Genomic DNA, 72,089 nt, shown 5'->3' on the forward strand with positions numbered 1-72,089 from the left:
CGTCTGTGGGAGGTGCTGCGGAGCCGTCGGGGATGATTGACAGCAGATCCAGCCAACAAGAGAGCGGGAAAAGCTCCATGATGCCGCCCTGTTTCTTGTTGCTGGAGCATCTTTGCTTTTTTTTTTTTTAGAAAAGTTGCAGGTTGTGAGAGAGATTAAAGCCAAATAAACTAAATAAACCTTTAAGCCGTATTATTTAAGAGCAATGTGGCGTATACTATAACAACATTATAGTGTATGAAATACATGTTACTGTTTTTCACCAGTTCAAATTCAATCAGTTAAGATGTTGATGCCTTTTATTAAAGATCCCCTCCTTCATTTGACCACAACTCACTAATTATGAATACACATCATGCGAGTATGTAAAGAAATGAAATAATAAAGCCTAGAAACATTTCGACACAAATTCCCTCACAAATTTGAAAGTAATCAAATTAACTAAAGCAATTGACATGCAATGATCCTTTGGGGCGCCTGGGGAGAGTCGGGGCAGTTGCCTGCGTGGCCCACTTGGTATATCCAGCCTTGGCAACTGAAGTAAACTAAACTATTGAAGCCAAACAGCCATTACGACAAACACCATCTCTCTCCAGAAAGTCTTACAGAGTTTCTTGTCTCTGTCCCCTCTTCTTTCTTTTTCTGTGTGCTTTCTAGTGCTCTCTCTCTCTCTCTCACACACACACACATACACGTCACACAAACACAACTGAGTGAATGTGTGTATGTGTACAGCAGTGGGAGAGTGTGTTGGCCCTCTGATTCATTTCACACCCCACTGGTCTGAGACCTGTGACTGTGGCTCTGGCCTCTGTCTGTTCCTTACACCCTAAGAGAGTACAGGTGTCTGGGGACACATGCAAACACACACAGATGTTCATGCACACACACAAACACACTATGTGACCTCTAAATATTCTTTATATAAGGTTGAGGGGGCTTCTGAAATATTAAGCAGAAGGAATTGCATCAACACCACACCGTAGGCTACTTCAAAGCCAAAGACATTCAAGAAAGCTGCCCAGGCTTTCCTCTTAATACAGACTCCACTGAATTATCATCATTGCATTTCAATCATTTATTGTAACAATATTGTAGTGCGTCATCTAATTTCCATTCATCTTCCCACTGCATACAACACAATATTGTGTAAACATTACAGGAAATAAAGTGATTTTTAAGATATACATTGTGTAGGTATAGGAAAGAAATAGTCACATATCCACATCTCATTCAATATACAAGGAAAGGAAATGCATTGCAATGCTTCATAAGAACACTTCCCTGTCTCCTCACTTTTCATTTATGAAGCTAAGTTAACAAACTGCACATGCCCCAGTTTAGTGCCTTTGAGGTCTGTGTTGAGCATGTGTGCTATTTCTCCTGACGCCCTTCATCACACTGGGGGCTGGGCTTGTGTGGGGAGGTGTGACCCAGAGTGTACCACCCACGTGACTGCATGGTACCAGGTGGACCGGGCATGTGCTATCAGCGCCAGGTGCCAGGTGGGCACCATCTCAATAATGCATCATGCCCAGCGCTGGCACTGGCAGGCACGCCACTTTGAAGTGATCCAGAAACATCTGTAGCTTGAGTTTTTAATCACCTTGCCTGTACCTCCCTGCTTCCATCAATCCTTCTCCACTCCTTCACAGCCTACATCCCTTTCTCCCTCTCCCCTGCAAATAAATTAATGAGAAGTCTTCCGAATTTGTGTTTGAGCTTGTGTGTTAGTGTGCGCATGTGAATATGTGTTTGTGTGCATATTTACATGTGTTGGCCCAAACAACCATCACATTCTAAAATTCAATCAACTGGATCAACAAAATTCAAAACACTTCCTTGTTTTTTGGATGTTTGTGGAATGTTCGGCAAGGCAAGAATTATCAAAGAGTCCTGCTAGATAACACACATCTACCATCTAACAGATAGCAATCTGCAGCCTCCAATAGGATGTGCATACTAATAGTCTCTCCTCAAACAACTGATCAAACTAAACAATACTGTAATGGAGGGCTAGAAATCATCGTGGGATATTCTGTACAGGGAAAGGCCTCTTTGATCACAATTATTATTGAGTTCATTTTTCTGTTTGCTGTTTGCTAGAGAGATATGTGATGAAATATAAGGTGTGCCAGAGAGAGATAAAAAAAACAGAGGGGGAGATAGAGAGGGAGAGGTTTACCAAAAAAAGTGGAACACATTTGATGTGTGGTAAGGCCCAATAACCTTCGGAGGTGAGAGGGAGCCCAGAATGCATAATATCTCCACCATACTACGATTACATGAGCAGCTTCATAGCAGAGCTTGACCGATTCAACAGGGGGCCATAAACACATTACGTTTCACTAAATGAGTGCACATACTGTACACAACCCCACGCACAGACACACAAATTGACAAACTGGTGTAATATTGCAATGTTTCCACCCAGGAACAACTGCTGTGCACACAAACACATACAGTAGTGAACTCACAACCCTTCAGGGTTGTACAAACTGGTTGTTGCCAGCTAGCTGCGTGCTAGAAGCTGTTGGCCATTACTGGATTGGCCAGCATGGTGTGCTTGATTAATTAGTGTGTCATCCACATAGAGAGGAGACGATTAGTGTTCATCTGCAAACATTTTGAAAACTGGAGGGGTGAGAGATGAATAAAAGAGCAATGAAGGTGGATTTTGGGATGACCAGACCTTCACCTGACATAATATGAGTCATCTGTTGAGTGAAGGTAATGAAAGAAAAGGAGCATAAAAATGAAAAGAACGGCATTGGTGATGGAAAAAGTGACAGCAACGGAGAGAAGTGAAAGAATCTTCTCATTCTCTGCTCAGGTGATCCTGTTTCTCATGATACAGATAGCTTCCCCTCCCAATGCAGACACAAAGGATTCGGGGCGAGCTCTAGAAGGGCACACCCAAGGGAAACAATATGACAGGTTACTCTTTCCATGTCCCCTCATATATCTCTGTGAGATCCACATGACGGACAGCAAGGCTCTCGTTTCCATCCCTCCCGTGAAGGTTTGTGTGCATGGAAGTCTGAGAGAATGAAAGTTTTTGTCTGCAAAGCCATTCTCAACGAAATAGAAGATGCATCATGAATAGAAAGAATAATCCAATCCATATACCCAACAAACATGTTGCTTTTTGGGTTAGCTCCATGTGCAGAGCAACAGCGTGTCTTATCGCCACATGCATGTGATCGAATCTAATAATTATCTAGACACTAGAGGACACTTATGGCACATCTCCGAGTCTGCATGAGGACTTTGGAGTGTGACACACTTGAGCCCTGGTCACTTCTGTATGCAAATGAGTGTGATCACACACCAACACATGTGCACACAGACGTGCATATGCTCCACCACCCAGCACATTCATGTTCCATGAACAATGGTCGGCTGGTGTTCATGTCACTACAGTATACTGGTTGTACACTGACATGCCCATGAGTGAGGCTGTGGAGGGAATACTCACCAGAGGGAGTGCATCTCTCCCTCACAAGCTCAAGGATACGTGGGCACAAAGCTGCAGCTCCACTGCCCCCTGTTGGCAAGAAAAATGCACATTCTTTCACTTCATCCCCATTCCCGAAATCCCCAGCCTCCCCCACAGGGACATCTATAATGCTCTAATAATAGACTATGGACACACTGATTGTTCCTCTACACTTATGACAGAACACAATGTCATCCATATTTCTGTCAGGCAAGATTGGTGGAGCAACACGACTGTGTCTGGGACTTTCTCACATTGCACACTGTCTCGCAATCTCACCTCTCTCTCCTGACATCATTGAATCACAACCACATCCACTTGACCCACTTTACCTTCGTTTCTTCTCCGTGGTGCTGCAGCCCTGATCAGCACTGTTACCAGCCAAATATGCTGTACGGGTGGATTTCTCTGTCCTATAGGGATGGAAAATTGCATCCCTGTTCCGCACAGCAAATAATCACTTCTACAAGCCCTAAGAACTTTTTTTTACAATTAGGCTCTTAAAACAGAAATAGGTGGACAGAGGAGCTGCAACTAAAGTGCTTCAATTTGAAAAAATTACAGCAAGGGCATATTTGTTGGTTTTCATTCACATATACAGTACGTGCACGTACTGTAGATACCTGAACATTTACACACACAAAAACACACACACACAGACGCACACACAAAGCAAACATTTCCTCTTTAATTATAGCTTCTTGCCATTGCAAAGAACATAATTGCAGTATAAGAAGCAAACTGTTGTAATCATGCGAAGGGTTTGGCTGTGGCATTGGATAATTAGGTTGGCTGCGTGTGCCTCACTAATCACGGGGACATTTAATGGCAGCATGGGGTGAAGGACTAAAACAACTACATTTAGCTGTAATAAATTCACTAAGCACTGATTCAGCATGCACAATCCCTGTTGTCTTTCCGGCTCATTATCAGTTTGAGTTTAGAGAAACACAACATAGTCAGAGTCCCAGAATATAACAGTCCCTCCTCTGTGATCACTCCATGTTGTCAGCTTCCTTGGCAAAAATAGCAGTATATTTTGGTGTGCATTCTTACCAGGTATTTTAAACACTAGGTGTTTATTGCTTATTCAAGACTTAGTGTCCTGCACATTTGCTGTAGTTTTAACTTTACCCATATGAAATGCATTTATTTATTCTTGTGTTAACTAAAAAGTACTTATTTGTTCACACTTTTTCCAGTTAATCCCCTAACTGACCCTGACTGACAAAAAAAAGGCATTTTTAAAAGACTATTTGCCAACACCCATTTAGTCTGTATTAAGAGCAAGTTGCTTGTGGGGCTGACTACGCAGGTGACCTTTCCCTGTCGTAAACTGGCTGCATACCCTTGAAAATGACTCACACAAATACTAAAGCACGATTTCCTCTCTAGACAATTTAAAATCTGCTTCTGGCAATGTCATTCGCTCCAGCGTTTAGAACCTGTATGTGTGCAAGCTACATGGTCTAATACACTTACTTGAAAGAAAAACATATGGCACGTCATGTATCTTGTATTTTGTAATGCATGAAGTCTGGTTTCTCCGCCACTCCCCAAGCTATATGTGTGAGCTCACACATGTCAGAAACTGAGCAGTGTTTAGAACAATCTTTCCCTTTTTTAAGGTAAAAAAAACAATCTCCTCACATCGCTATCAGAGAGGCTAATTGGCGAAGCAGTTACGTCAGGAGATATTAGACGCCTCATTTGAAGATTTCCAAAGAAATGTTCCTTGGGGACATTAAACCTGTCTTGTAATTGCTGAAAAGATAATGAAGAAAAATATTTTCAAAAGAATGAGAGGAGAGAGGCTGATTGTGCAACTTCTGTCCCACACTGCAACATACCCTCCGCTCTGGGATTAAATGAGCCACCTAAGCTGCGATGAAATACAAAACATACAAACATATAGACATATAAAATTGTGTTATACACATTATTTTAGATTTTGCAATGATCTAAAATCATCATAAAGTCTGGACAGACATATACAGACAATTTGGCAATTTCCTGTTCTGTCAGCATGAGTTGAACAGTGTCTTACATGGAAATATGATCATGCACATGTTTGAAAAGATGTCTGCATATGTCTGCATGTCTTATGTTGAAAGTGCGCTTGCATGATATAAATGTCCCGATTGAACAATACCATATTACCCAAGGTCACATCACCTCTTTGTATTAGCAGCAGTCACATATTTCTAGGGTCTTCATGGCTTTAAATGCCTGCCGGTCAGGCTGCAGAGTTCAAGTGGCCCACGGCTCTACAGAGAGCACTAAAACCCCATTAATCATCAGATAAACTGAGATACCCTATAATCAAATGACTGATGGCTTCTGGGAGTCTGCTATTCTGCCGTTGAACTGAAACTATAGGTATCCCATTTACAGTCCACAATGAAATGAGGTAAAAATGACCAGAGGGTAAATGTCTGAACTAAATTAACTTGAATTACATCGTCCTACACCCTGGTATTGTAATTCCATTATAGCTGTCACAGGAGAATGATGGTAGCATAAAATTGCATCCTTGCTTTCCAGGAAATTAGGTAAATCTTTCTTTAAAAGATCCTCAAGTAGCTAACAACTCAAAAGCAATGTGGTTTCCACTTAAGGTACTGTGGTAAAGCTGCTAAATTTTGACAATAGCCATTTGTAAAGCGTCATTTAGGGAGATGTACAGCAGTGTAGACTGAAGATTGCTCAGACAACACAAACATCAAAATAGCATCTTGTCATTTGAACAAAGCTTCAAAGTCATACTGTAGTAACTTGCAGTGGCTTTTGTCTTTGTCTCAGAGGGAGGGATGGAGGGAGGTTGAGGGTTGAGAATGGAGGTGGGGTGAAGAGCGGGAGATGGATGGAGAATGGGAAGGAGGCGACAGACGTGGGCGATGCAGGGGTGGCTCAGGCTGTCGGGGACGAGCGACAGTGGCAGATGCATTACCAGCGACATCTCCATCCCTGCTGACGCCGGACTCTCTCCGTCCCCCCCCCCACACACACACACACACACGCACACATGTACACAAACACACGCGTCTAAGTTGATTGACGCCAGCGGTTTGGCCCCACACCAGGCACAGGGGGTAATGACTGTCACCCCTTTTTCCCATCAGCCCCCTGCCTTAATCAATACACACACACACTCGGAAGCATATACACATATGTGGTATTTTCTCTCCTATTCTCGCCTTCTCTTTCCTCCTCTCTGAAATGTAAGGCTGGCATGGGTTTGTGTGGGGTTCCTCCGGAGAGCAATAAAAGCTGATTGGAGTTAAAACAGTTGGTCAGGCCTCCCCGCCCCAGCATCTGTTGGATTACAGTCAGCCAACCTGTCATCTGTGAAATGAAGGCCAGTATGGGAGGAGAGGGGAAAGGCCACAGGAGGGGACAGACGGACCGAACGAGAGATAGAGGGATGTGTGAGACAGGGAGAAGAGGGGAGGAGCACACAGATTGGTTTAGCACAGGTTATGCTGTAACTCTATAAGACATGATTTAAATATGTTTTAATTGGTCCACATTTAGCTGTTAAGCAGGGGAAATCAAGGGAAAAACAGGGATGGGTGAGGGGTCAGATGTAGGGAAGGACAGACACATCTGACCTTTAGGTGAATCATTTTATCTCCATCCTCATGTATCACTGCCTTGGAGCACTAGGGGTGAAGAGCAATCCCTTTGACCCCCACCCACCCCCGTTTGCTTTAACCCTCCGTTGCCTCCCTCTCTGCTGATCTCTCTCCGTCACCCACCGCTGAACCCACCCACCGCCTCCACCTGCTATGTCCCACCCTGAGGGAATCATTTTCACTCTAACAACTTCAATTAACCTTACCCCTTCATGCACGCAGACACACACACATACATGTGCACACACACACACACACACACACACACACACACACACACACCGGGTAGAGTAGACCATGCCTTCACACGCACATCTCCCCTCCCATATCAATCACAGGTGTTAAGGTCACTGGAATGGGAGACAGAAGCTCCGCAGAGCTTCCCCAGTGACATGTAAAAGAATGTGAAGCTGCCTGCGACAGTCTACAATACAATGTGTACACATGTCCTTTAACAAATAACAGTGACACTGTCATAAATCCTCTGAAATAATTAGAGGTGGGACAGCCAAAGGAAATGTATTTAATTTCATGCTCCAAGAAACGGTAAATGTCTCCTTTTCTTTTTCTGCTCCAGGATTAAGTTTTGGAGGTCGTCAGCTGAGGCACCTCAAGGTTGGAGGTGGCATACACGCTCAGTGAAACTAAGGTGAAATGAAGATCCTGCTCCCACTGAGTGTCGAGGTGTTTCTCTGTGCCAATTTCCAGAATCACAGCGCAGCCTTTTGACACTGGAATTGCAAGAATTAATCACAAGCTGCTGCGCCGAGCTCGAGTCTTAAAAGAGCCTAATGAAATAAGCAAAGCATAATTAGAGGTCCACTTTGATATGAGAGTTGGATTATTGTTTCTGAGACTAGTTGGGGGGTACTAATCTGATGCATCTGCAAACACAATTTGGCAAGTTCGCTGGTATAAAGCAAATCTGGAAATGAAAGATTGGTGGCCTTCCCAGTTACACAGCGGTAAACGGAGTCCGGGGTCGTTGGTCTGCCTTTACAAAGTAGCCCCTGCTTGTGTTTTTCTATGGGCATGCAAGCATGTACGTATGCTTGTGCACATGCTGGTGTGTACTACTTGTGTGAATGCATGTTTGTGAGTGAAAAAAAGAAACAGAGGGGGAGGGGAAGTTAAATCCACACAGCTGTTCTTGAAATCAGACTTGGCTGGTGCGGGAATGCCTGCAGGCAGGCAACTCATATCCACGATTCCACTCGTTTTCATCATCATTTAGCTGCGCTAGAACAATGCCAGGCTGCTGTTTAGGCAGCGAAGTCCAAAAACTAGCAAGTGCCAACATTGTAACTGGAGTGTTTTAATATGCTCTAATGATGGGAGAAGGGATGCCTTCAATCATAATATCGCACTCAGAGAGTAATGATACCACCATATTGATTTCAAACCTCAATTTATTCTGCTGGTTTGCTGCACTCATGCTTCTACTTTCAATAATGACTTTGATACTACACAGCTGAGAATACAACCTGCCTGATCATGACTTCAATTAGCACTTGATAAGGACCTGGGGACTAGGACTGATTTCACATCTGATTATAATAACATGCCCTATGAAGGGATTAAGACAGCAGGCAAAAAACTAAATGCACTCAATTTAATGTAGTTGTAGAACATGTAAATGTATGCACAGACACGCAACCTTTAATTCTGTACTAAAACACCCCTCTACCACTGCCCCATCCTTTTCAGCACCCAGCAGAGCTCTCCCTTGGTTTATCGCGGCATAATTGCTGTTGATTGGTGTATTATTGCTCTGGTTAATCTGCCTGTGGGTGGCTAATAAAGGAGCTCCATCGGGGATGTTATCAATTGTAGACAGAAGGTGTGCATGGAGCGAAACTGGAAGCCAGGAAAAGCAAGGAGAGTGAGCGCTGGGAGCAGTGAAGGAAGGGGAGAAAGATATGAAGGAAAGGAAGGTTAAAAGTGATTGGGATGAAAGAGGACGGAAAGTATTTGATTCATGTTGAAAGACAAGGAAGGACAAATTGGTACAGAAAAAAAGTAGAACTCAGATGGCATTGTGGGTTTATATGCATTGGTTCAGGAAGTGTCTGTCTGAGGTAAAGGAAGGTAACGTCAGTTTGCTGGATGTTGTTTGACAGAGTTGTGAGAGGGATCTCGCTCCCTGCTAAATCCTTTTTATGATTGATGTGGCCTTGTTCTCTGGCCTCAGTTCTATTTCTAATGGAGGAGGAGGCTGTGGCGAGGTAATTAGATTATTCTCCATTACATGGCAAGCTTAGACAGGTAGGATATCACCATCTGCAGATAGACCTCGGTCCCAATGCCCTGCGCAATAACAGCGTGTTGGCAACTGACCCTGTGGTGTGAAAGGGGAAGCTAACATGACAAACTAGTGTGTCTTTATTCCACTGGGGGGGTTCACTGTGATTGAATTGGCACACGCTCCCGAGACCATTGAAAGAAGTGGTGGAAGATGGAGAAAAAGACAAGTAATTCAGTAGCAAGGGCAAGAAGTTGCTTCGAGTCTGGGGAAAGTTTTGAGTACATCGCTGTAGGCAAACTGAGGACATTAAACAACGGGAGATGAAGTATGATTTCACACACATCTAATGGAACTTTTCCGGCAGTGTTTCAAGTTTTCTCTCTTTTTTCCAAGTTAGGTAACATGTGTTGGATGTGGTTTTAGCTGAAGATGAAGGACTGCAATTTAAGGAGCATTGCTCTGGGGATCTAAGTTGAAAATGTAGACCCCTTTGATACCATGCGGTACTGTATATTGTTAAGTGAGGATCGATTCCGCAGCACGCGCTCTACCTCAAATGTTATCTTTTGAGCATGAGTGTGTGCCTTGTTTTAACTGTGGATGCTGAATATTTTGTCTGAACAACAAATGTACCCCTGGGTATTAATAAAGTCAATGTGTTAATGTTGTCAGAGTGGAAAAGAGCCTGGAGGTTGTTTTACTGCCTTTATTATAGTGCCTCCTGTTGGTGAACTGCTTGTATTGCGCCAGTGGCTGATTGATACAAACCAATAAGAGGCTGGAACAGGTGAACACTGTTAAAACTTTTACACACACACACGGATGCCCGACGAGGGTGTCCATTATGTCCACTAAATCCATACAATGTTTTTGTTGTGTTGCTTTTTTTCCTTTATTTTATTTTGATTGCACAGGCCCTTCTTCTTTGTCCATGGTCATACCCACTGAAATGCACCACAACTGTAACCAAATGTAGCTTTAATTGTGATCTGAAGTCTTCAATACAGTAATCTCATTGATCAGTTTGACAAAACACACAGAAACAACTGAGTGACACAGTTCAGTGGTGTCAGATTACAATGTCCAATTACTTCTGAGCCTCTGAAAATGTTGGGGATAATGCCTAAACTGTTAATGCGATACTTTTGTTATCCCCATTGAATTAAAGCTGAAGGTCTACAATTCAACCACATATTGACTATATAGAGGAAAATAAGAAAAATGTTGTCACAGTCCAAATACTTATGGCCCTGACTGTATGTTGTGGGTGGGTGGGGTGTGTCCAGGGAGAGCAGCAATGGATTGCTAAAAATAAATGGACAGATTTGTATGGACATTTAAAACTAGCTTAATGCCTGAAAATGTTAGTATATCTATCTATCTAATGAAGACTTGCAGTTCGGGAAGGCAGAGAAGGTGTGTTATTTTCACATAGTGTATACACCATCAAATCATCAGATTGTTACTGTATTGTTTGTGTGTGTTTTGTTCCTTATGTGCTGGTAGCACCCTGGTGGATGGGTCTCTAACCACCTATCACCAGCAGCGCTCTGCTTGTTGTTGCAGAGAGGGTACAATGAGAGATCAGCTGGGTTTGGCTTTCCAGTCACTCAGTTGGACTTATCTGCTTCGGACCGCCCAGACCCTTAGGACGATTATATCTATTTTTGGTTTGTTTCTTCTTCTTGTTGTTGTTTTTGTTAACTCTGGATTTCTCATGTTTTCTCTGATGTAATGTACTAATGTCTCCACCTCTGTCGATGAGTACTGTCCCTTTGCACTAATATTTAAAAAAAGTTAAAGATACCCACCCCACTGCAAAAGGTCAACCTCGCCTGACAGCTGATTAGATTATTTGTCTAAAGAAAAGCCAGCAGATTGCTGAAACACCTCTCAGGTTTGAGTGAAAATAGATTACATAGCAGGATGTGGAATCATCATATAACAATAGAGCAGAGAGGGCAGTGGCTCGTGATTCATAACATTTTGTGCATCAGGACAGCAGGCAACAGACTACTTAGTGTAACAAGTGCAAGTCATAAATGATCATGATTAGAGGAAAAAAGTGATTTAAAAAAAATACTTTTACTGGCTTCAATCTGACTGGCCTGAGAAAGGGGACAAAACAAGATAATTACTTCATGTAAACATCTATTTCAAAACAAACAAGCATTTCTATAGTATATTCACCTAAAACAGAAGGGGAGTCAGAGATGTAAGTGGGAGTCTAATCCATTGTGCCATTAATGTTTAGGTCTATTCCACTGTGCAGAGTAAATCATTTGTTACCCATCTAAGGAATACATTTGAAACAAAGGGCTGTTTTCTACTCCACACACACATGGCTTGTTTTAAACTGAGCTCCAAGTGCTGCTCTACTTGTATTCACTTCTAAAATAACTTACAACCAAATTCATTTGGATTTAACACAGAGCCGCTACAACATTTGATTATCAAAACAGGTTCTTGCATGTTTAGAAAATGCTTATTGGCATGGCAAAGGTTTTCTGTCGAGCTGATTTAACTGCTGTGGATTTGCTTTATCCTTCTTCTTTTTTTGTCCATGTACATGTTTTGTCATACAGCATTCAGTGAATGATACCATCTGTTTTTTTTCTCCAAATTGTGGATTACTCGGAGATATATATATATTTGTTTTAATTATTAATCAAGAAATTCTACATGACAATGTATACAAAATATCTAGTACTGGACAGTCTGACAGCACAGCTCTTTGGTGCCAGCGCAGGCCAAACAGTACAGTGGAACAATGAAAAAAATCAAAATGCTATGTTGTAACTGATACACAAGTCTTCTGTCTTTTGTCAGTCGAATCAGCTCTGAGACTACGAACATTCCTCAGATAGGTAACACAGATGGCTTATTGTTAAAGTTTATGCTGTATCTCTTGTAATATCTTTAACTAGACAGGAGGGGGCGCTAAATGCTGCTGATGTGGTAGAATGATGACGTAATAAACCCGGCCGACATACCGGTACTTTTCCACCTCCAGGGTGACCATTTCCTGTTCGTGTCAGCCACATTACGAGACCCTCCACTTGCATTAATAACCGATTTTAAGTGTTTTTCAATTAAGTCGTCAAATAAATCCGGGTGGTTCACTGTAGCCTAGTTGTGTGACAGACAGGGAAAAGACAGGCAAGCATCTTGACAACCGATAATCTTTCCCAGCATTCCTAAACTAACATCATCGACGCTTCAAGACCCTCTTCCACTGCCGGTATAACAAGTAATGCTTTAATGAAGCACAGAGCAGGTGACTAGTTAGTAACTAAATGAAAGGACTCAAATGAAGCATGTTGCGAGCTCTTGCAAAGCCGCATCCTGGCTCGTACGTGACACTCTGCACGCGCGGCGACCCACTCGGCTCATTAGCATGTGCGCACGTAACTAGCGTCTGCGGAGGAGGCTGTCTTTAAATAGCAGGGAGACTCCCCTCTGCAGCAACCACCTCTGCGGAAAAGCGGCACAGGAGCAGATACAGCCCCGTGTTTCCACCTGTCTACGTGAAGCCTGAAGGTAAGCTAACCCGGCTAACTCAAACATATATAACCCAATACATTTTATACGTCACGAGTCTTCGGGAACTCATTTATTTGGTGTCTTTTCCCGTTTGCTTGTGCTGATATAAGTAGTTTTGAGTAGGGGGATGGGGCTTCTGCAACCTGATGCGCATTTGAGGAGGAGAAGGAGAGGTCGCTGCATAGTGTTGATGAGCTATTACGAATGAGTCTGGCACCAACTTCAGCTAATAACTGGGTACCCATCCGGCTACATGTGTTAGATTTAATTTATTGTAATGAAGGATTTGTTTGTGTTTGAAACTGCAGCTGCATTAGCAACAGGATGAAGGCCTGCCAGGGAAATGTCCCAGTCCACTTGTTGCAGTTACATAAATGAGTTTTAAGAACGTTGATATAAATCCTGGACATATATCTTCAATAAATTGCTGATATGTTTGGGGCCCGCGCGATCAAAAATAGGAAACATCCTTTTGGGATGTTTAGGTTAACAACCCTACAGTGTAGGTGGCTTGAGTTTCTATTGTTGCATCCGGTTCTTTGTCTTGACCTCTGCTTGACCATGACGACCACCATCCACACAGCCGCCTGAGGCATAAACATACACAGGAAGTGGACCGCCTTCATGTGCCGGCCATTGGGAAGCAGATCTTAGTGGTCTGCTGCAGATATCTCGTTCTTACTACACACCATTAAGTTCTTTCAGCCACTACTAATCCTACAATAGGAATATGTCTGGTTGGTATTGAAGAAGTAGATTATTTACTGTGAGCTAACAAAGGGTCCTCTTGTGAAGCACAAACCCAGCTCACCTCAGGGTCAGGGCCTGGCATGTTGTCAGCTTTCACCTCTGTGCGAGATATAATTGGATAAAGGGATATTGGGTGTGACTGTACCACATATGCACATGGGGTGCAAACACCCCATGGAGAGGTCTTAAACATCCTCTACAGGGAGGTATTGTAGTGTAATAATCCTGTCGTGTAGACGTGCTTGTCTCCACATCACAGAGGGGGAAATGTAGTCATGCTGATGATGTAAACCTCTGAAAGCGTTAGCGCTCTTACACATGCTTTCTCAATCAGGAAACATAAAGTAGTGTGTGACGTCAGCCATGGATGGTCTGTGCTGCACAGATACGGGCTGCAGTACTTTCCCAGGCAGGGGTTGCCATGGAGACCCAGAGTGACTCTGCGAAGCAGGAATTTCCGCAAACCTTTTATGGAAGTCAACATGAGACGCGAGTAATGACTACCAAACTGGAACTTGGGGTTGTCAAAGGTTATGTTTTGGGATGATGAGAAGGGCAAACTTTCAGTTTAGTGACAGAGATGAAAAGGGAACTGCATGTTTGCGAGTTGTCGAATGAGGAAGCACCCCCGTAAGCGCTCGGGTGGGCATATTGGTAACAACGCGTCACACTGTTCTATATATTATGCGGCACTACTCTACTGCCTCTATGATTTCACCCAACTCTCCCTTTTTATACTCTATTTATCCACTGAGTCACTGACCTACAATTTCCAAAATACCTCCTTACTTCCTGTAGATGTCCACCAAGGAGAAGCTGATCAGCCATGTGATGAAGGAGGAGCCTGTTGGCAGCCTGAGCAAGGTGACGGTGGTGGGTGTCGGCATGGTGGGCATGGCCTCTGCCATCAGCGTACTGCTCAAGGTGAGACCGGAAGAAAGAGAGACGATGTGTGACGTAAAGAGAGAGTTGCGGGATGTTTGTGTGGCTGTGCAGAGCTATTACAGGAGTTATTATAAGGAGCTTTAGATAAACCCTGGAAACGCCCAAACTTAGATGAACTTAACTGTGCCAGCTGAGGAATAACAGAGGCAAAGAGAAACCAGGTCACATGTCTTACAACTAACAATTAGGCTGAACAGTCAAGGCAGAAGTGAATAATGTTTTCCCTCACTTTTATGTCCATGTTACACACCTAGAAATACTAGTTCAGCCACTTTGAATAAGCCTCACTGTAGCTTTATTTATGTGATATAAGATGCACGGTATAACGTGTGTAATGAGTTGTCAGAATGACTAATGATATGCATGTATTCAGGACTTGTGTGATGAGCTGGCCCTTGTTGATGTGATGGAGGACAAGTTGAAAGGTGAGGTCATGGACCTGCAGCACGGATCCCTCTTCCTCAAGACACACAAGATTGTAGCAGACAAAGGTGAGAATGTACAAAAATACCTGCAACCTTCGACTCTTGAAGAACTTGTTTTCACTATGGTATGTCAGTTGACCCTTACTGAAACAATCCTTCTGTAGCTCCATCAGAACGTCTCTCCTTTTGTCAATTTGTCAGACTACAGTGTGACCGCCAACTCCAAAGTGGTGGTGGTGACAGCCGGTGCCCGCCAGCTGGAAGGCGAGAGCCGCCTTAACCTGGTGCAGCGCAACGTCAACATCTTCAAGTTCATCATCCCAAACATCGTCAAGTACAGCCCCAACTGCATCATCATGGTGGTGTCCAACCCAGGTCAGACAGACTGTAGTGTGGATGGGTGAGGGAAGAGAGGAATGTGAGAGAAGGTGTGGCTTCAAATGGCGCAGATGAAATGACCGTCACTTTCTTGTCTCCTTAACCTGACAGTGGACATCCTGACCTATGTGGCCTGGAAGCTGAGTGGTTTCCCCCGTCACCGCGTCATTGGCTCTGGCACCAACCTGGACTCTGCCCGTTTCCGCCACCTCATGGGAGAGAAGCTCAACATCCACCCATCCAGCTGCCACTGCTGGATCATCGGAGAGCACGGAGACTCCAGTGGTATGCAGCCCTGACTAAAAATAAAATCTCTGCCAGCCCCTTCCACTGTACCACTTTGTTGGTCTGCTGCAAATCTTTAAATACAGCTACATCAACTGCATGTTTTATGTTGATATGGTTTCATTGTGCACAGGATTAACTAATATTTCACTACTGTGTGTCTGTCTCACATAGTGCCTGTGTGGAGCGGAGTGAATGTTGCTGGAGTTTCTCTGCAGGGCCTCAACCCACAGATGGGGACCGAGGATGACAGTGAGAACTGGAAGGCTGTGCATAAGTTGGTGGTTGATGGGTGAGTACAAATCCAGTAAACAACTAATGAGCTCAATGCACTCTCTGAATTACCTTGCAAACCATGTTTTTTGTCATCACTCTAATCTGCAAAGCTATCAGCCATGTGCCTGCGGGCAATCTGTCCATCTCTGAGATGGAGCCATTTATACAATGTTTTATTGAAACAGACCTTGAGGGTTTAGTCGCTTTCAGTCCCAGTTGCCTATTAACACAAAGACAAAAAAAAAAAATGCCGGCGCAGTTGAATCCATTGGAGCTGCCTATGCCTGGTGAGGAATGTAACCAGGGCTGCAGGCCAAATGGCAAGCAGAGACGGGTTCACAGTATTCATTACTGAGCTTACTGCGCCTGGCAGGCAGTACAAACACAATAGCGCTGCTCTGTAACATAATACTGTCCAGTTGTGCTCATGGCCTCACTTTTTGCTCCCAGGTCTGCATTAATGAAACGGCAGGCAATATGATATGCTTATCAAAGACAGGTTCAACCCAAAATAATTACTGTATCCAAGTTACCTAATCAGCATTGCTATATTTGTTACTTATGCCTGTAATATGAAGCTGTGTTGTATCTTCAGAAGTAAGACAGTAAGTTTTGAATCTGCAACAGTTTGGCCGGTGAACTTTGATATTGTGCCATCATTTCACGGTCCGCTAACCTGACTTATCTCGCAGTAGTGAGATGTCAACAGTGTACAACACAATAGACGATTTATCAAAGATGTTTGCAAAGGTTTCAGGCCGAAGATAAAAGAGACGAAGGGTGACCGTACATAATGGATGTCTCAACAGAGAACAAAGGAAATCACCATCTGCATAGCCAACAGAGCAGAGGCCTTAGTTTACATGGGGACGTTTTTAAATGTATGAAACGGAGACATCACAGTCCGTTCACGTTATGTTGAAAGCATACTTAGGAAACTGTACTGTATGAATCCAGACCAGGGAGCAGGTTTGAGTTTATGATGCACTACCTTCATGATCAGGTTCACGCATACATCAAGCTCAGCACAGCAAAGATTGGGTAATAACAATTATACACTTCCCCTCACAAAGCAAGCGAACATTCAAGCGTCAGTCAATTTGACAACCAGCAAACACATTACCAAATACCAAAGCGGACCGATAACTTGGATTTCTTTTTTTTCTTCAGTCTGGGACAGCGATGTCATATGTGTACAGACTGTAAATCCCTACGAGGCTAATTTGTGATTTTGGGCTGTACAAAATGAACTGAATTGAGTAGGAGACATGCCGTTCTCACTTTTAATGTATTTCCCTATTATGTGTGTGCACTGCAGGGCCTACGAGGTTATCAAGCTGAAGGGCTACACTTCCTGGGCCATTGGTATGTCCGTGGCTGACCTGGTGGAAAGCATCCTGAAGAACCTGCACAAAGTGCACCCTGTGTCCACACTGGTCCAGGTGAGAAGATTGGGAGCAAACCCCACATTAAGCTGTTTGGCAAATCCTCCATGATGAAATTTACCGTATTGATTAGTTTTCCACAAACATTACGTTATTCATTTATTATATAAAATGACCCGCAAACCCTGACCGTGGCGCGCTCCCTTCCTCTGACAGGGCATGCATGGAGTGAAGGACGAGGTCTTCCTGAGCATCCCTTGTGTCCTGGGCAACAGCGGCCTGACGGATGTGATTCACATGACACTGAAGCCCGGCGAAGAGAAGCAGTTGGTGACCAGCGCTGAGACCCTGTGGGGCGTACAGAAGGAGCTCAGCCTCTGAAGAGCTCTCCTCTGAATTCTCCTCTGAAACCACCCTGTACACCGTGTGGTAGTCTCCCTCCTACTGTACCTCCTTTGCCCAATAACTGCAACAGTCAAATGAAACTTCTGAAAGGCTTAGTGTTTGTAGCTTAAACCAGTGGAAGATAGATTTTGCCTTCAGATATTCCCCCACCCCCCCGTCCTCCTCCCTCCATGACTGAATTCTCGGAAACCTAACTCCCACCTTCAGCCTTTGAGCTCAGCCTGTGCGCTCACCCTGTGTTGGATGGAAAGATGTGTCTATTTGTTGTCCTGTCCACATAAAAAAGGCCTTTGCATATTGTGTTTACATTATATGTACTGTAATCGTTAACTGTGCACTGTTGCTGTTCTTCTGCACACTCTGTGTTCGTAGTTTATATTTATTGTGTATTCTGTGATTGTTGCCAGCTGTTGTTTCACCACTTGGTAATCTGTTTTTATGTTTTTAATTTGGAGTATAACGGGGACATTCCATTCCCTATGTGGAGGCCTTCACATCCAGCTATAGTTACAATGTCACTGGTGCACAACACTGGGTACCAAAGTATTGTATCATTTGAGAAAGGCAACGCTACTGTTACTGGTTGGCAGTGAAGCCTTTGTAAACAAGCAAAACCGCAAGTGCACTGACAGATAAAGAAACAATTTAAAATGTACATCTAAGACTTGCTATATTTTAACTCAGCAAAGAGATAACAGAACCAGTGGCAAATACTTAGCTACAATCATAGCCTAGGGGTCAGGATATGAATCATAACAATGTAATAATCTTGAAGGTGGTGTTTGTTAGCACACACACTAAACACCCTTAAAAGGCTTATGTATTTATTTTACTCCAACTGACTGGTATAGAGTACAGCAAGAGAAAAATGATGGTATTATTTATAGCTGTTAATACTGTTAAGATCTATTTATGTATTAGTGTTACGTTAGACACGGTTTATTAATGCCCTAACTCACTGAGGAACTGAACCTGTCAAGGCAGCTGGATATTGCTTTTTATTTGCCGTAACATCCAATAAATCTGCCAGGATAATGATACAAGTCTGTCCGTTGTCCTCTCCTGTTTGTCATCCAAATTAGCAAAAGGCAGTTTTTAATGTGCTCACAGGGAAGCTGACTCGGCCTTTCTCTGTGTGTCGACACACAAGGCAGATTAGAGGGTTTTATGCAGGAGATCTAAATTCAATCCCTAGCTTCAATATGTGACATTGTGGCACGGGGAACATACTGGTACATGCTGCTACACCTGCTTACAAATAACCAGTATGTTAAAGGATTATGTGTTTGATTAGTGGAACATACTGTTAATTACAGCTAGTCATTTCTGTGGTTTGGGTTTGTTCAACAGTGAAAACACTTGACTCTTTTCTGTTATATATATATATATATATATATATCAATGAAATAATTACCGAGAGATAAATCATTAAATCAGATTTCTTTTATTTGTACTGATTTACATAAATCTACAGATATAAAAAGAAGGTGGTCTACGGTTGAATTGGAAACAAGAAAAAAATAACAGCAGATATTCTATCATACAATTCAAAGTGCATTTAGTAAAAGGCTAATTTAAATGAGACATGTTTGAAAACTTTACATACGTTAACGTTTTGATTAGTACAATATCTTTTTTTGCTCTGGCTATATTCACAACTTTTTCCTTATTTTACTGAAAACCTAACCCTCTCAGCAGGACTGAGAATAAGTGGACAGAAAAGAAAAGAAGAAAAAAAAAAATCTGCATTTCTTTTGTAATACCTTCGAATAAAGCCTATCAAGACTCATCCACCTTTAACAGAGACACTGTACACGATTGACTGGTTAATGCGGTCAGACTGGAGGGCAAACCTGAGCAGCTGACACAAAGAACCTCTCACACCCTTGTAAAGAGACACAGGGAAACAGGAAATACAAGTAATAGTGTGATCAAGTGGAAAGGGGGCTCACAATTTAGCCCATGAAAAGACTCAAACAAGAGAGCGAATAATTACAGTTCCATGTCAATGTTCATCATCACCTCTACTGTATGAAAAGTGATCCCTTTGACTCCATGGCTACTGAACATGACCCAGACTTCATGCAGCATTCAATCCTGAGGCTGAACCCCATGACCTTCCTGAAAGGTTGCCCTGGGTATTTATATCAGAGTCTAACCTTTTCAATATGAGAGGAGTGGACATATGGGGCTCTCGACAAAGCCCGTCTCTACTAGCCCCTAACAATTTGTGCTTACTAGACAAATTACTTTGTCTGTAAAAGTGACTGCAAACAGAATATGTGGGTTCCCCTGCACTGCAACATATACAGGTCGACACACTATCTCACTGGAGGCCAACCCACAAACACTCAGGGCCAACACCAAATAGGCTCCCGCCTCACTTCTACCAACATGGCATGAGCTTTAAGCAGTTCCTGGCTCACAATGTGATCACAGTGGTTTCTATTTAATATTGGTGCGAAAGGGCCACGACTGATAACTGTATCCCCAATGAAATATTTGGTCAGATCAAAATACAAATGATATCCTATAAGAAATGTGGCAACACAGGACAGCCCAGCTCTTCATGATTGCTGTGTTTTTATATAATTTTGTGTTGTTGCTTTTCAGATTTCTGTCTCACAAGAAGAGATTTTATTGAGATTTAAAAGAGGACAACTTCAAGAAGACATTAAAAAGGGGAATAAAACAGAGGAGGAAGAGGAGTGAGTAAGAGAGCGTGAAAATATGAATGTTTCCTGGTATCAGTAGAGGTCACTAAGACCGGCAGTCTTGCGGGCTTTCTGCATGAGGGCACGAAGCTGGAACTGCTTCCTGGACAGAAGGCGAACATGCTGTAACAAAAGAGAATAAGAGTCATTAAGGCGAAACGCAGAGGGAACTCAAGTGTGTGTGTATAGGTCCGTGTCCCTGATGGAGTGTCTACACAGGAGGCGTTTCAGATGCATTTTTTAAACATAAGCTTCTTCTTTTTTTAACCACTACAACGTATATAAAGGCTGCATAATGCCTTGCCACACTTGTGCTGTACCCGTGAAAAACTGTGACCCTTCTTCCTTCTGTTTTTAGCACGTTATCACAGTCAGTGTGTGTTGGGATCTGACCGCGACCAAAAATCTGTGTGAACTACACACAATACTGTGTAGACCCAGAACGAGAACTGCCGCTCTGCTAACGTGTCATTTTCACTATGTAGGCTGATTAGACATGGTGTTATATATATATATATATATATATATATATATATATATATATATATATATATATATATATATATATATATATTAGCTGTAGTTGTGTTGACGTGGTCACCTTAAGAAAAACCTCGAGGTCTATTACACCCCTGCGAAGGGCTTCTCCAAGGTAAAAGATAGTGTCCTCAATAGCGTTTTCTTCAGCATATAGGTTCAGGATCTGTTTGTACAGCGGAGCTGTGGGCACGATGACATCGTCAATGTCATTGTTTTCCGACTGGTTCTCCATCTTCTCCAAGGCCTCGCTCAGCTCCTCATCCTTTCTCTTCAGCAGCTCGATATTCCTGTCAACCTCAGACTAATAGAAACAAAACGATTACAAACATATCTTTTTTTTTATTTTATTCTAGACAAATAGCTGTCCCTGTAGAGGACCGGAAGAATACCGATATAACATTAAAAAGAGGTGCAGGAAGAGGATTTCTCACCACTTCCTGGTCCAGTCTTGAAACCATCTCCTCCAGTTTCTGATGCCCTTTCTTCAGATCCTCCTCTGTTCGCTTCAGGGCGTCCAGCTCCGCCTGAGCTCTGTCCAGCTCCTCCTTCATTCTCCAGCGAAGCTTGTCACTCACAGCTGATATCAGAGATGCACGGATGGTGTCCTCGCCAATGGTGCCATCTCTGTTTGGGCCTTAAGAAGCGGTTCAGGAGTGATGTTAGACAAACAGGCAAAACAAATAATAACCACATTCAAAATCACTCAAAAATATCCTACCCCGACCAAGGTAGGAATAATGAACTGACCATCCTGACAAGATTACAATTTGTTTATCCAAATAGAGGAGTTCTGAGTTCTCATCATAGAAACAAATGGATCATCACAACAATGCTCGGTTTACATGTCAAACAGGAAAAAGGAATTAATCAGAAAAAGGGGATTCTCAAGTCACAATTGTATAATTGGGAAATTGCTCCCAGTTGCTGTGTCTACAGTGTATAGAACAAAAATGTAAGTCGCTTTGGATAAAAGCGTCAGCTAAATGTAATAATGTAATTTAATAATGTGGAATTGTTATACTACTTTGAGTCTTTCCGTTCATTTCACTAGTCAATAAATAACCAACATTCTACACTCATTCATTTAGGTTACAGCTTGAGTGGTATCCAAAATGACAAGTGTCATCAGAAGGCCCTCGCAAAGGAGGTAATTATGAAAACTGTAGGAGTAGGATACTGAATACACATTTTAACAATTGTATACTCAGTTACTGGAAAAGAAAACCTTATAAACTCTCAATACAATCCAACAGAACTTCCCAGCAGTAACACTACCTTTTGTAAACTATATGACTGTAGTTTATGGTGATATTTTATTGTATTGCGTAACATTGACATTGTTGGATGTCAAGTATTAATTAAGGGTGTTTCACAATACTCCTCCAGTCTCATACGAACACACACACTGATAGCTGAGCAGTCTTCGGGCAAACCCATTTCTTTTCCTTTACTAAATATGGTAGACAGCTAAAGCCAATCATGCCAATCAGGGTCCCCTGATCAGAGGTCGTCTGTCTTTGTGTGGCGTCACTGTTCCCATCCTAAATTTAAAACCGTGTCTGAGGTGTAGGGTGTGATGGCTGGAGGCTGTGCCTTTAACTTCAGATCCATCCTACCCTTTGGCCTTTAATGCCTCCCACTCTAGTTACACTAACGACCTTTCACTGGCGCGCCACAGAAGTCACAGAGAGGGCGAGAGAGTTTGAGTCAAAAGGTCAAGCGTCCTAATTCAAAATTAACTAAGGGCATAGAAAGGAGGTGAAAGTATTACATCACTGTTGTAATACTAACACAAAAAGGGAAATGTAAACAGAAGAGTGCAGACAATAACAGTTTCTGAGTGGACATATTCATCTGGATCTTGATGTGCTTTTGCAGTTTGTAAAAGCATTTGAAACCTGTGCCAGCTTAAAACTTAAAACATTTCACATCGTGACAAAGAAATACAGCACCCAGGCATTTTACATTTTCATGTCCTTTTTAAAATAATCAATTGCATGGGGCTTTTTATGGTTGATTTTAGCTTGTGGGGTTTTGTGCTGTGCTGAAGAGAGGGACACAGTGATAGAACAGCCAAATATATATATATATATATATATATATATATATATATATATATATATATATATATATATATAGGCATTTTACTATTGTGTTACTTATTGTGTTTGCTGTGAATAAGTACATTTTATTTTGTTTGTGTGACTATTTACTGTTTTTATTTAGCTCTACACTGACCTCCCTGACAGTGCAGTTGTAGTCCCACATAATTTACTTTCTTGTTTGTGCACTTTTGATTTAGGTATAGTTTACCCAATTTGTCAATAAAGCGTACGTTTGGTACGTAGTCTCTGGCTCCAGTTTACTCTGGGCATTGTGCGGGGTATATCACCGGGTCACAATTAGTTTACTGTGATACATACCCACTGTGGAAACTGGAGTCTGGGTGGGGTAGTGTGCAGGTCCAGCAGTGGCCGGGTAAGAGTTGCCCCCTGGGTATTGGTATCCTGGATAGCCTCTGCAAATAATTACAAAATTGTAAATTGTTTATATTTTCTATTCTAACTTGAACCTTTAGCTATAAATGTAACTAAACCTGTTGCAAAGTGTTTCACCAATAAGAGTGCTTCTGCTCAAGAAAGCAGGAAAAAAAACAAGCGAGGACATGTTTGTTTGGAAGTCCAATATGCAGTTAGCTAAGGGAGGGAGAGGTTTGAGAACTGCTTAGCAAATATCTTACCCTGGGTTAGGAGTTGGGCCGTAGGGGGAGACTGCAGGCATGCCAGGCATATAAGAAGCTGAGGTAGAGAGATCGTGAAACAATCAGATCTGAGGAAACATTATTCATCCCTTTCACTCTCACAGACTAAGACTTTCATTTTTCCATGGTGTGCTGTAGTGGTATCTGAGCTCCATCTAGTGTTTCAGGAAATAAATGCATCATTTAAACTATGATGAATTATTAAGGCACGAGCACCAATATACACTAATAATACGCGAGCAGCAGCAATAATAGGAATCATCTTCAAGATATTGTCTCAGTGGAAGATTTATGAGAGAATAATTAAAATGCAAATGCACACAGTCCCCTGTGTATGCATGGCTCTGCTAAATCTGGTATTTTGTGCGTCAATATCAACCTATTAGCTGTAAAGTATGAAATAGTAAGCAACAGTTATAAACAAGTTATAAACCGGTCAACAGTCAATTTATGGCAACCACATTATAAAACACAGCTTTGAAGATGGAATAGAAGAAATACAATAATCTAATCCAACAGTTAGCAGTTTCTTAAGTACACCTTGTTAAATTTAAAACAATTTAGGCAACTAATCTTACTCTCACAAAAGGTTTAAATGTTTCTTTTAGTCCTGGTTGATTTAGAATTTGTGAGAAAAGTTTGAGCGAAAACAATGGGTTTAGAGTTTATCAGTCCGTTTGTTCATAATGAGCTTCAAGTTTTGAGACAAGTAAAAAATGCTGTGTGTACAAATGTAAATGCTTTGTGTATGTAAATGCTGTAATTCAGAAAAACTGAATTACAGCATTTTTTCCCAGGAATGTTGCCAGTTTGTAATACTGCAAAAATATAAATATTGCAATCATTTAATCAGAGGACCATAGCTTCAATCACCATTGTGTTACCTCATTTGTCGATAGATTGTGAAAAACTTTGATTGCCACTTTAAACTGTTTAAGAAAAGGTGATTATTCACCATCATTCTACCATCATTAATATAAATGGGTGGCCCAATATATCAGAAACACCTTTCAGTGTACTGAGAGGTGTTCAGTATGTTTTCATACCAAGTGATATGGTGCGAATATAAATATGTATAGTCTGTGGATCCTCCTGTTCTTCTGACACTATTATTAGACAATGCCATGGGCACTAAGATTGCCCTGCAAACCAAGACAGATGGATGTCACTCACGGTTAGGGGGTCCAGCTGCTTGGAACGCCTGATAGGGGGCTTGTGTGGTGGGGCGAGAAAACACAGGAGGCTCCTCTCCAAAAACCACAATCATCACCTGAATCAGACCATACAGGTCTGACTGAGGCTGTAAGACACATAGTGAAGTGTTTTCATTAGGCAAGAAAATAAATGCTAAACGCTACTTTGAATGATTAACAAGAAAACCACAAATATTATCTAGAGCCACATGTACATTTATGGCCCAAGTAATTGTGCCATTTATTGCTCGCTGACTGGTAGACCTATCCAAAATATCCCAGGGAGCTACAGTTTAACTTAATATTATGAAGCAAATAATTTTGTATGTTGTAGCCACCTTTTATAGATAAAAAAAAAAATGTCACGGTGACGCCTCAAATCTATAACTGCATTACCTAAATAATAGATATGTGTAGCTTTTTGTATGTATATATACGTTTTTGTATTTCAAACAATCCAAAGTATTTGCCTAAACAGTCTGTAATTACAAATAGTGACATAAGACCTGACACTTACATGCTTCCACTCATGTAGATAAGGCAGGTAGATCTTGCCGTTGGCATCAATGTGTTTGCCAGTTTTGATCATCATGGCACTGGTAGGTTTGACAAAACATATTGGAGGGTTGTAGGGATATGTGTCCAGCAACCACAGACATACTGGTATGTTGTAGATATTGCCTACAGGAAACACAAACATACACTAGGTTATAATATGATTATATAATATTTTTAAGTCAACATTATCATCACTCCACTCTACACTTGAAGAACTGTGTTACTTTGAGAAAAACTTATGTATTTGGTGTTTTCCGGTGCAATTTGGACCTGTACATGACGTAAACAATAATTATTATGTACTGTATATAAATAAAAAAAACATTTTACAGGCTAAAAATCAAATTGCAACCGTGTCTTGATATCAAGTAAACAATGTATGTTAGTAATCCCAAAACCAGAGTTGGCTTGAGGCTCACTATATGATGTCAAAAGTGTCCCATTTCATAAATGTAATTTAAGCCATGATGCCAGAATAGTGGGGAAACAGAAACACCAATACAAGTGGCAATTTCTTTTGCAGATACACAAGCTTGTTTTGAAATTGTATGCGTTTTGGTTGAGGTGGTTTCTCGCCATAGCAGACACAGTGAGGCATTTTCCACTTTCTCTAGTGGAGCCTACAGATAACCTTTGTTTGTGCGAGATAAATAGAGCAAGCTACAGTGAGCACACAAGAGACAGAGTGAGTGAGCGAAGAAGCGAAACTAAACAGAAACTGAATGTCTTTCAGTTTCTAGGAAGAGTAATATATTTTTTACTTTTATAGAGAAACTGTTTTTTAGAAAGCAAGGTAAACATTCTTTACCTCTGTAGCTCACTGGGACAGTTCCTGTCAGGCTCATCAGGTCTCTTGTGGAGCCATCATTAAACACTGAAATTGAAGAAGATGTCAACAAGCTAAACAATTTGGATGTATACCATAATTTAAGCACACAATATACAACTAAGACTGGACAGTTAAAAAACAGGAGATCAATATACATTTACCATAAGCATCCATGACTGGCTTCAAGTCCTTGTACTGGGAGATGACATTGGTTATCTCACGGACAGTCAGATCTCTGTATTTGTATTGCTGGACAATGACAACAAATGATGAAAGGGAAAAAGTAATGTAGGTTAATATATAGAAAGTTAGGACACAATTTCTGACACTCTAATAAGAAAAATAATTTACTTAGGGAGTCATTTTGGCTTAGCCCATAGTTTGCAGTTGTTTACTTGCTATATATATATATATATATATATATATATATATATATATATATATATATATATATATATATATATATATTAATGCCAGGTCAATGTAGCCTCAACATCAAAGTATAAACTCAGGACTGGAATCTGCTCTCCCTCCCAAAATGTCAGATTTACACTTAAATCTGGTTAATTCAATTTAATTCTGATCCTGTACACAATTTGATGACATCTGTGATGTTTGTCTCAAACCTTTGAAAGGCCTGCACTCCAAATTGTGATCAACTGTGAAGTAATGCTTAACCTTAAATCTGTAAATCGAATTTAAACTATAAACATCAATAAGACTGTACTTAAACAAAAATGGCCAATTGACCCAGAAATTCATTTTACAATAAGAAACACAACATATATTATGAATAGTAAAAATAGACACTACATTTATTTATGAGGGAACATATTCAACAACATGTAACTAAGGCTAGGTTAGTACAACAAAAATGGTATTGTTGTGGTAAATAACTTGACATACAAACTATGAATGGTGGTTCAAAATATGTTTATGGTTAACGTTTAAGGGATGTTAGCTAGCTTAGGAGGCTATGCTAGATGGTAAAAACGTAACAGCTAGCTAGGTTAACACAGATTTGTACGAACGATTTCAGTTAAATACATAAAACCATATGTTTAACGTTCGCAACGTAAAATAAATACAGGCCGGTCATTAGGCATTGACGTTACCTGTTCCAGGAAATGTTAAACTGCTGACGTTAACCGACATGTTTGGTATCGGTAACATTAGCTAGCTAACGTGATACTGTTGGTCAGCTACACACCGCAACGCTTACCTTCAGCATTTTCTTCAGGGCACCTTCGTTGACAACCGCCATGGTTTTCGTGTTGTTGTTTTCACCGTTCTTATGAATGAGCTAGGTGAACAGCTATACTAAAACACCTAGACTGACAGCTAACACACGGTAACGCTGGCTAGCAGGACTTCACTGAATGCTAGGCTAAAGTTAGCCCAGCCTCGGGCCCGACTACAATGATTCGGTGTCTATACGGAACCCTCCAGTCCAATACTAGTAATTACTATACTGTTAACGCGCCAAAATCAATGCAAGAAATCACACAAAAACAACTAATGAATAGTTCAAGAAAGGGACCGAAAAACAAACATCCGATGATCAACAAAAGGAATTTCCGGCATTCCACCTGACTGCTTCCGGTACGCGTGTGACGCGTCGGCGGACGAGCGGCTCCCAGGCGTGGTCAGGTGAGTTTCCTTTCACGCATCATAAGGACAAAAGTGTACCAAGTAATTACACGAAACAACTATTTTCTATTGAAGGTGTTTCCCACCATATCTTTATTTACAACACGAGAATGACAATGTTACTTTTTGTTGTGTCATGATGCAGGTCCTGTCTTTGGGAATAGTTTACTTAATTTGTTCTATGTGAAAGGTTGTGATTAATCTAGTGAGTGTTTACCATATGCTAGGCCAATGAAACGTTTGACAACAGAAGTCCTCGTAATTTTAAACACAGTGACCTAAAAAACTCTTGTAAGTAATACTTTTTCAATTTAACTGAAGAGTTGTCAGATATATTCTATGTAAAACATAGAATAAACCACACACTAACATCATCTATCATGGTCTATTGGGCTGTACCTGGCTGGGTGTGTATTTTTCAAATGACTAACTTTTCTATCCACCGGTCAAAAGTCCAAAACATTTATGGATAAGAACACAACAAATGCCTTATGGGTGCAGATAAGGTATCATTTTATGAGCTGATTGTAAAGCATTTTGAGTTTTTCAACACACAAGCATCCAAATGCCATCTTAGTTTGTTATGGTTATATGAAATACATATTTAAAAAAATAATCAAATACATTTATAACATCAACAACATACATTAAACACAGTCAATATGTTTCCATCAGGTGCTGCTTGACATTTACGGTGTAAAACATAAAAACAATACAGCATGCTGTTATTTGTCTGAATTGTTAATGAATTAACCCAACACAAATCAATGCATACCATCTGACACTGTATACATGATCAAACACTTTATCACAGCCAACACACACAGTCCACAAAGCTAACAGTTGGTTTCATTTTCTTGCTGGAAAGGTACATCATCTTCACTGGCCAAATGCAGATACAAACTTCCATCTGTCTTTGAACGCACCTCTGCTTGTCTGTGGAACTGTAGCCAACCTATACAAAAAATATATTTTCATTTTAGAAGGTTCATGAACATGTTGACAGGGAGAACGTGTTGAATACAATTCACACTGAATCGGGTGTGGCCTAGATATGAATTTATCTTATCAGCATCAACTTGCATCTAGGGCATGTATGTATTGTTTTGAAACAACATGGAGAGGTGTTCCTGCCTGCGTGAGTGTAACTTACAAGGGGCTTGTTCGAGCTCTGAACAAGGCTGCATGCAGACAGGAGGGAAGTCTCCGAACATAGCAACCATCACCTGCAGTAGGCTCACTAGGTCACATTCGCCCTAATAGGAGAAAGGAAATCACACATGAAATATGTAAAGCTCTGTCTAAACCACACCGTTCTACACGTAACGCCAGCAAACATCAGTAGCAACACGCAGACTATAGTGAAAGAGGACAAGATATAATTTAAATTCTCACATTCTTCCACTCCTCCAGGTAAGGCAGCATGACTTCACAATTGGTGGAGATATACTTTCCACTGATGACCATCATCTCACATGAGGGTCTGACATAGCAGATGGGAGCAGTATCGGGGTAGCTTTCTTCAATCCACAAGCAGACAGGAATGTTGTAGGTCTTGTCTTGAATATAAGAACAAGGGAAACGGGGGATTTTATCTCGCAAATTCTGAGAGGTTATGAACTTTATCTGACTTATTTTTAGAATCGAATTGTTCAGAATCCCCGTCTGAGTCAGCTGCTGATTATAATTAAACTGCTTCCAAACAGTATGAAATTCAAAGTCATTGTTACCTTTGAACTTGACAGGAATGGTTCCAGTTAAACTCATCAAGTTTGTTGTGGTTCCATCATTGTAAACTGAAAGAAATTAAACTGACAATATAATTTAGAGCACTTGTTGAATTTTTCTCAGGTTGAATAAGTTCAGAAGCAATTGATCGTTGTTATTTAGCTTCTTACCATATCGATCCATCCTGGGCACAAGGCTTTGGAAGTAAGTCAATGCAACATGTATTTCATGGGCCACATGTTTGCGAAGATATGTCTTCAAAATAATAGAACACAAAACAAACACTGAACAGAATATACACGGATTCCACAATGTGTTAGTTTGTGGGAGAACAGATTCTTATTTCAATTATTGATGATTGTTCTTACCTTAGGGAGCATTTTCCTAATCGCGCTCTCATAGTATGGCATGATTACAGTTTATCCAAAAGGAAAATATATTTTCTGTGTACCTTTTCGATCACCAACACTCACCAATGGTGGCTTGCTGTCTGTCTTGGGTTTATGGATAACCGCCTCGCTTTTATGGCACTTGTGACAGAACAGCCTTACAATTATGCAAATCATCTGCCCTAAAAAGATATAACTAGGCAACATGGCTTGAACAAACAAGACAGGAATATGACAGTGATTCAATGAATGTGTATTAGTATTATTAGTAATGTTCATTAATGACAGATAGCGAACCCATCCACTGGTTGTTGTTTGGTGGTGAAACTGTCTATTCTTTCGCATCAGTATCAATAAATACAATAAGTCAAACTGATTTTGCTCCTTGCTACTGTACAAGTACCTGTCTTGCATTATCAATCTCCTTTACATTTATGTAGCACTTAGTCATATTTGCAAAGTGCTAATGTTTCAATAATGCTTTGACCTGTGACTGCTGTCAAACCATTCATTCCAGTGGTACCATATGGATTACCATAGTAAAATAAATATCAAATCCAAAAACCTTTCAAATACTCTATTTAGAAAAGGCATATCTCTGTATTTTTACATTGTATTTATCAGTGGAGATTGGTTATTCTCCAACATCTTTACATTTAGCTCAGTGCATAAACATTTATTCGTATAAACATGAGAATATGGAAAATTACAAATATATAATATTCTTATGCCACACCTCATTGAGCTGCTTTTTATCACTCCACAAGACATTATTTCCTGCATACTTCCTCCTTCCTATTCAATTGCTGAAAGTGACCAAAACACTAACTCCCTCACTCGCACGCAGTTTGTCTGTGAAGAAATCATGACAATTTATTATTTGGGCAAAGAAATACATAAATACTTAAAATTACATTTTGAATAAATAAAAAAACAGTTCTGTCCTATTCACCTGTGGAACCTAAAACCTCTCGTAATTGGCACTGCTGATGGTAAAACTCTTGTGTAAACACAACATTTATGACCTTTGAACCTTGATCACAGTTGCACCCATCAAGTAAACCAAACATTATCGTACATTGGATCCTCCCATTCAAACAGAGTGTTTGCCAGGAACATTGCTATAGTTCAGTTGAGTTTACGCCACAGTGCTACATACAGTAAATTATTCAAGTTTTCTGTAAATAAATTCTTTCCCCTTCTGTGTTTTCCTTCTCAGGTATGATACACATAGCAGCCTGCAGGTGGCAGCAAATCTCGTATTTGAGAGCAACATGATGTGAAAGTTTGATAGTTGAGGAACCAAAGACACGGTTTTATCTTGACATCTTTATTCCTGTCCTGCAATACATTTGCCACATTTTCGAAGAGTAAATACATCTTAAATAGCTAAACAGTTGTCATTTTCATAAATTCCTTCCAAGCCTCCATCCACATTTTGCAAGGGAGAAACAAGCCCTTGAGCCCACTGTATCCTTGTGCAAAACTCCCTCTGGTCCGTACAGTCTCCGTCATGCTCTCTAGGTTTTCTGACATGTATACTTATTGTTTGCTGGCTGGAGTATGCCTGTGGCAACATGATGCAGATAGTTAATGAAACAGGAATTTGAATACAAAGACTTGTGGAATTCTATGTATTACCATGGATGTACTGTTTAAAGATTGACAGGGAGAGGACAAGCATACTATCAGGACTGTAATTACAGGTTACAAACGCCACACTTTTTTTTTGTGAGCACAATGGGTGAAAAAATAAAAGTTAGGAACAACACAGCCAAAAGTGGAACCAAGCATCCACTCCTGCATTATTACAATATTTTAAACATGAGGCTTCTTTCAAACATATCTAAAGACTCAAAACACATTCACAGTTCATATCCTTCCTCCAAGCAGAGAAATGAACACTCAACTGATTAAAACAACGCGACAACCATCCACACTGACCAGACTGATCATATTTCTTTAAGCCATATTATGAGTGAACCTTTAACTGTACAAAATCAAATTAGGTTAGAAATAAACATTTTGTTTCCCTTGACAGGAGATAAAATCAAAAATAACATGCGACGTCTTTCGTGGAAGAAGTCTGGGATTTTCTCTGAGGTTTGCATTTGAAGCTTGTTGCTAAAACCTGCCTGGAGTGTCTGGAACTCTAGACAGTATCATACATGACCAAATTCTCTGAATTGTTCCAAGTATAACCTCGACTTAAAGTATCAATTTCTAGTAATCATCATCACATGTTCCAATGTATTGAGAAGGAAACTTCAAAAGAACATGGCGGCAAGACAACCGGGCATAAACTGGGCTCTTATGCTGTTGTTTTACAGTCTTGCTAAAGGGTCACATTCAGAGGCACATGCTATGACAGAAAACCCCCTTCTTTAAAAATCAGTGTAGTGTTTTCAGGGAGTTCAAATTCTATACAGCGCATGTCTAAACTCAGCACACTTCTATTTTTTATTTTTTTTAGTTGCACACATAATCAAACAAACAAAACAATGCAGCCAGCAGAACACATATTCGTCTCAGGCAGAGCTCGCTGCATACATGAAGTACAAACTAGCTAAAAGATAAGGCGAAGTAAATCCAGAGCAGTCTTTTTTCCATTTAGGCAGCAAAGTAACGCAGTTGTGGAGAGCACAAGCTAGTCAGTATTAATTTAACAAAGCGACGCACTCCCATAACCCAATATCCATCACCTATTACACACTATAGTCCCAGATATACAGTAAGTATGGTTCTGACATGAGTAGCACCTGACCTGTTCTTGTTCCATTGCAAAACTGAGGTGGCAGAGAAAGAGGAGCAGTTTGAGGAGAGCATGGTGTGAGGAAAAACTGAAGTTTGACTCTGAGGCAGGACTTTGTGCATTACACTCTGCAAAGCTAATTGGTGACTGTTGAGACTTTCCTGGACCCTGATTCCTGAGCCTTATTATCCACGAGGAGTGATTCTTGCAATCTAAAAATAGCCGTTATCACCATGTGGTAAATAAGAGCTGAACAGCATACACTTACCGTAATTATATGCAAGAAAAATCAACCGGTTGTCATTTTGTCTAAAACCATAACCCGTCATTGTATGAATGTACAAGTGCAGGGCTTTCCTCCTATTTTTACAGGCAACCTTCCTACAGACACAAACCCCTTCCCAGGCCAAAGTAAAACAAGTAGCAATGAGAGGTGGTTAATTCCCAAAATGTTGTGTAAATTGAACAGTAAATAATCTTATCGCACCAGAACCTACGTACATTAGCCATTACTATTATTATTATTATTATTCCACAAAGACAACTCTGACTGTAGCAAATAAAACATTTAAAAGGAGAGAAGGCAGCTGAATTCTGGAAATTTATCTATCTTCATATCAAGAAATTCCAACTATGTCAGGCAGGTCGTGAAAAATGTCAAGCCAGGTGTCATCTGTAATAAACGCCCTTACTCACATATTGCTCTGTGACTTTCAAATTCTGCAATCACAAACAAAACGTTTCATATCAAAAAAACAAATCAAAGATTTTGTACAGCTAGGCTAACAGTTAAACAACAAATTATAGTCATTCCCATGTCAGCCTCCACCCCCTGTATCCAGTATAATGAAGGGTCTACTCTACACAGCCATTCAAGGGAAACCAAAGGCAGGTAGAGGGCGATGTGGGGTGGGGGGGGAGGGAGTATTCATGTTCCAGTCCTTTCCATTTAAGTCAGTCAGTTCTTCCAGTGGCCAGGCAGGGGGAGTGGAGTGGCTTTCAAGGTGGGAGGAGGTCAGAGACACCCCCTTTAAGACCAGTGTTGAGACTGAAAACAATAAGTTAGCAGGAAACTTGTTGAGCCATCCAGCGGGACCACACTGGAGTTGACAAAGAGTCATTAGTGGTGTTGCTCACAGGTCGACACGTGGACCAAAAGAAAGGGGCCGGACCGGACTAGTTCAGATAGCCACATGGGCAACAGTCCAAATCCCCCTTTCCATGAAGGTCTATGGTTCAGTCAGCTCTGGTGGTTTCCTTGAGAGCTTTTGCTTCAATCCTCCTCTTTTTGAAAAAAGTTTATGTTTCATCATTGAGTTGTTTTAACTTTCTATCTTTAAGTCCATGCTGCCACTACGCGCCGTAGCATTTCTCCTCAGCATGCAACAGTCAGCTGGGGAAAAAAATGACAGATGGGGGGAGGGGAGAGAGAGAGCGATGTTAGTGCCATTTTATTGTGTCTGGGAAAACTGTGACACAGTGAGAAGTTAAACTGAGGTTTCACATTTATTTTTAGTCACAATGAGAAGTCAAACGCATAAAAGAAGACATGCCGATGTTAGTATAACAGACCAATTTGGACTTTCCATATCACTGTGTAACTGTCAAAGAATAAAAATAGATTTCTGGAAATATGTCTCACCTGCATCACGACACCACACAGCGACAGCTCATACAGTCCTGCCCGCTCTCATCAGGTGGGTTCAGCTTCCTCAGCTTATGCTGTCTGATTTCTCTAACCAGTGTGTAGAAGGCATCCTCTACTCCCTGTAAACACACACACACACACACACACACACACACACACACACACACACACACACACACACACACACACACACACACACACACACACACACACACACACACAGGTTGCAGAAAGATCTGGTTAATTGGAGTACACTGAAGACACCCCTTATAAAAGACGGCAAACCTCTCAGGTGTACTCAACATTGAGAGGCCTGGTAACATCACCATGGCAACCTGGATATTTCAGACACTGTTAGTCAAAATATCATTGTCACTAAAAAGAAGTCAGTCACTCAGTTCTTTACATACTCTTCTGGTTGAATGACGGACTTTCTGCGGGTGCAATGATGAATGCGAGCGACTGTATGTTCCTCCTTAGTGTGTGACAGTGAGTCAGAGACAGTGGGAGCTGTGCAGCGACTTGTCCTGATGAAGCCGTTCACATACTGGAGCTCTGCTCTCAAGCCAAGGTAACCTGGCTATGAGTCACTGCCTGCGGCATGATCAAATATTTCCAGCAACACAAATAACATCATACCACGGGCCATTCACTGCTCTTCATGGGCATGAATACGCGTATAATGTGTAAAACCGCAGAGCCTATACTGGGACACTGTGATAACTTGTTTACTACAGTATGATGGAGCACAGGGCGAGTTCAAATCTACATAGAATCTGCATTTTGTGGCTTGCAAAGATGGGAGGAAAAATGAATAGGTCCAGTGTGTATGATTAAGTGGCATCTAGCGGTGAGGTTGCAGATAGCAACCACTGAATACCCCTCGGCGTACTCCTCCCTCTTAAAACCAGGGTATCTTTCAGGACCATCGCCTCATCTACTTTCGGAGCAACGGAATTCAGACTGTGGACCTCCAGCAATGTTGGGAAGGTTACTTTTGTAATGTGATGGGCTGCAGATTACTAGCTACCATGTTATTTTGTAATTAGTTTTTATCCTGAAAAAATGGAATAACTAATGTAACTTATTTAATTTGATGACTTTTCGAACAAATGTTTTAAATGAAGTATGATTTGTCTATTTTACCAGTGGTGGCTTGTGAATAAAAATGTTATCTTAAAAACAATTTATGCCTGCTCTGGATGGGAATGAACCGTGTCTGTGTGTGTGTGTGTGTGTGTGTGTGAAATAGAACTGAAGAACAAAGTGCATGTATAGTGTTGTCGGTGTGTTCTTCTTGCTCAATGCCTACCTGTCGTGTTTTGGCAGAGGTCTCGATGTAAGGGATGCCGTAAGAGCGGGCGAGTTCCTGGGCTTGCCTTGTGTCCACCGTGCGTGCCGGGAGGTCACATTTGTTTCCCACAAGCACCATTGGGACATCATCTGAGTCCTTTACACGTTTGATCTGTTCTCTGTGAATTGCAGAACAAGAAAATGTCCATTAATTGACATTGAATTGTAAAAAACTGGGCGTTTCCTGAACCCGAACCCGGCCACTGCATCTAGTCAGTGACATATCTCTTGCCTGGGATCCTCCCTGCTTCATAAACAACAGCAGCTCCACCACTGGAGAGCAAACCACCCAGGGAGCTCTAGGACCCTGAGGAAGCGCCAGAGCCCGCCGGTGCTGGGCTGTGCTGCACTGCTGAAGGAGGGATGTGGAGAGGAAGGGAGGGAGGGGGAGGGATGGACAACAGGCAGGCGGCGAACAGCATTACCTCATCACTACAGCAGCCAGCGCCAAACGCTAGGCAGCTAGGGGGAACTGACAGAGAGGAGTGGGTCAGATCAATCTATCAGCTCAGCCCTTCTTCTCCCGAAGCCACAGTGCAGCAGGATGCATCCGCTACAGTCAGCCCTGCCCTGCAGTCAACACTGCAAATGGTGTTCATGACCACAGTTGCTCTGAGTCTTGATGTCAAAGCAGACATGTTTCAACCATCCCCTTGTTATATGTGGTTGATGCAGCTATTTATAAGTCTAACAGGCATATTAAAAATGACAGCAAACAATAAAAGACGATATAGTCTTGGTGCATTCGGTCTAATAATGCCGGCTGGTTTTAATTAAAAAAGGGGAAAAAAAACAAATCAAGATGCACTGCCCAGTTTTATGCAGATATCATGCAAGTATGTGCCAATGGAGCAGAGGTTTTGCGGAAATGCCTCGGACTATTTTTGTCAGTAAAACGACCACAGATCTTTAAAAAAAAACTCAACAGCTCTAACCGGACCACCACCTATTCTAGTATCCAATGAAAGATCCCTGCATGCTTCCACAAGGTACACAATGGTTTTACAGTGATATCAGCAGTTTTATCAGCCGGGCTCAAAAAAAGGCTAGACTGCAATGGCAGCAAGCCAAACAAATATGAATATAAGAAACAAAACACAAAAAACTGCAAACTTGTAGAGGAGGTGGCAAAGTTAATATGCAGCCTTTTTTACTTGCCACATGCAAGACTGGCAAGTGGGTGCCTAATGTGATGAGAAAGACAAAATGTGGCAAAGAGAGCGAACACTGTCATCTCCAGCTGAATCTATCCCCCCTCCCCCTCTTTTCTCCTTCCCTGTCCTTGAAAGTGCTACCTCTCTCCGCTCCTCTAATTGAGTCAGGATCGATTTCATTGGCATCGTGCTGTAATCCTCCAGTTGGGGGCTAAGCTTTCTTTAGCTGTGTTAAACGCTACAGCATGACATCACCCAACTACTGCAGCGAGCTGGCACACATACGCATACACACCCCTCTCTATCAAGACCTCATGGGAGTCCCTGCAACACACACTGAATATACACAGAAGCTTAGAAGAGAAGTAACATAAATGACTTTGTCTCTGTCCTCCACCCCAACTGGTCTGTGAATAGGGTGAATACTTTTCACATCGACAACAACATATCTCACAATGCTCTACATCCATGTCACAATTTGTGGTACCCCTGCAGCCTAAACCCAAACCCTCTTTCTCCGCCTCACTCTCATACACACCTGTACTGGTGAATGTCCTCAAAGGACTTGGTGTTGTTGATGGCGAAGACACAGAGGAAACCCTCCCCTGTCCTCATGTACTGATCCCTCATGGCGCTGTACTCCTCCTGACCTGCAGTGTCCAGGATGTCCAGCAGGCAGGTCTCCCCGTCAATCACAACTTGTTTCCTGTACGAGTCCTGTAGAAAAAGGGAGAAAGTCAGAGATTGGGAGAGGTGGTAAGGATGTATGGGTGAGCAACCTGTAACGAAAGTCAGGCACAAAACAGAGGGCTCAGGTGGAATTTGAGGCAACTGAGGTTGTTACATCCTTTGCCACTGAGTAATAAGCAGCATGTCCATATATAAAACAAAGATGTGATGTTGATTGAATGTCTATCAACTGGTATCTGTTAACAATTCACTGTCCAATGCCGGATAAAATGAACAGCTAGAAATCAGAAGAACAGGGTATCGGAGCCAATGTTTAGCCTTCCAACACACAGCCACAAAAACACGGAGTGCTGTCCCTTTGTTTGTCAGAGCATAGGGGCCAGGAATGCCAATACACAAAAAGGACATTGTCTGGTCAGAGGCAGGCGTGGTGAGAAAGAGAGGGATAGAGTGAAGGAAGAAGAGGAGAAAACATTCTCACTGGCTTCGCTCTCTTCTTCACAATGTCTGCAATATTTTTCGATGTATTGTTTTCATGAAAATATAAGAATTACAGAAGCGCACACATTTCTTCTTAAAAGAAAATCAGGAATTTCTTTCAAGCCTGACCATTTGGAGAATTGAAACAGACATTTGATTAATTCAATTAACTTGATTTAGACTGAGCTGCTTTCTCAGTAGGGCCCAGACAATATTGTTCAGGAGTGACTGTGGGGTTGGACTTTCTTATTAAAGGGTTTTAATTATTGCATGCATTTCTACCACATATATGTAAAAGTGGTGGACAACCACGCACAAATACAAAGGGGAGTAGGGATGGGTATCGTTTGGCTTTTTTCCGATACCGGTGCTAAACCGATACTTTTAAAACGATACCGGTGCCTAAACCGATACTTTTTTATTGACAAGGCAATTTTAGCAATTTTAGTATACTAGATAATAAATAAACACATATACAACACTTGACTTCAAACTACAGCCTCAAACCTTTTAACTTCAAACTATAAAAATCTATATTTAAAAAAAAAAAAGAACAGTCAGGTGGCCTGAACTCGGAGACTGTTGGATTCTACAAACTGCTGCTTTACTGGACTAAACGTCATCATTAATATCAACTGGAGAGATTTGTTCCAGCAAGCTGAGGACGGACGTTCAAAAGCTCGTGCTCGTGTCTCCAGCGATCTCTGTGTGCGCGCGCTGTGTGTGTGAGCGCTGGAAGCCCCGCCCCCTCGAGCCCCGCTCTGCATGGAGGCAGACAGAGAGCAGAGCAACGAGTGTGCTCTGATCCGCTATTTTAATAATCGTTTTTAGCGTGCGGGTACCGTGCTACCTTTTTAGTATCTATATACCGTGCAACTTTACAGAGTAGTGTAAAAAAAAAAAAGTATTTAAATCGGCTCAGGCACCGGAAGGAAGCACCGAAATCTGCGTTGCTTTTCGGTCCGGTAGGTACCGGGCGTGTTGGTTCTCGGTACCCAACCCTAAAGGGGAGCTGGAAATTATTATTAATAAACAATAAAACCAACCATTGTTTACCTTCCCACCCAAACACCAATGTGTAGAACATGAACATGTGTAGGACAGAGGAGATTCGTACCTCTATGGTTGGGTCATATTCATCCACAAAGTGGTTCTGGATTAGCTGGATGGTGAGTGCACTCTTGCCCACGCCTCCAGCTCCCACCACCACCAGCTTATACTCCGTCATCTTTGCCGCTGCTGCTCACCACACAAACACCACTGCTGGAGGGGAGAAAAAGGGAGAAAGGTGCAGGTTAGCACAGCCAAGAAGCATACATTACTGGGTTTAAGCAGAACAACAGACACAGGCAATTTATTCTCTGCCAATGGATTGCTATGATGCAGCCCACAACCATCGTTGCCCAGTGGTTGGAAACATCAGTGTTTTTTGTGTATGTGTGTTCTACAGTGAGTGTGTGTGGTGGGAGCTAAGATTGAGACCCTCAAAGCGGAATGTGAAAAATATGCTGAAGGTACTCAGTGTTCCAATGCACTCACGCTCAGTGTGAGCAGCAGAGTGCGTCTGCGACAGCGAGGCAGAAAAGAAGGGGCATGACACCGGCCGACTGGTCCTCGTCACTCAGACTTCACAATACAGATGCCTTCCTTTGAACACATGGTGACAGACACCAGTGCAAAAATGTCAAGTTAAATGTGTAAAAAGTTAAATATCTTTCAAAAGGATCTGTATCATATTTTCTTTCAACCCATCACTCTGCACTATTACAAACAAAGCTAGGCTTTTTGCGATGACCTGCTATTTCCATAGGGTTCAATCCATAGTACCAGAACGAGAGGCCAAAAAAGGTTTTTATGACTTCAGGTGCCTACAGTTGTCCCCTGTGGACACACTGAAGCCACTTAAGAGGTCGAGTCGATGTAACGGGGCGGCCCTGACTATAAATCAAGGCATGTTATAAAAGAAACTGGTCTGTCTCTTGAGAAAACATAAGTGATGTCCATTTTCTGAAGGTTAAAACTTATACAACACAGGTGAATTTACATAATGTCATGGACCTCGAGGGTAACTGAAAGTTACAGGAAAAGTAGAGCAGTTCCAAAATGGACAGGTACAATGTTAAGAACTTGGAATGACATGCAAAAGTCTGCTTAGTCATCAAAAACATTATCAAAAAACTTTGCCTTTGAATGTGTATTTTAATACTCACAGTGCTTAACATCAAATAAACCATTTATCAAAAGCAGGTTTTGAAATAATTTAGTAGTGAATGGGTATTTTCTCAGGTTGAGATGTTCTAGAATGGTTGGGTATTACACCTTCATATAGGTGGAGATTAGCAGTGAAGAACAACTAGTATGTTACCAGAAAGACCAGGCCTGCAAAAAAAATAATTGGGAATTTGCAGAACATGCCCTCACAATGCCAACTATCGAGTCAGCTGGAACCACACATGCAGCCACAAAAGACAATACAAAGACACTCACAGAGAGATCCCCTGACATCCCCAGCACCCTTACAACATTGATGGCAAGGGAGATTCCAGGCGTGTTGAATCAACGGTTAACAAGGGTGTGTTCACTCCACTACATACAGGGGCAAAGTGTGACTCAGCTATTTACAAATTTACCACAAAGAAACCAAATCTATGATCCAAACATGACCCGGTACCAGCCCTCTGGTAGACATGATTGTACATGAGTCAGAATCAGAAAGAATTGAGGCCATCATGGAGACTTTGTAAGATGACCAAACCTACGGCTAACCACATTCATGCTGGAAGCCCATTGCGCAAGAGCTGGAGCCTCCTGCGGTTATAGCTTCAGTTTGACATCATGCAGACAACAATGAGTAGTCGGGTGATGTCATCACAGCAATGCCATCTCTGATATCAGAGGTCAGAGGAAAATCACTGGAATTCCTGATCAACCCAGGAGGGGCAGTTTAGTTTCACTTTCAGTTTGACAGTAGTGACCAGAAACTCGACTTCAGGCATTGTCATGCACTTGCACTTTGAATTTAATTAAACAGTGTCTTTGCCACTTTCAACACAAACTTACAGAAATGACATCTGAATCATATTAAAACAGTTAAAACATCTGCATCAGCCTAAAGTAGTCTTAAAAATCTCTTCCTCAAAAGTAGTATGTCTCCTGTCCCGTACGTCAGAGTAAAATAAGGTCACACAGGGTTAAACATCTCGGTCTGTTCATCGACAAGAGTCTCATTCTCTTGCTGAATGTTCCTTAAGTGAGCTCAAGAAGAAAATCACTAACCCACCCCACCTGCTGGAGTGTGTAATCAATCTGTCAGGATTTCAGGGGCACCACGGGTCACATATGCTGTTTTACCTTTTCCAGGGCATCAACTGTCATCCCTAACATAAAGTGCACTCCAACGTAGCACTGTTACGCAAACTCCTTGCTCACGACAGAGCCGTGGAGAATGAGCAGAACTCATACACCCCTTTTTATTAGGGCTTTGTCTCCCAAGAGAGCACACACACACACACACCTGAAGTGAATCTTAAACTCAACTGTAGAAAGAGAGGAGTAACAGGTGACATGAACACAGCCCCTGGACAGTTTAATGGAAGGACAACAAACAAAGCATCCAAAGAAAACAGAGTGAAAAGTAACAGAAATGCACCTATAATTGTCTCTGGCAAAACGGGGGCGTACCTCTGTAAAAAGGTTGTTTTAATTGTGTCTGTACTGCGTGTAACTGTGCTGATGTGGGTACATACTAAGATTAGCCAAGACTAAGGCTGCCTGTTAATGATTGACAGAGACAAGCAGACCTGCTAACAGAACACAGCCTTTTAGCTGCTCACAGACAGACAGACACACACACACACACACACACACACACACACACACACACACACACACACGCGTTCCTGCAGCCCATAAGCTATTGCTCGCCTTAACGGAACAGGTAGCTTTGAACACCGTCACCAATATCAACAATGGCCTCCTTGTAAAAACACCCTCGCGGCCATAGTTCTGAAGCACAACAGGTGAGGAATTATCCTGAATTTTCCATCTTGTGGCCAAACATGTAGCTTGCCTTTCCCTCACTGTAAATAAATCAACCTGGTACACAGTGCAGCACACCTTGGTTGGAGTACAGAGATCGTGGCAGAGCCACAGAGCCAGCCGCGCTCCTCACAGCCTCCTTTAACCAAATAAACAGCAGCAGTGCGGAGAGACTTGTGCTGGGCAGACAGACGCTGGAACACCTTTTGGTCACTGTAGGCAACGAGCTCAACCCAGAGCAGGGACACCAGAGCTGGCTTAATATGATGGCACAAAATAACATGTTAAACTATAGAGTGGTCACTGGGATTAGCAAAAGTGGCCTTTCAGGGAATGACGTGTACCGATTATGTTTCATCAGTGATAGAAACACAGACACATCTAGCATTGGCAGAGCAAACATCCAGTATTGGTCCGGCCGTACTTCAGCAATTTTGCTTGATAATGGGTTTCAAATATCAAAATTAGGTCAACGGTATTATGTTAATTATTTTTCTGTTGATTGCCTAATTAATTAATTGAGTGATGGTTTTCACAATAGCATGGATTACACACAATTTGAGAGACTAATCTATAATAAAAGTAATGTTTACTGATTTATCAGATCTTCTCAGTCCTTCCAGCATAGACACATACCCCCAAATATTACTCATGTTTAAGTTTGATCCCTGCTTCCCTAGTATGCCAAAGCAATGATAAATGTTCATCATGACATATTCATGCATTCAAACGCATACATTTTAATAACAAATATGTGTGAAAATGTACCAACACTTAAATCCTAAGTAGAAGCCTGTTCTATATTGTTGAGGAACTTTTACGCCAATAAAGTGCACTAAACTGAACTGATGAGATGAAAAATATAGGACAGACACAAATAAAGAGAAAAATGGAGATTGACACCTGCACGCTCTCACACACCCACAGATCTCCAGATTCTGAGACGGTGGGTTGCCGCATTTCTTCTACATAACCAGATCTCAAGTGTACACCTGCCAAACAATTGAAATGTACAGCCTACAATGGGAATTCAACACTCCCGCGCCCGCTACTGGGAGACTGGAAGAAGGAAAACAGACAGCCGTGCCATCTCTTCTCAAACTAGGCCAAGTCAGCAGCTGATTAATAATCCACACATACATATGGAGATGAATAGCTAAATTAATCATTGATAGTGATGCTGTCGCTTTCCAGGAGCCACTTGTTGTCAGTAGGGCTCATCCAGAGCTGGTCTTTGTGTGGACAGAGAGGTGGGATGAGGACATAGCCGCTGGGGATCACAATCAATCTTCTTACAAATGTCATCCACACATGAAGCATTTGTCAACTTTTTGTCAAACTTATTTTTTTTTTTAGGTTCCACACACACACACACACACACACACACACACACACACACACACACACACACACACACACACACACACACACACACACACACACACACACGATTATGCCCCTATAGTGGAGTTTCCATATTGTACAGTAATACCCGTCAGTGCATGGTTAACCTGCAATTTTTTGCCCCAGAAAGTGCACCTGTAAAAACATTACATACAAGCACGATGAAGTCACGCAACGTGACTTGCACTAACAAGTCAGCTCAATAAAGGTTAATAGAGTAACTTCCTGCTACCACTGTGCCAAATACTCAACTCAGACACAGGCTCTGGCCGCTGTGTCATCTACAAGTCGGTGACCTATTCCTTCCCAAAGACCCAATAATCTTTGCGTAGCTTTTCCCTTTTTGATGAAGGAGCACTATACAGTATGTCTGTGTTTAGGGTTATTTATAGCTCGCCACCTCCAGCCTGGGAAATTAACAGTTCGTTTTGAAACCCTAGAGCCCCGCCTGGACCAAGAGGATAATCTTACATGACAGCTTACGGAGGGTGCAAGTATGGAGCAGCGAGAGGGGTGATGGGAGGAGAGTGTCTGAGGGAGAGGGCTACTTTTACTATATGCCAAAGGCAGAGAAAACCACAGGAGGGAGGGGTCGACCTGGGAACTGAAAAATGTATTTTGAAATCAATAACGAAAATGCTTTTTCCTAGCTAATTCAGATGCATGGCTCTGATCACTACTGTCAATAAACACCTTTCACTTTTTCACTTCAAAAACACATGATGTAAGAAGCAGGGCACATGAATGGCCATCTTCCACAACATGCATTCTGCTCTCCATTAAAATTCTTAATTGGTTAAAGAATCCATACTAGCAGAGCCACAAGCCCACTGCAGAGATAATAGATTTTTAATGGAGCAATGATGGTAAGAAGACCCTCTCTAGGGAGGTATCGCGGTCGAATACTGAGACTCCAAGACCCCCCACCCGCTCTCCAATGACATCATCCTCCTAAACAGCATCCAAACATAAGCGTTGACCGGCAGCTGAGGAAACACTTCTACTCTCTGAGGCCAATGAAACACAAGTAAGTGAGGACTTCAAGCTATTCTTATGAAGTCTATCAATTCATTGATAAATCTAGTTGCCAGACTATAACCCTTTAAAACAGGCACTATCCATTCAAGACCTCCTCTAGGGTGGGAAGCCAGGAAGAATACCCAAACTTAAATGAAACTGTGATTTTGCTCAGAGAAAATCCCTTAATAAACAATTCCTCCACCCCACATGTTCTCCCTTACAAACATTTATGTAAAGAGTTGCTGTGTGCATCTGTGTATATGTGCATGCTTAAACAAGCTGCTCTTAAAAAGGCACTGGACTACAAGTGACCTTTTCCCCACTGGGTCAGCCTTCAGCTTCTCGGGTTGGGTGAGATGTTGGCGGCAGCAGCAGAGATGAAAAGGCCAGCTGACCTCCACACAAAGACCCGCCAGTTAGAGGAGCCATGGGGCTTATAAAATGAAAATCATCAGTGGTGTTATCATTTTTATTGTTAATTTTTACAAATCTGAATAATGAGTGAATCTTGTCCAGTTGTTTTAGTTTGGTAGTGCATGTGAAAACACTCTAAACAGAAAGCCTATTGTGGGTCACATAACCTTAGCTGCCAGTCAACCTGTAGAAGATCCCAACAAATGTTCAGTTAATTCTCCAAAGAAGAAATAATTAAAACCAACCTCCCTCACCTAAACACGTAGCGGCAATTACAATATTGAGATACGAGTATGACACCATACGCGTTTAGAATGGCTCACTTTCTTAGGTTGACTTTACCCAGTTGACACAGCAAGCACTAAGCCCACGGCATCGGGAAGGCGATTTATGGGCGAGGAGTGCTGTAAAGACACCATTACCCTGCACCAAGCAGACTTAGAGCTGATGGCAGTGTATCCGCCATGGAGGAGCGAACACGAACACGAACACACACAACATAAAAAAGGAACAAATAGTCAAATCTTTAACGTAAAACAGACAAGTCTGATTTTTACATTTTGATTCGGTTACAGCCTTAGTGTACATATGAAGTGGGTATAGGCAAATGTAAAAAAAAAAAAATACTACAATCTGGTCTGGTAAAATCAGAAAAATTACATCACTTAACAATCATGTAACCTTTAAAACCGGGAAGGCAACACTTATGCCATATTTAAAAAAGAATCTAAAATGATATCTAGTCTGATATTACAACATTGACATCAGTGCCTAACCCTATTTTCACTATGCCAACGGGTACAATCTAAACCTCCAGGAAGAGCGTAAGGCATTGAACAGATTTGACATAGTGGCCAAATGGTGGAATTACAATTCCAGGGTCTATCACGTGTTGCCAAAAACAGTTTTTCCCATGGACTAACATAGGGAAAGAGACATCAGTAACTATTTTTAGATTATTATTATTTTTTTAGGTAAATAAACTTCCCAGTATGAACACATAAATAGACCATATTTAAATCATGAGGTCATAGAAGTTGAAAGTTGTTTGGGTCCACTTTAACAGAAAATAACGCAAAAATGTAAACACTTTCAAAAACAAAAGTATGCACAAAAGCATACTCATATATACATACATACATACATACATACATACATACATACATACATACATACATACTATAGTATATACTTGCAAGCATAAAGATCCTACGCCATCGATACGTCTCAAACTGACACATTTACCTCCGGGTGAAAATTGTATGAAAAGTTTGAGATTTGCTAATTCTTGGTCTCCAGAAGAGTCACACTTATTTTGGCAAGCGGCTGGGCACCACCCCGGCTACAGCTGTCCAGAGAAAAGGACAGGAGATTAACATCACACCTCTAACACTGGCTGGACCTTCTCCAGCTGCTTTCCAGCTGCCTAAATTCTTGCCTTAATTCTGAACAACGCAACCAAAGCTGATGTCACATTCACACGACTAACACTGGACCCCTAATACCGGAAGTAGTCGTGTGTACTCCATCCTACAGGATCATGGAAGCACTACACAGTTGTACATGCTACTCATATTTTGGACAGCAACAGTGATATTGTGGTGGAGAAGAAAAAAAAAGAGGAGACATGGACAGCAGGCACAATCATATGCCAATAAGCCAACAATAAACACAACAGTTGCTTTGTTTTCTAAGAAGGCTCCAACCTGAATGCTACTACTAATTTGAGTGATGAAAACGATGCTTTCTGCCAAAGACTTACGTCAGCTTGGGATGGGTGAATTGTTTCCTCTCTAGTCCAATAGCCCCTATGGCCATATTTTTGAATGATGGAAAATTAGAGTCGTCATTGCAATCTTTTCCCATTTTCAAACTCACTAAACAGTTTTAAACAGCGAGCTTCCAGAGAATAAATAAACCCCAGTCAGCTCTATAAATGCCTTGTAATGGAATCTAACTTCCGCAGTGATACATTCAGTTTTTACTCAGTGTGACGGGGCGTCACCCTAACGTACTCGTCTGTGTGGCCACTATCGGCAGCGGCAACCTCGTACTCCAGTGTCTTTACAATGGTGTAAAAATAATACCAAAAAAAAAATACATGCGACAGAAAGTAAATCCCCAGCTATTGCTTACATTTGCATACCTTCGGTTTCTTTTTTCAAAACGAGGTGATGGGGAAACCCACGGGCGCTGTGAGTTTTTTTCCTCCCATAACCAAGTTAACGTTACAGCACCCGAACTCAAGGGAGACTGTTTATCACAACAGATAAACCCGAGGTGTGGGCGACATCCACGAGGTGTGGGCGACATCCACGAGCTGTGCGACACCGTCAAACGTTACGTGGAGCCCGGGACTTGAACGCAACCCCTGAGTTGTTGAGCCCGACAGATAAAAAAAAGCTCGCCGGGGCGGTGAATTAAAATGCAATGATAGCTAGCTAACGTGCTTAAACTGTGGACCGCAATCTCCAGCGGTGCCCCCCTCCCAAAAAAAAAAAAAAAAATTGAAAGCATTTTTTTTTAAGCGGTACCATTAGGACAGAAACAGCCACTGCCAACATATTTCGGACACAGGAATGTGAGCTGCATACTTACAACAAGCAGAGGTCTAATTAGCTGCAAGAGCGACGTTTCGTCTACCGGAGAAGAAGAAGAAGAAGAAGAAGAAGAAGAAAAAAAATCTTTCAACTCTGTTGCCTCTCCGCTGTATTCAGAAGGACACAAAATGTTCTTGGTCCGCTTCCCGCCGTCTTCGGATATCTACACCTTATTATATCCGATAAAGTGTTCAGTTTTCAGTAGCTACAATGCACCGAGGCATTCATTGGTTCTGGGTAAAATGAGCCCGCGTTGAACAATGTGCTTCCACAGAGAGCAGCGGGGATGAGGAGTGTCGAGCCCACGCCCAGCGCTATCAAACATAGAACCGCCCCGGTTACTATGCATGTTACTGCTGCGTTCACGGACTGTCGGACATATAGATACTCCGTAGGGGAAGACCAGCTGACTCCCACTATTTACTTTACTTAATCCACGTTTACAGTGTCAGATTAACGTGACAGAGAAGGAACCCCTTCACATTTCTGAATGTTGTGTTCGTGAATGTCAGTTGTATTATATCAGCAGTAGCCAGGATTTTGAAAATAATGAGGTCATCAGTCAAAATCCCCCAGCACAAATCCACCCCACCTGAGGAAACTAACCACCAACCCCAACATAATTACATTTCCTTAGTCTTATTTTATTGTGGCCTAATTGTTGTTTAAAAAGCCCTCTCGTCATTGAAAAGCATGCACAAATGATGGAGAATATTTAATTTGTGTTACAGATAAATTGCCTTAATGTCCATGTTAGGGTGTGAGGAGCATGTAGTTATTTAGTATGCCTTATAGATAATAAATCAAATATGTTTTAATTTCCACTCTTTGTTTGATCATTCTCTTTATCATGACACTGCATCAAAGTAGCTCTGTCCATTATCGAGTTGTCGTGAAAGCATACATTTCCAAAAGCAGAGCATACAAATGAGCATTTTAAGGTAGCACAAGACCAGGGTAGACAGGTATTGTAGTAGAAACATAGTAGAAACATAGACTGGGGCTCACGAATTCATCTTTGATAATGGTAACAATTATAGACTTGAAGCAGCATAGACTGGCTAAAATAGGATACCCATGAGCTAAGCCTTAACCTCAAGAGTTCCACTTTTACACGTGCACTACATTTCCCAGGGTGCCACTCTGTGCCGTATCCAGGAAGTCGACTGTGGTTGTCAAGCAAACTTTTGCTTGTAAGCAAAGTGCTCTGTCTGTAAAATGTGTGGATGTTTTTAGTCTGCATTTGCCTGCAACAGCTAAGTATATCTTGTAGATAAAACTACTATGTGTAATGTGTGTATTTGCACCCCGCATCGTGTCAATCTTTAACAACAGCAGTTCAGGCTAATTCCTATGCGAAGTCAACGCAGTTATACAAGTTAGTGTCGATATTAGTTTTAACTCTTTGTTAGAAAGTTATTCGAGTGTTGATTTTTTTATTTATTTATAATCTCAGGTAGCCGTGAGAGATGAGTTGCTGTCATGTGTCTGTGCCCCGGGAGGTCCGGCCCGGCACAGCACGGGTCCTAGTGACTGAGCTGAGCGGATCGGGCCACATCAACCCGACCCCTGCCACGAAACCGCGTGGGGACAATAAATCGGCAGTGGAGCTTTACCTCTCTCAAGAGAAGCTGGTAAACTATCCCAAACGCCCACAGGATACAGTCAGTGTTCATCCCACTGATACACCAAGTTCTCCATTGTCTTTGTCTGATACACGAGTGGCAGTAGGGGAGGGTCTGTGTGGAGACTTGAGGCTTACATTGCACATGTCAGCATGGAGATAGCATTTAACCTCTACTGTATGCATCCTCCCTTTGTTATGTGTGTATCCCAAAGACATAATTATGTTATTACCCTCTCTCATGGCCTATGAAGTGCTCTATGAACAGTAACTAGAGAAAAGGCAGCACATGCTGTGCAGATTCCTGTTTCAAGGTGAGGGGGGCAGACAGAATTATTTCACAGACTTCACATCATTTGTTACATCAAAGTCATAAGTGTATATGTTTAAGGTAGGTGGATGATGATGATGATGATGATGATGATGATGATGATGATGATGATGATGATGATGATGATGAAACTATGGTGCATAAAGACACAATCTAGTACAGTACATGCTGTTAATTTCCGTCTCTCACAGGAATCGCTGTGTGGAACTCGGGATCTCTCTCACGTAACCTCGCTGGAGATCTGCGTAGACACGCAAGAAAACACACTGGGAAACTTTGGTAAGATATACAGTAATTAAGGTATTTGCAAATATAAATCAACTATTTCAAACCATATGTTGTATGTGTACTCATGAGTGCTCACTGTTTGTTGTTTGTATTGGTTTTATTGTTTATATCTAGTGTTTCTTGGTGTCCAATGATGACTCATAGTAGATGCTTATAATGACCCCATGGACAATCATCGACCACAACTCGACAAGAGACGAATAAAAACATTGCTATGACGCACACAACGTATCCGTACTAGATTTCCTCTCAGGTGTGCCAACCTCAGTGCGGGATGAAAGAGCTCATAATGATGAAGGAACACTTCATTAGGCTCACCTTCCTCAGAAAATTCTAGATTGCACAACGAGTGCAGGCATGACAGAGCATGGTCTATGCATATGTGAGTCATGCTTAGGTGCTCTTCCTTTTAGCCAATTGCGTTGGAATGCCTGATGAGGTGAATTTGGAGGTAAAGCGGGAAGGCCAGTTTAAAACCCAATAAATAACCACCCCACTGTGACATGAGAGTGAGCGCAATGACTTTTTAAAAATCTGATCATCTTGCAGGTGCCTACTTGCCCAAGCTGGTGAAGCTCAAAATGAACAACAGCACCATAATGTCAGTAAGGTAAGCACAAAGTTACATAACACAGAAACCATCTTCTAGTTTTCTTCCTGCTTTGCATTCTTTAAAGGCAACCTGTTCCGAGGGGAACACACACAATCACACTCATATCATGTTGACATTACCTACTACAGATTCTTCAAAAAGCTGCAAATCCCAAAACCAAATGTAAAATGTGATGTCAAACAAAACTGATTATGTTCCACTAACGTACGCCTCTTGTCACTGTATGAAAATAAAGCTAGCAGGTCCAGGTCTTTCCAAAACAGGAGATGTAACCTAGAGCAGAGATCAATGCATGGATATTACTGTCATGCTTTACACTGTTCACATGTGGGTTAGAAATTGGAGGCCATAAAAATACTTGGGTTTGAAGCAGGATAGCAGGTCAGAAGTCCCCGGGGTGTGTGAACCTGATAGGAAAGAAGTGTAGCATGGTTCAAGTGCAGGTGTAGGGCTCTTTTCTGCTTCTGCCAAGGTTTTCCAATGGGGAATTGTAATACAATTTTTCTGTATGGAAGATGCATGTTAGTGCTTGTACACCACAGATGTGGTGTTCAGTACAGTCTTAGAGCTAGATACACATGGAGAACAGGTTCACCCACTTGTCTCACAAAAGGACACAGAGGGGTTTGAGGAATATCAGCTTTCAGATTTGTCCACTTTGACAAGTCCCGGAAAAAAGACAGGAAATATACACAGCTTCTCCTGAAGTGTGCCACCACTTTCATTGCAGCCACAGCTGTGTCATCAAAATCGCATTGAAAAAAAGCAATAAACCTCCAGGATGAGACACACAGGTGGAGAATTTTATACCCGAGAGACCGCTGAGGGATAAGAGAGTACACACAGAAAGATAGGGAGCTGTCTGCTCCACCCTGAGAGTAGCAGAGCAGAGCCAGCCGGACGTGCACTGCCTCTGATAGCATTTCCTGCTCTGGGCTGTGGGAGCTGTAGTGGAGAGGATGTTACAGGATTTTGATGCACAGACTGAGAGTCTGCTGGAAGGGTCAGAGCAGAGGTGTGTTGTAGAGACAAGTGAGAAGGAGTGGAGAGACCTGCATATTGGGGAAGAGAAATGAGAATCTAGCTTCAGTAGCCAAGAGACTGGATAGCCTTTCCCATGATTCACTGTGTTGTGTAACTCCTTTCCCTGCCTCTAAAGCATGTTTGTGCATTTTTTTCCGGTCTCCTTAGAGACCTGGGAACCACCCTCTCCCACCTGCAGGTACTGTGGATGTCTCGCTGCTACCTCCAAGATCTAGATGGCATTTGTACTTTAACCTCCCTCAAGGTAGAGTTTGTAGGTTACAAATGGCTCTGTGTTGGGGTAAAAATCACAAGTGCATCACATGTGCCATGCTTTCCTCACTTCCTCGTTTCTATGTTTAGAATGTAAAGATTAAAAGAAAGAAATGAAGACATTCTTGGACAAATTTATCAAATTGTTTCTTAACTTTAACATTATTTCCATTTGTCATGTTGCACTGGTGATACATCTTCCCATTAGTTAAACAAAGAAGACTGCAGGACATTTCCAAATATACTGTATATATACACAGCAAATATTGCAAATTCCTAAGTAATGATGATGAGGTTGATTAGCGATCAGAGTTATTGTAAGTCTCCGTCTGTATCCACAGTATTTCTGTATCATTGACTTAATTCATTTCCCGTCTGCTATTTTTTAAATTTGTCTAATCACACATTTTCATCCGCTCTACCAATCACCACCTACATATGTACAACCTCTCTCTGTTTCAGGAGTTGTACGTGGCCTATAACAATGTGTCAGACCTGAGTCAGGTTGGCATGCTGGAGAACCTGCAGCTGTTAGATCTGGAAGGCAATGACGTGGATGACCTTGTCCAGATCCAGTATCTAGGGTTGTGTGGCAAACTCCAGACACTCACCCTGGAAGGAAACCCTCTGTGTGCTCACCCAAACCCCACTGCCACCCAGGTACGGTAATGCTCTGCTAATGTTGTTAAATATATATATTACATGTGATTTGTCGCCACCTGCAAAAAGAGTTGGCACTTGAATAAGGTAACATAGATCACGGTGAACCCCAAAGTTCTTTCACCAGACCTATCTTTGTGTTCTTTTAAGGCTCCTTGTTTGCACTTTGTGATTCAGCAGACAGAGATATTTGACAGTGGAATTGGAGACATCGGGAAGAACCAAAATTAGCTACAAAAGTTATGTACACGTCTGTACGGTACATTCGATCAGAAAGTATTTCAAATCAGCAATTGTCACCATCCAAGCATGATGACCCGTTTATGGACCATGTTTTCTGTGCATGTGTCTATATGTTGCTAATGTCCTTATCCAGATTAACATGTAACAACAGAATACACCAAAAGAGCTGGATCATTGCCACCTGAAGTAGCCAACACCAAGTGGCACAAGGGTCAGAGTCACAGCAGTCTGACAAAAGATATATTTAAAAAGAAATAGGGAACGATTGAAGCTGAATAAAAAGCTTGAGCAAGGAGCTGGCCAGAGTTCCTCAAAAGACGCCGTTGTATTCAGTTGATGTTGTAAAAGCAAACTTGCAAAAGCAACTTGCTTGTAAATGATGACGGTATCGTTCAGTTAGTTGTCTCTCCTGTGCTAGTGGGCTGTCAGCCTTAACAACTGTGTCAGATAATGACTGAAATGTAATTAGCATGCACTGAGACAGGAAAGTATCGGTGATCTCACTGCTCTGCATCTGGGTCTTTGCACCTGATAGGAGAGCAGGAGGCATCCAAATAATGAAACATAAGTCATCATGACACAGACAGAATGTTATATTACTACATTGCAGAGCTATTGGATCTCTTTCAAAACTGGTCAATACATTCGTGTTTGGTGGGTAAAGCAGCTCACCGTGGGCCTCTTCAGTGCTACTGAACGTAGCTTGAAATACAAAGTAGGAGCTGCATTTCCACCTTCTGCTGATCCGAGACACAGTATGCTGTGAATTTTTTGGGCCACTGTGAATGTGTGTATTTACACCCACTAGCAGAGCATTAATTAGGAAACTAGGGCAATGAGGGTAGATGCTGAGCTGAATATGCATTAGGCCTGTGCTTTGTAGGGACTGAGGGGTTCTTGGGTTTGCTCTCTTGCCAAACTATCACTCCTCTTGCTCCCTCTCTTTCCATCAAACACACAAACACACACATCCGCTCACTTCCTCTCGCCCAGCCCTCATTCTCCTCCTCTTTTCTCTTTCGCGTCCACCCTGCCAGCCTTTCACTCTCGTTTTCATTCACTGCGTCTGTGTGGTTTGTTGAAGGGCAGGGGTGCCGAGCTCTAATTTGATCACTCAGTACCTCAGTCATTTACTGGACTCTCTCTCTCTCTCTCTCTCTCTCTCTCTCTCTTTCTCTCTCTCTCTCTCTCTCTCTCTCTCTCTCAAAGTAAAGTTCCACAAATTCAATAAAGTGTCACAATGGTTGAAATCGATGCAAAAAGAAACAACGAAGGTTAGCTAATGTGCATTATATTGCTCTGATGCTAGTAACTGTTGACACATTTAGAAATGTCCAGACTGTTAGTGTATCACTATTAGTGTATCACTGTTAGTGTATCACTGTTTTGGTTGACTAAATCAATACTCACTTTCTTTTTTTGATGTGCATCGAAATGATTACCTTCATCTGATATTTCCTTTACAACATATCCCGGTTCTTTATCATCCGTAGGGCATCATGTGGCCCCTAATAGGTAGTTATGCATTACTTAGCATAGCTAAAGTACAGTACACTGTCGCTATAATGGAATATAATTTAGATTACAAATGTATTTTTTATCTGGAATCAACTGGAGCAGCAAACTTCATGAAGTGGATCAGTCTATGTCAGGCACTCATCTGAGTGGTCTGATCATTAAATTAGTCTTTTATATATAATTGTCACTTGCACATAAACTGAAACCAATCAATGACCACAGCAGGAACATGTGCACAAGTAGTGTTTTTCATACTGAATGCAATCCTAAAAAACACTTTATGTGGCTTTTAGTACAAATAGTGCTCCATGCCATTAAGATAAATATTTAATCTGCATAAAACAATGGATCAAGCTCATTTAGCGAGCTGGTGGAAGTAATTCAAGTGAAACAAAACAGTACTTACAACATCATCTCATCTCTTAAAAAGAATGACATAACATGAGTTAATATTGACAATATCGTGAACTGTAAGATGTTTTATATTTAGTTTGATGTGTCACAGGTTATGTACGAGTACACTGAAACTGTCACAAGTTTCAGTTTGGCATTTTTTCCACAATGCATCAATCTCTACACATTTCTCTTTCAATGGATCCATATATGAAACTATTTGACTTTCTTGTGTTGATCATGAGTACTAAGGTGTTACATAGCGTACACTACTGTTCACACATTTAAGTCACCGTTTCTAATAATACTCTGTTTTTGTCTCCTTCAAACACCTGTCTGTCCTCTACATTCACTCTGCCTCTCTCTTTCCGATGCTTCCTCCCTTCTACTCAGACGGCAGACTATAGTTATCGGGCTGCAGTGAGGGAGTTGGTCCCTCAGTTGCGTTACCTAGACGATTTAAGGGTGGAGGAGGACGGGCTGAGCTCCAGCAGCACCATGGGAGAGGACTGGGCCATTCTCCGAGACTCCATCAGAGACTGCAACTCCTCTCAGGCAGCTACTGAAGACGGTGTGTGTATGTCCATGTTGTTTTGAGTGATTCGATGCAGACCAGTTAATTACAGCTCTGTATTTAATGGGCCTCTCCCTTTTGTTTTTGTAGAGGAGACAGCAGACAGTGCATATCCTTCCAGCCGACCCGGCTCAGCCAGGCGCCCTGCTTCCAGCCGCTCCTGCATCTGGCCCCTCTCGTCAGCCGGCTCCAGAGCCCACACTGGCTCCAGACCCATGTCAGCGTCCAGGCCTGGATTTCTCACCCCTCCTGGATCTAGACCTGGTTCTGCAGACTCGGATCTGGCATCAGTAGAAGCAGAAACCAGCATCCTTACACATGGTTAGGCACCATGGTGGCTGCTTTTCAAACCGATGTTTCGCAACAAACTCCACATTTTATTTCGTTTAAGCAACAATTCCTTTTCTTTCTCATGAGCATCACCTTGCAGATACATTTTCTAATCTCGACTCAACGGTGCCACCAAGAGGGCGTTCTTTTGTGTTGAACTCACTGACATCCTTCTCTTGTCTGTTGCTTTATGAAGGAGCTGGCAAGATTGTCTTCTGTGGAAACCCAGTCCAGGCTATTCGAGCAAGGCGAGAAAAGCTGAGGGTAGGTGGTGTGTGTTGGAATAAGGAACAACAAAATTCCTTAAATCATGTGAAAAAGCATCTTGTTCATGCAAACGCCTATCTGTGTTAATGACATATCAATGTTTATCCACACCAGTCTATCATTTCTTGCATGCTGTCTCCCATACAGCAGAGCATTTAGTGTCAACTGAGAGGCACAACAAGCTTTATGGGCTTTGGCAGGCCATTGTGGCTGACTGACACCACCAGCTCATCTCTTTAATGTCATGTCAGTATAAACAGAGGGAGCTAATTATTTGCAGGTGGACAGAAACCTGAGAGGACAGGCACAGTGGTGGGAGGGGGATGGAGATGTGTTAAGGGTGTAACAGTGTCAGACTGTCTTGACAGATGGGGCTCTCGCTGCCAACGGCATGTTATCTGTCATACTGGCATAAACACACCTCTGCTCTCACTCTGCCTTCTTCTTACCTTCCCCTCCTGTTCTGTCTGCCCCTCTTGTGTTTGCTCTCCCTCTCTGTCTGACCATTACTCGAGCGTCTATCATTAATTAATGCACTCAGCTCTTAGGCCTCAATTCAGTTTTGTTTCCTAGCTTCCTCTTCTACCCCTTATTCTCTTTCTCCCTGTCTTTGGTCTCATAGACTGCACCTTCCAGATCTACTTTCACCCACCATGACCTTCCCATCCATATACCAGAACACACGTACGACCTTGAGGAGACTGATGTTAGAGAACGCGTTGATGTTTTTGCGGAGCTTAGAGCTTGGAGGGAGCAGCACCGCAGGTACTAACTACTTACACACCTCACTCCTTTTTTTCTTAAGCTGGAAATGCAATTAATGATGAAGCGACTGGCTTGTGGTGATACACTCCTGTATATATGTACAGTCAGCTCTATGGATAGCAATTGAAATATCTGTTTCCAACTCAGAGAGTTGGGGTAAAAAGGGAACTGAATATCTATCAAGGATTCTTCTAGCCAACTGGGCTTCCTCTGCAGACCATATGGGGGATGAAACTCAACATCTTTCTACGTGATTTTTCAGGCGTCTCCAGGCCATAGAGACAGAAAGATTACCACAGGTCCTGGCTATTTGTCACAGTGATGAAGAAGAGGGGGGAGATGATGATGATGACGAAGAAGACGGATTTAGTGGTGTAAGGAAGCACAGTAGTGATGAAGAACATGGAGCGGAGAAGCATCGTGACAGACAATATACTGCCTCGCCTGATTCCTCTTTCCAGTTTCTTTCCCCAGGTACATACACATTGAATGAGCATACTTGCTGTTGCTTAAGTAGAGACTGAGAAACAAAACATTATAATAACCATCTATCCATAATAATATCTCTAATAAAATGAAAACAAAGATATAACACCTTTATTTATATACTAACACTTTTTAAATGATTTTGTTTTGTTTTCAGCCCTGCATCCCAGAGAAGCCTTATCCCCTGTGCTGGCTGGACTCTCCCGGTCCCCAGACAGCACACTGTCCCCTTCTCCCCCCCACAGTGCCACACGAACAACTGGAGATCACAAGCCACCAGGGCTGCGTGCACGTAGGCTTCGACTCAGCCAGACCAACTCAGAACATTTATCTGATTTCAGCAGAGTAGGGCGCTCCCCTGGGACAGGTAGGACTGCTGGAGACACAGACCTGAAACTCCAGAGGGTCCAGCAGTTGACTACGACCGCCGAGCCTCTTTTGTTCCAGCCTGCATACATACCCCGCCCACCTCCAATAAGTGCCCTTGATGAAGGGCTCGTGGGTTCATGGTATGGCATTAGTATAGTATATCTTTATATACCAATGTGTATGTTATGCAGTATAAAAACAACATATTTCCCTGTGCTTTCTGTTTGAAGCATCTGTATATTGTTTGTAGTTTGAATGGTTCCTTATTTACTTGGAATTAAACTGGTGATTTCAATACAATTCATCGGTGAATGTTTGAAAAACATCGCCATGTTTTTTTTTCTTCAAATGCACAATGTCATCATTTTAGAATTTAAGTTTTCAATTGATCATGACTAGTTGTACTGTAGTTCGCACTGTAAAAACGTTTTAATTTAAACTTAATTGTTCATATTGGGTGTTACTAAAGAAAGGTCCTTTGTCTTTCAGTGCAAAGATGGACTTATCCAGTAAACAATCTGGCAGCAAACATCTTCAAATCCCTCAGATGTCCAAACTCCTGGACAGACCAGCGATTACCCGTCCCCACACAGCCAGAGCAGCTCTACAGAAACATCTCCAGCAGCACACAAACCAGCCCTGCAGAGGGAGCTCACACCCAGACTGACACCCCAGTGGGCAGATGTTTGACTGTTTGTTTTATCTGTATGATCAGTGTGACATTCCCTTCAGAACAGAGTGATCACATGAAGGCCATTAAGGGGTGTTCCTGTTGTTGGCTCACTCACAATAAACTTTGAGATGGGTTGGAATTACCGGTATTTGGCCATATGATGTTTTCTTTCTCTGTCTTTTTTTTAATGAAGATATATAAGATATAGAAAGCATTCTCAGAAATGCTGGGACTGACCAACACACCAACATCCAGTGAACTCGCAGTGCTTTAACATGAGTAATGGAGTAATTCATATGAGTAACAGAGGACTTGCTATACTGAGATTGTACCTATAATGCTACTGAGTTGGTGGTTTTCTGGTGGCTGCTTAAGCTGGATGAAAAATAAAGGAGATGTGATTACACATTTGCATTTCTCAGGTTGAAACTTAAATGCTACATTGTATTTTGTCCAAATAAAAAAGCTTTTTATATTCTCTTTTATTTAAACTGAGCTTTAAGGTTGATGAAAGGCAGAGGATCATTTGAGATAAGGTTTCCTGCAGTGACAGCGATTGTCTCGACATTCATGGTGTAGTAGGCACACTTTGACACTTGAAGGCGCTATCAATAAACGTTAAATCAAAAACTCATTCCACTGTTTCAACCAAACAATCCTAGAAATCCACCACCTTGAAACATACGAGTCATTCCCTTTGTTGCCTGTTTGTCCACATCCAAGGCAGCACTTTCACCAATGCCTGTGTGATTTATGATATCTATATATACAATCAGTAGGCATGCAAGCCTTGGCCCTGCACACTGTTAATACAGTTTAAAATGTTTCATGATGTATTGACTTACACAGCAGGAGTAATGGAGTTGAACAAATCAAGTGCATTTAGAGTTTATATGTTCTAACTGTGAAATATCTTGTTGTTTCCCTAGAGCTACGGTAAATTACCCATCAGTTGCACCATGAAGGACACTCACAGACTGATTTTTGTCCTGAGGCACACTTATGACGAGGACCAGCCACATCTAATCCCTTATTAGTTCTCAAAGGACATATATTGTTGAGAGTTGCATGTTTTGAAGCAGTCACACTGATCTTAACATGGACGTTTCCAAACTTGCTCTGCCTTTTGTATGAATACCTGACATCAAGCTCACGCACACACCAAGACACACACATTAAAAAGCACTTTTCATATGTCTGTCAACTGTGCTTCAGTTCTGTGCACAGAAACAGAATGTAAATACATGAGTCAAAGGCAGTAATTCAACCTTGAGAGCATGGCTAATACTTCTCACCACAGTGATGGATTGAAAGATGTACACATGTCAGGCATAGGAATGTATGATGTGTGTGTGTATAGCCACTCAACCATGAAACAGCTCTCATGGAACATGTCAGCGCATTTCTTATCTTCTGTCCATCACCTAACTACCATCTTCAATAATTCTCTCTCAGGGCTGTTTCATTTGTGGAATTGCTCGGCGTCCTCGCTGCCTGTCAGGTGTTTTCGGCCACACTCTCATCTCGCTGTTGCTAATATGTCTCAGGAGAGAGGAATGAAAGGTGAGATCTTTTATGGTGGGAAAGTGGGACAGCGTCCACCCACTTTCTGAATAGTCTGAAAGGGATCATTCACACAGCTGGTTGGGACTGCTGGACCTGATCTCCCCAGTTATTACCAGATGATGTGAAAAACCAGAAGCACTTGGTTTTTTCCTCTATGGCTTTTGGATGGGAAACACTTTGAGGAAACCTACAAATCAGATTGTAAAGAAAACATTTTCCTCGTCTACGGTATGTCTGATATGTACATATAACAGTTTCAGTATTGTAATGCTTTTTCAGCAAATATTTATTTTCTTTCGAGTTACCACTATTATCAGAGGAAATGATTCTCCTGAAAAAAGCATCCAACTGTCTCTCTTTTATCTAATAAAACAGCACATTGGTTGGTAGAAAGAGCAGGGTCCATGGAGGTGGTCAAAAAATCGAATTAAAAATTGTAGCACTGCAGTGCCACCTCATCACAAATTTACTTTGTGAAACCTTTTCCCCAAAGATGATTATGAAAAACAAAGGAAGGATATTGTTATCAAGTCCCTCTCTTTCGCAAATACAGTAAACAAACTGCATATACTGTATTTCTGTCAGTCTGAAGTGGAGAAAACTGTGTCAACCCATGCTATGAATATCGTTAAAACAAATACCAGATGCGGTTGATATGATTAATTTAAATTTGTGAGCATGTCAAGTAGGTTGTAGTTGCGTTCCCCAAAAGATTCTCAAAGCCAGCAGAGACTTCAGAGGTTTAAATGATGAGTCTATCCAGCAATACTGCTGTTTCTTTGTGTTGTAACTGCAGCTAACAAGATGGGTGTGATTAATTACAGGGGAAACACATTGTAAAAAAAAACACACACACCAACATAACTTGGAATATAACTGACATGGAATGCTTATTTGATTTTATTATCATAGGAAGCTTCCGTCTTGTTTTGACTTGAGACGTGTCACTTGTCCTAGCAAGTGCTGAAACTGGAAATACCTACAGTTTGCGTTCAGACAGGCCGGGGGAATCTCTTTGTACAGTACACGTGAGACAACTGGATAACGCTGGAAGGAACATTCCATTTAATGCAAGATATTTAGGCTCTATAACTCATTTTCTTTTGAAACCTTTACAAGCACATGCAGACATGCAGTCTGTAATGGTATACAAAAGACATGAAGTAAATATGCCTCACATTTACAGATTTGTGAATTGAATCTAATCTTTGTGACAAAGCTGGTGATGAAACTATGTTGAGACATTACACTACATTTAGCTGACGCTTTTATCCAAAACAACTTGGAATAAGTGCATTCAACCATGAGTACAAGCTCAGAACAACAAGAATCAAGAAAGTACAATTCTTCAAGAAAGCAAAACTACAAAGTGCAATTTAAGTGCTACTGAAGTGCTGTTACGGTGCTACTTTCTTCATTCAAGGTATAGTCGGAAAAGATGTGTTTTTAGTTTGCAGAGACAATACATTTTACGCATTCAGGAAGATTCATTGTCTTTGTATTCTAGATACTTCAATAGTTGTGTTCGGTTACTGTGAGCAACAAGAGGCAAGGGATTACCTGTTTTTCAAGAGGAAGAGAAGAAATGCTGTGGGACTATATTACAGTAGCTTGGATTTATTCAAAAAAAACCGACGAGAGCTTAATAACATGTTTAATGATGTATTCCAGCAGAACAAAGCCATGAACAGTTTAGTTTTCTGCTTTGTGAGTCCTTTTTTCTCTCAAAAAGTCTTCTTGTAGAGCAGTAATTGCAATTTGTGTGATGACTACAACATTTATTTTAGTTTTACTTTCATGAGGTGACATGTATTTATTTTTAAATTATAATCAGGTGGTTTAGGGAATGCTTTGAGGCAATATTTGAGGCAGCACTAGAGGGGTATGTGATGTAAACTTTAAATGCTAGGGATCATTTTGTGAATCATTTATCTTTTCAGGACTATATTATAGACATTGTTTGGGCCAATAAGAGGTCCAAACAGAGGATAAGAGGTCAATTGATGCATTCAGTTCAGTAATGGTTAACACGTGGATGGTTCCTCTTTCTTTTGTTTATGAAACAACATTGGCTTTATTAATGACAGTGTGATAAAAGGTTATTGCAGAAATTTCAACTTCTCGCTTCTTCCACTTCCTCCTCATCATAGCTGAAACACATGCAGTGACCCGTTGCATGAAGGGAACGCTCTCTACATCAGTTTCCTCAGATCTGTGAATGACGTCAACTCCCCCAATCTCAGATAATATCAGATTTAGTCTGGGAAACGCAAGGAGGGGGAATTTCAAAATGTTCTCCTTTAGTTACATATGCAATACATAATCCAACAATGTGTTATATATGAGTATTGTTTTATCATTTGGAATCAGATTAAGTCTACTGCTGCCAATGTGCTGTGTGTCTGGAACTTTCTCAAGCTATGTGTTGACACAGGTAAACAGTGCTGGACTCAGCCTTTATTGCACTGAGGACACTTCATCATGTTTTCTCCATTTGAGGACACCCCTGATGGCATTTCATCACTTTTTCTTCACTGGAAGGCCACCCTAAAGAGAACTTTATCACAATTTCTCCAGGGGGAGGGCACCACACAGGGCACTGCATCATGTTGGATCTCCATAGGGGCATCCAAGAGGGCACTTGTGTGGCTTTTTTAAACGTGGCATTTTGTTGTTGTTTAATCATGATGGGTAAGGACCTAGTTCCCAAGTCACTGCCAGTACCCTTTTAAAATGTTATGTATGCTGTTGCCACAGCTGTCACTCAGAAACTGACAATAATCATGATTATTATAGTCATGATAGTTTATTTTATGCCATTTTGTATAAGCTTCACAGGACTACTATGAATAAAAAAATACTGAAAATGTCTCCATGTAGAGATTTACATTGTTTACCTTTATAATATTCTGGTTTAATACCCTTAATTTGAAACTGGTGACCGGAAACGTGTTGTCTGTCTGTTTCCTGGATGGATTGACGCCAGCAGAGGATGAAGCACTCGGTTGTCCGTCGTGTCAAGATCGACCACTAAACCGCTTGTAAGTTGTTTTCACATTGTCTGTAATGTTCTGCCAGACTTAAGTGACATTGAACTGCATTTTGGTAAAGGGAGCAACAAGTGCTGGCCAGTGTGCTCACAGCGCTGCACCTGCAGCTCGATGACAGCGTCACGTTACTAAACTTTACTACTTTGGACTCTGCTGAGCCACTTTGACGTGTTGCGCACCAGTTAGTCGGCAACTTGCTGTTTGAACGGTTAAACCGCGTCGCTGTTGTGGATGTGCATGGCAATATTGTAAAAAAAAAAGTGGTCGACTAACGTTAATCAACTCCGACTTTAACCCCACAATAAGTTCAAAGTTTAGTAAATGTTGTGGTGACGTCATCTGTTTCTGTCAATACAAAGTAACTTTAGTTTTGGGATCGTATATATATATTTAAAAAAAACACCAATACCACGTTAAAGTTACATGATAATTACATTATTACACTATCACAGCGAAACATCAACAACAACAGCAACAAATAGGCAACAAATAGTCTTGCCATCATCATAATCATCAACTGCTCGTCAAATTGTGTAAGGATTTTGCATGGAAGTCGCAATTAAACACCCATAATTTGTATTCCCCAAAATTAAATTGTTGGCAGTTGAAGGAAATTGTATTTTCAATTATTTAAAGAGTCTAAATCTGTGCATTGATTTTGCATGTAATCTACTCGCGAGCGCGTTCGGTGTGAACACAGCATAAGTGCATATTAGCGGCCCTTCCATTGTTAATTAGTTTTTGAGAAAACCTTCATTGTGCCAAATGACACATTGATTTATATATTGAGGAACTTGTCATGTGGCACTACAATACATTTTGATCTCTTACCATATCTCCTATTCTTAATGCGACTCACATTTACTGTAGTTGCAACTAGCAATTATGTTTAATACTTGGTTATTCTGCCAATCTTTTTTTTTTTTTAAACTTAAACCGATTAATTTATCCTTAATTAAATAATAATATATATTTGAAATGACTATTTGATAATCTGAGACACATTTTTCTGTTGATCGTAATATTGAGTTAATGTTTAAGATTGACTCGTGTGTGTGTATATATATATATATATATATATATATATATATATATATATATACACACACACACACACGAGTCAATTATATATATATATATATATATATATATATATATATATATATATATATATATATATATAGTTATTTTTGTGTACAGTATAAACACTTATCCCAAGCAGCATCTTTGGGGCAGAGTAGGCCAAGTATTTATTTACCACACATGTCCTGAATACACATATGCAAAATACAAATACTTTTTGTGTGTGCGTTCAGACCATTATCATTAGAACATTTATCTTTTACCATTCCTCCTCCTTGTTGTTCTGTCTAGCTGCTCTGTTCACTTTTTGTATCTATTGTCTGTCTGTTGTTTGTACTTCCCCTACTTCTCCTCTGTTCTTTGTACCTTTTCACTTTTACTTCCTTTTTTTAAATGTCATGTTGTTTTCTTCCCTTCCCCCCCATCTCATCACTGATTAACCACAAATGATTAGCTGAACTTTGTAAATTGTCTTTGTAGCCTCGTCTTGGCTATAAGCATTTCATAAATTAATGTATGTCTCTTTAAGCCATAATGCTTTTCCATTAGCATGTGCAGTGTTCCCTGTCTAATTAATTTGTGGTGTCATTCTTGATGGATTAGGTCAGATATTGTTTGTGAGAGTAAATCTTTGAGAATAAGGCTGAGATATGATGCTGTTTATTGTGTAGTATTTAATCTGTTTGCCTTATTCAGCAAAATATCCTGATGTCAATTCTATTTGATCAAAATAAAAATAAATCATTTAAAGTGCCAAATATTTCTGATTCTGGGAGTTGATTTATAGACTTAGTTCTGCAATCAACATCTATTTAGTATTTTTTAGAATTTGCAGCTCAAGCGGGTCTTAATACTGGATTACAATGAAAAGTTTGACAAAAAGTTCACCATAAAAGCTGCCTTGCCTTTTTTTGTCCATGTTCAGCTGCTCAGCACTAGATAACGTAAAGACTCGTCTACCAGTTGACACACACACACACACACACACACACACACACACACACACACACACACACACACACACACACACACACACACACACACACACACACATCCCTTCATCTCACAGACACTAAATCACCGCACCACCCTCTCCTCAACCCGTATATATGCTAATGTATTGACTTTTAAGGACGCATGAATAGTTTAGATCCACCGTAGATCAAACTAGCATGAGCAGGATACCTAGATTGGGCCTTTTGATAAAGCCGCCTTTCCCTCGCTTTGAATTCATGGTCCTCACATCTCAAGCAATTTCTCTCGGCAATTAATTTATTCATCATCGTCTTATGCGAACAGAGGTAAGGGGAAACTATATCTAGACTACCAGCTGTCTTGTGATAACAAGTGCTGAATCACCTATTTGACCTAATTTCTTATAAGAGTAAATATGGGCCCATGGGCTTGTTTAGATTTTGTTTCTCTTCAGTTTATTACTAGGCCTAAATGCAGAACGGATATGCGAGTGCAGTTTAGTGAAAGGCAGAGCAGTTTGCAGACTGTAAGTTATCGTTCCCCAAGCTTGTGAGGCTGACTCCTTCATGATTAGGTCTAATCTCCAGGTTGCATGTTTCATCTGCAGGAATATCCCAAGAATCTGCAGTAAACCCGGAGCCGGAATGTGCCTATTGTTTATTGACAAGCTGATTCATGATTGTTAATCCTCAGGTAGTCCTCTCAATTACCTTTAAAAAAAAAAATAAAAATGGTGAAAGCTTAAACGTGTCATTGCTGTCAACTCGTTGGATACTGTCGGGTTTGTCACCTTCTCTAGCTCATCAGCTATCCTGTCACATTCACACCGTGGAGAGGTGATTGGGCCTCTTTTCACTTGGTAAATGCATTTCTGCCGGCCACAGCTGAAGTAGGGCAATTTACTGGCGCTGAGGCGATGTATTACAAGGCAGATGATTGTGTTTAAGTGTCCAGTACGTTGCTGAGAACGTGATAGATGTGTGATTTCAGTCTGAGTAATAAACCCGTTGCCTAACATTGGGAGACTGTATTGTCTCACTTTTCCGTTGGGAATGTGCGCTGGAGAGCATCACTGTAATTTAGTTTACTGCCCTGGACAGATGCCAGTGTGAATCACCAGTGGGAATGGTATAAACGGGATGTTGGGACTTGGGGCGAGAAATAAGTGAAGTTGTCTGCTTATACAACTAGCTAAAGTAAAATATTTCAGTCTTTGTTCGGGATGCCAAGAGATGACACTAACTTGGTTCTCAAACTAATAGGACCAGCCCGAGGGGTCCTAGGATGATTTTAGGGGTGCGAAGATTAATAGAGGGCTGCAGGGATGATGTATTTCTGAAGTCCAACCCGCAAGTTTGTGTTGCATTGGTTCCCTTTGTCTAAACTTGGAGATGAGGGAACCGGAATTGCAAAAATGCCAACTCATTTTCCGGGTTTTCGGACTCATTCCTGCAGCACATGCATATATTTTCAGGTTTCTCTTTACCCGTCTGCTAATATTCAATCAAATTAGTCAACCGGAAAAAGGGGATTTCTACATTGCTGCTTGTTGCAGATGGTGTGGCGGCTCTGCTGGCTTCATTGGTCCCTGACCTCTGCTGTGCAAAGGGCTGGTTTGAAGGCAGGTATTTTATGTGCATATGTGTAAGGCAACATCAGGCTTGATTTAAACTTTGCATTCTTAACTTCGTAAAAAAAGAATGAAATACATAGATATGAATGTAATGTTGATGAGATTAATGTTGGTTAGATTTAGTTTGCATTTTCTTTTTTAGTGCATTTCATCTGTGCAGCAATAAACCAAATAGTTCCCAAATCGAGCTGTTTTGGGATGTATTGGGAATGTGTCTATGATTTTTAAAGATCTGTTGCTGAATATTTTTTGAATAGTTATATTAGATTAAATTAATTAGATTATGTTTACTGCAATGTATGTCTCATGCACAAGCCTAACTTTAAAAAATGGTCCCCACTATCAAAAAAACATACACTATCTAAACAAATAATTCCAACCCCTTCTGAAAATGAATACAAAAATATATAACAACAACCTAAGTAGACACAAATGATAACAGTTCATCGCTTTGTTTTAATACAAACACATTCTAGCATTTAACAGGATTATCTGCACATAACACGGAGGCATACACTAACAAAATGTAACGTGAACACATAATAAAATCACTTCAGTGATGAAAATAAACTGTGACAAAGGTAACTTTAAAAATGTATTGGTGATGGTCAATACTTTATGGGTAAGAGAGAGAGTGGAAGGATGTTTTCTACGCTCTGTATATAAATAGCCTTATATGGACGTAGATGGGTAATGTCTGAGTGCCAGCTGGAGATGGAGCTGGACCGTTAGTGTCGCTCAGCCTTGCTCCTCTTAGCCAACCTGTTGTAGAAAGCTGCTGTGAAGACGGGACTGTGAGGAGGAGGATATTTTGGGACATTTGGTATTGAATCCGGCGTGGTGACCTGTTCCCCCACTTATACTACTACATCTTTTTATTTTTCCTTCTGTCCCCCCGCTCTTCACATCCCCCCGTCTTTATCACCCTTCACCTCCCAACACCATACTTCTTTTATTTCCTTCCCTTCTCACTCTGTGTATAGGGAGGGGTGTTTCGGCAGTCATGTGACTTTTTGTCAGAACACAATTGCCGGTGTTCGTCATTGGTCGATATTCTTTGAAAGAGCGTTGGTTTCCCGGGTGACGGGGAATGGCGGCACCACTTCACTTTTCTCTGCAGCTGCCCCCCCTTCCTCCCCTCTGTATTGCTCTGAGCCGGTCTCTCTCTGTCACTCTGTCTCTTTCACAGGCCGTGGTGGATCAGGTAGCCCGAGAGCACGACACACACAGACAGTGACGGGGTTGTGTATCTCCTCCTCCTCTTCCTCATCTTCTTTTTCTACGGGCCGGCAGTCAAGGAGACCATTAATCTGCAGGAGGTGAGTGAAACAAATGGCCTTGTTTATTCAGAGTTAAGGGTTTTTTCCTCCACTGAGTTTACACTTTTTTGTTTCCTTTCTAGTTGTGGCTGCAAAAGTCATACAAAGTAAAGGACATACTAGTCATGGGTTAAACAATTACTTATTGATGATTTAAAGTCCAATTTAATTTAGCCTTATCAGCTGTATTCAACATGGTAACATAATTTGACATGTTTAAAAAAATGCATGCTTGGCATTGTGACTATATGTTATATAAGATTAAGTGATGATGAATCGTATTTTCCCACACCAGTATGATGGTTTCCTGTGATGACTAATAACCGTGTGTGCACATTCTAAACATGGGTTATGGTATGGCAACACAGTTGCATGACTCTTTAAATGTCCAGCAGGACAGACCGTGACTAAAACTATGTGTAGATAAGTCGGTCAAGATGGGCCAAAGTTATTTCTCCGCTGAAACAAGAGCTGCACAGTAGGCGTAGTTCCTTTTTAATGTTCCATGAAAGATTCAACAGCTGTGTGCGCTCCGCTCCGCTCGTCAGGGCACAGACGCAGTATGGCTTGTGTTTGGGAATCAGGCCACTTTGTGAGGATTTTCTGGCATGGTTACCGTCCTGAAGTGGTGCCCTCTCTGCACCCCTTGTTGGGCTCCACCAACCAGGTGTTCGCGTCTGTATTTGGTTACCGTGACAACACTGAAAACGGGCTACCTGCCCCTCCCTCAGGTGCACTTTATCTGATGACCTGAAGGATCCTTTGCACATACACATACACACACACACACATACACATACACATACACCACACACACACACACACACACACACACACACACACACACACACACAGTAGCATTTGTTGTAGCTGACACTTGACCCCTCACACAGGCAGGGGACACATGAAAGAGAGTTGGCCAGTGGCAGAAGTGATGGATTTTACTGGGAATAATGCAATCATACATGTAGGTTAGATTCACATATTTTAGCTGCTTATATAACTACTGAATGTAAAAAGCTGCATGTCCTTAAGTGGTCCCTTCCTCTGCACACTTCTCTTCCCCTATTTAGCCTTCCCTCAGGCTATACTCTTGTCTCTTCGTAAACAATAAAGCTTTTTCGTCTGGTTGTTGACCTTAGATCACCTCCTGCAGGTAAAAAGTCTGGAGCCTTATTCAAGCCCTTGGTTTGTGAAAGGTCATGCATCAGGGGTTGTTAAAATCACTTCTTAACTTATGTTAATATGATGTTTGAGACGTACCAGTTGCTTGTTTGTATTGAATGTTTGACGACTCATGGAGCGAACAGGAAGCAAAGCTGTAGCGTGTGTCATTGATCCGCAGCCTGGTATCGCGCTGCTGATGCAACCAGGAGGAAACTGCCGCTGAGGCCTTGTTGTTGCCTCTGACAGGCTGCCATGATGTCACCACTGCTGACCCGACAGTCCTAACATTCCTGCTGATAGGGTTTTATGCAGACGTGGAGGGGAGTATGTGGGAGATATGTGGGCGAGATGCACAGACTTGCACACATATGGCCTTTGTCTAAGCGCTGATTAGTAATCTGGCATGTCCACCGACACACACACACACACACACATTAATTCATTCATTCTCATGCACATGCCCACGCCAGCACACACTCAGACCCTCTACCAACCAGATAAAGATGACGGTGGCAGTCTCACCGGCCTCGTTAAAATTCAACAGGTCTTCAAGTGTCTGTAATTGAAGTCTTGGTGAATCATTTTTGCATATATCTTCTGCGTCAAACTAAAATGCCTGTTGTTAGAATGGTGGGATGAGAGAACTTTATCATGCACTCGTGATCACACACATCATGTCTTTATGTGTGCGCATACATGCTTACATTTCTCTGTGTGCATGTGCGCGCGCGTGCGCTTATGTGTCATAATTGTAGCTACAAAACACTTTCCCACTATACACAGCTACAGCTTTCCTTTTGATCCAGTAAAGCCACCGAAGGAAAGACATGACAGCCCCGGTGCAGTGAAAGCTTTTAAATGCTGTTGTTCCTGCAGGTGTTTGGATAGCCCTTTCCCGCCCCAGACACTGAGAGTGGAGTCGAGCAGTATCGTAAACAGGGTTTCGACTAAATCTTAGTCTATATGGGGGACAAATGGGAAAGCATTTAGACAGATGGAAGAAAACGTCGCCAGACAGGCAAACTCAGGCATGTAGACGGACCGACTGGGCGTCAGTATTGCGTCCAGGGGCCTCTACCTCACTCTGTGTGGGGCTTACCAAGCTTTTGTTCACCTCCGACCCCTGACCTGCTCCAACCTGATAGCTCCCCTGACACTAACTTAGCATTTCCTGTGCATCCCGTGCCCCCCTCCGCTGGCTTTTGTTTTTTACTGAGATCATCATTAAATCAGCAGCTCCAACCCCCACGCAGGCCAATATCTCATCTTGCCTACTCTTTGTTTCCTCGCTCTCTCCGTGCACATGGCGTGCTTTGAGCAGAGTCATAGCCCGCGGGTTGGGTCCCCCTTCTGTCCTGAGAAATCCTCAGCTTAGCCAGGACCCGATGCGCGTATACGGAGGCCACTGGCATTAACGTCTTGTTGACTTTGACTCTCTTTTGTTCCCTGGCTCACTTGCATTTCTTACATGGGAAAGTCACAGAGACAAATGAAAAAGGCTGGTCGTCAACATCCCATCCAACTTTGCGCATCAGTGAAAAGTTGAAGGCCCTACGACAGTCACAGTTTTCTCCAAGTAGCTTTAGGCTGTAATTCATGCATTTATTGATAGAAACAGCACAGAGTGACACTAATGGTACAGGCTTTTTGAATGGTGGTGACTTAGCCCTGAGCCTGGACCGGTTCAGAATAAAAAGAGTACGGCCAAAGTCTTTGGACAACTTGGGAGCTGCTAAAAGCCAATGGAGTGTGCTTTTTGAGTGTGATCTGAAAAGTGTTTATTTCTTTTTTTTTTAAAGATGGTATTTTTCTTTTTTTCCTTTATCATGTGTTTGGAGGAATGCAAAGTTTGTTCACCTGCAGTATATATATTGATCCAATCCCCCTCTGTCTTTTTCGCTTTGTACTGCTGTGTTTTCTCTGTGTTCTCAGGTTCACCGTGGCAATGCATTTTCAAAACAGCTGTTGTTTGTAAGGAGATGATATAGTGACATGCATTTGTTTCCAAAACATGAATCATCTTCTGAGCCAGGTTTTCTGGGATGAAAACAAAAGTCATTGTCTGTTCTTGGCATGGGATGTGGTATATTTACGTCTCAACAGTGCAATTACCTTCTCTGGTGAAAGCCATCTCGCTTGTCATAATGATACACAAGACATAGCTTCACTACTGGCGCAACAGCGCTGTCCCGACCATAATGAGACAGCAATGCTATACTTAGGCATGTTTGGCAAAAACAGAGCATGACTACCTTGTGTTGCTGGCCATGACTATGAAAACCGATGTCAACAAAAGTTCAGGATTTTGTAACGTGTTTGGGCTTCTGAAAATAGAGCCGACGTTGTCTGCTCTCATTCCATTCACTGTCCAGGCTTTAGTCTTGACCGACCTGTTGCCCAGCTGTTGAAGGCTGTTTTAGTGAAAGGCTGAATAAATAGAGAGAGAAGAAGGGGTGGGTGTTTCAACAGGGAAAACGGGAAGGGGTGATCGGTGGCAGCAACTTAATGCTATTCAGTCTTGGTGAATAATGGCCAACAAAGACACTATCAGCATGTATTCCCCTCACTCTGCTCCCCTCCACAGAACCTATTGAACTGGTGCCAGACCCAACCAGTCTATTTCTCAGCCCGAGAGCCATCTTCCTGTCTCATCTGAGTTGAGTTATGGCTAGCTCCCCACTCTTTGGACAAATGTATATATTCTATCACTTGTTGAGGTATTAACTTATTAGGTGGAGATTGAAAGCAGTCTAATAGCAATTCAGAGTTTGGAGTTGGGTGCATTTACAGCCATTACGCAAACAGAGACAAATGGTAAACAAGTATAAAGTTGGGGAGGATTTCTTATTTAAGCGCCAGTTTTAAATGCTTTTTTAGACCTTGTCTCTGTTTTCTTTAGCTTTCTTTGCTGAATGCAGAGGGAGGGGAGAAGGAGGCGGAGGAGGGGGTTGCAAGAATGTTTGAGTCACAGAAAAAGAGGGATGATATGTGGGCTTTGACAGGGGAGGGTGGGATGAGGGAGGCACAGCGGTGGGAGCTGCCCTAAGGAATGCCTGGAAGGTGTCCGAGAGGTCTCGGAGGCTTTGGACCGATAATCCTCCACATCACATTACAATACCCTTACCCACCAATCTGATTTCAGCCCTGTTGTCTTTCCATCTTCAGACTCTGGAACAGATA

The 72,089-nt window shown here is 41.7% G+C and overlaps 4 protein-coding genes across 4 annotated transcripts; 2 read left to right on the top strand and 2 right to left on the bottom strand.

Moving 5' to 3' along the window:
* Positions 1 to 12,813: 12,813 nt before the first annotated feature.
* ldha (lactate dehydrogenase A4) lies at positions 12,814 to 18,817 on the top strand. Its single transcript, XM_079224208.1, has 8 exons — positions 12,814 to 12,919; positions 14,471 to 14,596; positions 14,991 to 15,108; positions 15,244 to 15,417; positions 15,532 to 15,705; positions 15,880 to 15,997; positions 17,300 to 17,423; positions 17,583 to 18,817. Exons 2-8 carry the CDS (start codon positions 14,471 to 14,473, stop codon positions 17,745 to 17,747), a joined length of 999 nt encoding a protein of 332 aa, XP_079080334.1. The 5' UTR covers positions 12,814 to 12,919; the 3' UTR covers positions 17,748 to 18,817.
* Positions 18,818 to 19,209: 392 nt separating this feature from the next.
* tsg101a (tumor susceptibility 101a) lies at positions 19,210 to 27,906 on the bottom strand. The gene is made up of 10 exons (XM_079224209.1): positions 27,589 to 27,906; positions 26,528 to 26,615; positions 26,346 to 26,411; positions 25,497 to 25,660; positions 24,960 to 25,086; positions 23,766 to 23,823; positions 23,449 to 23,543; positions 21,457 to 21,659; positions 21,087 to 21,326; positions 19,210 to 20,608 (listed from the first exon to the last, which is right to left on the bottom strand). Exons 1-10 carry the CDS (start codon positions 27,628 to 27,630, stop codon positions 20,519 to 20,521), a joined length of 1,173 nt encoding a protein of 390 aa, XP_079080335.1. The 5' UTR covers positions 27,631 to 27,906; the 3' UTR covers positions 19,210 to 20,518.
* A 6,076-nt stretch (positions 27,907 to 33,982) lies between these two features.
* hrasb (HRas proto-oncogene, GTPase b) lies at positions 33,983 to 39,438 on the bottom strand (the record flags this gene model as incomplete). The annotated part of the gene is made up of 5 exons (XM_079223744.1): positions 33,983 to 34,278; positions 34,528 to 34,652; positions 35,846 to 36,005; positions 37,579 to 37,757; positions 39,328 to 39,438. 4 exons carry the CDS (start codon positions 39,436 to 39,438, stop codon positions 34,533 to 34,535), a joined length of 570 nt encoding a protein of 189 aa, XP_079079870.1. The 3' UTR covers positions 33,983 to 34,278; positions 34,528 to 34,532.
* Positions 39,439 to 49,155: 9,717 nt separating this feature from the next.
* lrrc56 (leucine rich repeat containing 56) lies at positions 49,156 to 58,133 on the top strand (the record flags this gene model as incomplete). Its single annotated transcript, XM_079224140.1, has 12 exons — positions 49,156 to 49,320; positions 49,833 to 49,920; positions 50,479 to 50,539; positions 51,734 to 51,830; positions 52,301 to 52,498; positions 55,046 to 55,223; positions 55,317 to 55,547; positions 55,753 to 55,820; positions 56,446 to 56,588; positions 56,851 to 57,008; positions 57,232 to 57,366; positions 57,991 to 58,133. The coding sequence occupies 12 exons, from the start codon at positions 49,156 to 49,158 to the stop codon at positions 58,131 to 58,133; spliced, it is 1,665 nt and encodes a 554-aa protein (XP_079080266.1).
* Positions 58,134 to 72,089: the final 13,956 nt, after the last annotated feature.

This window comes from Taurulus bubalis, assembly GCF_910589615.1.
Source record: "Taurulus bubalis genome assembly, chromosome: 9".
Classification (NCBI taxonomy): domain Eukaryota; kingdom Metazoa; phylum Chordata; class Actinopteri; order Perciformes; family Cottidae; genus Taurulus; species Taurulus bubalis.

Bases quoted from the DNA above. Each gene is read 5' to 3' on its own strand.
- ldha (XM_079224208.1), top strand. From the start codon at position 14,471: ATGTCCACCAAGGAGAAGCTGATCAGCCATGTGATGAAGGAGGAGCCT. The intron at 15,109-15,243 runs GTGAGAATGTAC...TCAATTTGTCAG, and splicing joins CAAGATTGTAGCAGACAAAG to ACTACAGTGTGACCGCCAAC. The intron at 15,706-15,879 runs GTATGCAGCCCT...TGTCTCACATAG, and splicing joins AGAGCACGGAGACTCCAGTG to TGCCTGTGTGGAGCGGAGTG.
- tsg101a (XM_079224209.1), bottom strand. From the start codon at position 27,630: ATGGCGGTTGTCAACGAAGGTGCCCTGAAGAAAATGCTGAAG. The intron at 21,660-23,448 runs GTATGTATCACA...CCGCTTCTTAAG, and splicing joins GACTCCAGTTTCCACAGTGG to GCCCAAACAGAGATGGCACC. The intron at 21,327-21,456 runs GTGAGAAATCCT...TGTTTCTATTAG, and splicing joins CAAGACTGGACCAGGAAGTG to TCTGAGGTTGACAGGAATAT.